Source organism: Hordeum vulgare, chromosome 7H (assembly GCF_904849725.1).
Source record: "Hordeum vulgare subsp. vulgare chromosome 7H, MorexV3_pseudomolecules_assembly, whole genome shotgun sequence".
Taxonomy (NCBI): domain Eukaryota; kingdom Viridiplantae; phylum Streptophyta; class Magnoliopsida; order Poales; family Poaceae; genus Hordeum; species Hordeum vulgare.
In genome coordinates this window covers 478863598-478935686 of record NC_058524.1, presented here as the reverse complement: position 1 = coordinate 478935686, position 72089 = coordinate 478863598, and the positions used below count along the sequence as shown (strand labels likewise).

The 72089-nt window shown below is 43.9% G+C and overlaps 2 protein-coding genes across 2 annotated transcripts; both read right to left on the bottom strand.

Moving 5' to 3' along the window:
• Positions 1–41813: 41813 nt before the first annotated feature.
• Positions 41814–44000, bottom strand: LOC123410004 (copper transport protein ATX1). Its single transcript, XM_045102873.1, has 3 exons — positions 43797–44000; positions 42954–43029; positions 41814–42117 (listed from the first exon to the last, which is right to left on the bottom strand). Exons 1-3 carry the CDS (start codon positions 43803–43805, stop codon positions 41963–41965), a joined length of 240 nt encoding a protein of 79 aa, XP_044958808.1. The 5' UTR covers positions 43806–44000; the 3' UTR covers positions 41814–41962.
• Positions 44001–49318: 5318 nt separating this feature from the next.
• On the bottom strand, positions 49319–62997 carry LOC123407141 (mitogen-activated protein kinase 11). Its single transcript, XM_045100209.1, has 9 exons — positions 62521–62997; positions 60603–61011; positions 59665–59792; positions 59008–59067; positions 57576–57725; positions 57338–57493; positions 57037–57248; positions 56853–56954; positions 49319–50145 (listed from the first exon to the last, which is right to left on the bottom strand). The coding sequence occupies exons 1-9, from the start codon at positions 62545–62547 to the stop codon at positions 50124–50126; spliced, it is 1266 nt and encodes a 421-aa protein (XP_044956144.1). The 5' UTR covers positions 62548–62997; the 3' UTR covers positions 49319–50123.
• Positions 62998–72089: the final 9092 nt, after the last annotated feature.

The window sequence follows — 72089 nt, the reverse complement described above, 5'->3', positions numbered from 1 at the left end:
GGAAGAAGGTTGATGATGACGATGGCGACGATCTCCTTGATCCGGAGCCCGAAACGGACTCCAGATCTGCCCTCCAGATGAAAAACAGGATGTGGCGGCGCCTCCGTATCGCAAACGCGATGAAATCTTCTCTCTTGATTTTTTTTCAAGCAAAAGGGAATATATAGAGGTGAGTTTGGGGGCGGTAGAGCCACGTGGGCCCCACAAGCCCTGACGGTGCGGCCCGGGGGGTGGTCGCGGCCACAGGGCTTGTGGCCCACTGGCTCACCCCCTCCGGTGGATCTTTGCGCACGTATTTTTCATATTTTCCAGAAATATTCTCCGTAAATTTTCAGTACGTTCCGAGAACTTTCATTTCTGCACAAAAACAACACCATGGAAATTCTGCTGAAAACAGCGTCAGTCCGGGTTAGTTCCATTCAAATCATGCAAATTAGAGTCCAAAACAAGAGCAAAACAGTTTGGAAAAGTAGATACGATGGAGACGTATCATCGCTCTCTAGTTGGTCGCTTCCCAGTCTTTTGCTAGCCTTCACTTGTACTAAGCGGGAATACTGCTTGTGCATTGATACATCTCCAACGTATCTATAATTTTTGATGGTTTCATGCTATTATCTTGTCAAACTTTGGATGTTTTGCATGCCTTTTATATATTTTTTGGGACTAACTTATTAACTCAGTGCCAAGTGCCAGTTCCTGTTTTTTCCATGTTTTTGACCCCTTTCAGAGGAGATTTTGAAACAGAGTCCAAACGGAACAAAATCCCCGAAAAGATTGTTTTCGGAACGGGAGAAGATCGGGAAGCTTGGGAGCCAAGGCAGGGGAGCCTTAGGGGCCCCACAAGCCCCCACCCCGCGGCCTGCTTGTGGGCCCCCGAGCCCCCCCTGACCTAGGGGTTGCGCCTATAAATTCCCTAAAAATCCCAAAAAAATCAGGAGATCATCGAAATCACATTTCCGACGCCACAAGCTTCTGTCTCCGCAAGATCCCATCTCGGGCACGTTCTGGTGCCCTGTCGGAGGGGGATTTGGACACGGAGGGCTTCTTCATCAACACCATGACCTCTTCGATGATGCGTGAGTAGTTCACCATAGACCTATGGGTCCATAGCTAGTAACTAGATGGCTTCTTCTCTCTCTTGGATCTTCAATACAAAGTTCTCCATGGTCTTCATGGAGATCTATCCGATGTAATCTTCTTTTGCGGTGTGTTTCTCGAGATCCGATGAATTGTGGATTTATGATCAGATTATCTATGAATCTTATTTGAGTTTCTTCTGATCTCTCTTATACATGATTTCATATCCTTGTAATTCTCTTCGAGTTGTGGGTTTTGTTTGGCCAACTAGATCTACGATTCTTGCAATGGGAGAAGTGCTTGGTTTTGGGTTCATACCGTGCGGTGACCTCACCCAGTGACAGAAGGGGTAGCGAGGCACGCATCGTGTTGTTGCCATCAAGGGTAAAAAGATGGGGTTTTCATCATTGGTTTGAGATTATCCCTCTACATCATGTCATCTTGCTTAAGGCGTTACTCTATTCGTCATGAACTCAATACACTAGATGCATGCTGGATAGAGGTCGATGTGTGGAGTAATAGTAGTAGATGCAGAAAGTATCGGTCTACTTGTCTCGGACGAGATGCTTATATGTATGATCATTGCCTCAGATATTGTCATGACTTTGCGCGGTTCTATCAATTGCTCGACGGTAATTTGTTCACCCACCGTGATATTTGCTATTATGAGAGAAGCCTCTAGTGAACACTATGGCCCCCAGGGTCTACTCCACACCATATTTTCAGCCTTACACTTTTTACTTCGTTGCACTTTCCGCCTTCAGATCTCACTTTGCAAACAATCTTGAAGGGATTGACAACCCCTTTGAAGCGTTGGGTGGGAGCTTGTTTGTGTTTGCGCAGGTACTGTGGACTTGACGAGGCCCTCCTTCTGGATCGATACCTTGGTTCTCAAACTGAGGGAAATACTTACTGCTCCTGTGTTGCATCACCCTTTCCTCTTCAAGGGAAAAAACGACGCAAACCAGAGAAGTAACAAGAAGAATTCCTAGCGCCAAGGAAGGACTTTTGTTGTCGCAGCAGAAGAATTTCTGGCGCCGTTGCCGGGGATGATCAAGTCAAGAACTCATCCAAGTAAGTGTCGCAAACTCATCTCTTGCATTTACTTTGTTTGCCAGTTGCCTCTCGTTTTCCTCTCCCCCACTACAGAATTTGCCTTTTTCGTTTGCCTTTCCTTTGCTTATGTGCTATGTGCCTTCAATATGCTTGCATCTTTGCTTGCTGAAAATCTAGTGATATGGATCATCACCCACTTGCTAATCTCTTTAAGAGATCCACTTATGTGGAACCAATTGCTAGTGAGTTAAGTGCACTTGACTTTCTCTATGAATTTTTGCTTGAGATGCGTGAATCTGAAAATCGTGATGAAGAAATTTATGAAATGATTCGCGAGGGCTCCTTGAATGAAAAGCATGATTGCAATGATTTCATTATAAATTCTATTAATGACAATCATGCTAAAAATATGCAAAACCCTAAGCTTGGGGATGCTAGTTTTGCTATGTCCACTACTTGTTGCAATGATATTTGCAGTAATATTGAAAGTGGGTTTGGAGAATTCATGACTTCAGTTGATGATAATCCCACTATTTTTGAAGAGCGTCAACTTTGCATGCATGTGGATCATGAAAAGAATATCCTTTGTGATAGCTATTTTGTTGAATTTGATTATGATCCCACATGTAATTGCTATGAGAGAGGAAAATATTGTGGTAGAAACTTTCATGTTACCAAATTACCTCTCGTTATGTGGAGATTGCTATTGTCTCTTTCTTCTTCCTTGTATATGGCAACTATTGGTTGTCTTGACAATCTGTTTTCCTATAAAATGCCTATGCATAGGAAGTATGTTAGACTTAGATGTGATTTTCACATGCTTTATGATGCTCTCGTTGTGCTTCAATTCTTGTCTTTTGTGTGAGCATCATTGAGTTATCAATGCCTAGCTAAGGGTGTTAAACAATAGCGCTTGTTGGGAGGCAACCCAATGAATTTATCTTTTTCTTTCTGTTTTGTTGCGTGCACACCATCATAAATCTGTTGTGATTGTGTTTTTTGTGTTTCTTTTTGTGTTTGAGCCAAGCAAAACCTTTATGACTAGTCTTGGTAATGGTTGTTTGATCCTGCTGGAAAAACACAAAAACTTTTCGCTCACGAGATGATTTTTTATTTTTATTAACAAAGAGCTTTTGAGTTGATTCTTTCTGCTGCTGGTTGATATGATTTTTTCCCAGACTGTCGTAATTTTTCAGATTTTTTGAGGTACCAGAAGTATACAAAGTATACATATTGCTACAGACTGGTCTGTTTTTGACATATTCTGTTTTTTGTTGACTTGGTTGCTAGTTTTGATGAAACTATGGTTAGTATCGGGGGGTACTAGCCATGGAAAAGTGAGAATACAGTACCCCAACACCAATATAGATGGAATTCAAGTTTGCTACAGTACCAAAAGAAGTGGTAGTTTGTTTCCTTGTACTAACGTTATCACGAGTTTCTGTTTAAGTTTTGTGTTGTGAAATTTTCAAGTTTTGGGTGATGTTCTCATGGACGATGAGATAAGGAGTGGAAAGAGCTCAAGCTTGGGGATCCCCAAGGCATCCCAAGCCAAGTTCAAGGACACCAAAAAGCCTAAGCTTGGGGATGCCCCGGGAAGGCATCCCCTCTTTCGTCTTCAATCCATCGGTAACATTACTTGGAGCTATATTTTTAGTCACCACATGATATGTGTTTTTCTTGGAGCGTCTTGTATCGTAGAAGTCTTTTCTTTTCGTTGTGTCACAATCATCCTTGCTGCACACCTTTTTGAGAGAGAGAGAGACATGCACTCATTGTGATTTTGCTAGAATGCTCATAGTGCTTCACTTATATCTTTTGAGCTAGATACTTTTGCTCGAGTGCTTCACTTATATCTTTTAGAGCACGGCGGTGCCTGATTTGGTAGTCGGATTATGCTATGAAAGTAGTCCCAAAAGTGATAGATACCCAAGAGGATGCAATAACCTCCATCTTCATGTGCATTGAGTAGAAAGAGAAGTTTTCATTCCTCTCAATTAGTTTTGAGACGTGGATTCGGTAATACTGAGAGCTAGGTTAGTAGGGTGTTGTGAATCTAGAGATACTTGTGTTGAAGTTAGTGATTCCCATAGCATGCACGTATGGTGAACCGCTATGTTAGGAAGTCGGGGCATAATGGATCTATTGATTGTCATCCTTTGTGTTGAGGTCGGGATCACGCGATGGTTAACACCTACCAACCCTTCCCCTCGGAGTATGCGTTTAGCACTTTGTTTCGATTACTAATAAAAACTTTCGCAACAAGTATGTGAGTTCTTCATGACTAATGTGAGCCCATGGTATAGATGCACTTTCACCTTCCACCATTGCTAGCCTCTCTAGTGCCGCGCAATTCTCGCCGGTGCACAAACCCACCAAATTCCTTCCTCAAAACAGCCACCATATCTACCTACTATGGCATTTTCATAGCCATTCCGAGATATATTGCCATGCAACTCCCACCGTTCTGTCTCATGACTTGTGTCGTCACTCTCATATTGCCATTGCATGATCGTAAGATAGCTAGCGAGATGTTTCAATATCATACGCCATGCTAGATCGTTGCACATCCCGGTACACTGCCGGAGGCATTTCCTATGGAGTCATCATCATTGTGATCTTTGAGCTGTGAGTAAATAAAAGTGTGATGATCATCATTATTAGAGCATTGTCCCATGTGAGGAAATAAAAAATTAAACAAAAGAGGCCAAAGAGCCCAAAAACAAAAAAAAGGAAAAAATCAGAAAAAAAGAGGCCTGAGAGCCCAAATGAAAAAAAAGAGAGAAGGGACAATGCTACTATTTTTTCCACACTTATGCTTCATGATAGCACCATGTTCTTCATGATTGAGATCTTCTTGCTTCGTCACCACCATATGCTAGTGGGAATCTTCATTATATAACTTGGCTTGTATATTCCAATGATGGGCTTCCTCAAAATTTCCCTAGGTCTTCGTGAGCAAGCAAGTTGGATGCACACCCACTAGTTCTCCTTTTGAGCTTTCACATACTTATAGCTCTAGTGCATCTTTTGTATGGCCATCCCTACTCATTCACATTGATATCTATGAATGGGCATCTCCATAACCCTTTGATACGCCGAGTCAATGTGACCATCTCCTCTTTTTTGTCTCACAACCACCACCACACTCTATTCCACCTATAGTGCTATATCCATGGCTCGCGCCCATGTATTGCGTGATAGTTATAAAAAAATTGAGAAAGTAAGAGTGTGAAAACAATTACTTGGCCAATACCGGGGTTGTGAATGATTTACATTAGTTGTGTGAGGATGGTGGAGCATAGCCAGACTATATGATTTTGTAGGGATAACTATCTTTGGCCTTGTTATTTTGAAAGTTCATGATTACCTTGCTAGTCTGCTTGAAGTATTATTGTTTTCATGTTAATAGCAAACTATTGTCTTGAATCTTACGGATCTGAACATTCATTTCACGTGAAATAAGTTGCAAAGGAAAACTAAGCTAGGTAGCATTCCACATCAAAAATTCATTCTTTATCACTTCCCTACTTGAGGATGGGCAGGAGTTAAGCTTGGGGATGCTTGATACGTCTCCAACGTATCTATAATTTTTGATGGTTTCATGCTATTATCTTGTCAAACTTTTGATGTCCTGCATGCCTTTTATATATTTTTGGGACTAACTTATTAACTCAGTGCCAAGTGCCAGTTCCTATTTTTTCCATGTTTTTGACCCCTTTCAAAGGAGATTTTGAAACGGAGTCCAAACGCAAGAAAATCCCCAAAAGGATTTTTTCCGGAACGGAAGAAGACCGGGAAGCTTGGGAGCCAAGGCAGGGGAGCCTCGGCGGCCCCACAATCCCCCATCCCGCGGCTAGGGGGGTAGGTCGTGGCCCACAGGCTTGTGGGCCCCCTGAGCGCCCCCTGACCTAGGTGTTGCACCTTTAAATTCCCTAAAAAACCCAAAAAAATCAGGAGATCATCGAAATCACTTTTTCGTCGCCGCAAGCTTCTGTCTCCGCAAGATCCCATCTGGGGCACGTTCTGGTGCCCTGCCGGAGGGGGATTCGGACATGGAGGGCTTATTCATCAACACCATGACCTCTCCAATGATGCGTGAGTAGTTCACCATAGACCTACGGGTCAATAGCTAGTAACTAGATGGCTTCTTCTCTCTCTTGGATCTTCAATACAAAGTTCTCCATGATCTTCATGGAGATCTATCCAATGTAATCTTCTTTTGCGGTATGTTTGTCGAGATCCGGTGCATTGTGGATTTATGATCAGATTATCTATGAATCTTATTTGAGTTTCTTCTGATCTCTCTTATGCATGATTTCATATCCTTGTAATTCTCTTCGAGTTGTGGGTTTTGTTTGGCCAACTAGATCTATGATTCTTGCAATGGGGAAGTGCTTGGTTTTGGGTTCATACCGTGCGGTGACCTCACCCAGTGACAGAAGGGGTAGCGAGGACCGCATCGTGTTGTTGCCATCAAGGGTAAAAAGATGGGGTTTTCATCATTGGTTTGAGATTATCCCTCTACATCATGTCATCTTTCTTAAGGCGTTACTCTATTCGTCATGAACTCAATACACTAGATGCATGCTGGATAGAGGTCGATGTGTGGAGTAATAGTAGTAGATGCAGAAAGTATCGGTCTACTTGTCTCGGACGTGATGCCTATATGTATGATCATTGCCTTAGATATCGTCATGACTTTGCGCGGTTCTATCAATTGCTCGACGGTAATTTGTTCACCCACCGTGATATTTGCTATTATGAGAGAAGCCTCTAGTGAACACTATGGCCCCAGTGTCTACTCCACACCATATTTTCAGCCTTACACTTTTTACTTCGTTGCACTTTCTGCCTTCAGATCTCACTTTGCAAACAATCTTGAAGGGATTGACAACCCCTTTGAAGCGTTGGGTGCAAGCTTGTTTGTGTTTGCGCAGGTACTCTGAACTTGACGAGGCCCTCCTTCTCGATCGATACCTTGGTTCTCAAACTGAGGGAAATACTTACTACTCCTATGCTGCATCACCCTTTCCTCTTCAAGGGAAAAGCCGACGCAAACCAGAGAAGTAACAAGAAGAATTCCTAGCACTAAGGAAGGACTTTTGTTGCCGCAGCATGCATCCACTTCCATAAACCCAAAGTTGTTCCATATGAGTCCACCATACCTACCTATATGTGGTATCTACCTGCCGTTCCAAGTAAATTTGCATGTTCCACTCTCTAAACCTTCAAGTAATATTCTGTTTTGCATGCCCGAAACACTCATGTGGTGACAAGGTGCGGTCAGTATCTTCCATGCTAGGCGTGTTATCCTCGATACGTGTTTATTCACTATCACTCACGAGAAAGGGGCCGGTAATTGGAATGCCAAGTTCCATGCTCAAATCAAAAAGATAATTGCAAACAAAACTCCCCCTGGATTGTTGTTGGTATGGACGGCACCCGAGGATTCGGCTAGTCGTGGAGTGTGATTGATCGGTGTTGGGGGAGTCAAAACTTTACTTTTCTGTTTGGGAACCGCCTATAGTATGTGTAGCATGGAAGATGGTGAAAACTCTTGGTCATCGCGTTGACAATGAAAGCATGCCACCCAAAATTAATTATCTCTGTTTTAAAAAGCTTGAGCTCTGGCACCTCTGCAAATCAATGCTTCCCTCTGCGAAGGGACTATCTATTTACATTTCTGTTGAGTCATCCTCTTCTTATCAAAAGGCACCAATTAGAGAGCACCTCTGTCATTTTTATGCTTTGCTATTAATTGATATTGAGTATGATTGTGACTGGATCTTCTTTGCCATGAATTACAATGTCCAGTCAGCCCTTGGTCTTTGAAGGTGCTCTGAATTTATGTTTTGCGGTCTCAGAAAGAGCTACCGAGATACTATCTGTTCATATTGCTTCATGATTGCTTTGATTGAAGTATTGACGTTTGAAACTTACTATTATTGCTCACTAGTTGATTTTGCCATTGATATGAGTTCACCATGAGACCTAAATGTCATTGCTTATGTGGTTAGCTTTTGATCTTGCTAAAAATCTGAATATGAGTTAGACATAATTACAACAACAAGATCAAATAGAGTTCATAAAAGTTTTTCTTTTGTCTCTTTCAGTTTGTCAACTGAATTGCTTGAGGACAAGCAAGGTTTAAGCTTGGGGGAGTTGATACGTCTCCATCAAATCTACTTTTCCAAACTCTTTTGCCCTTGTTTTCGACTCTAATTTGCATGATTTGAATGGAACTAACCCGGACTGACGTTGTTTTCACCAAAATTGCCATGGTGTTGTTTTTGCGCAGAAATAAAAGTTCTCAGAATGACCTAGAAATTTACGAGGATTTTTTGTGGAATATATAAAAAATACTGGCGCAAGAATCTTCTGGAGACGTGGAGCCAGGAGCCCACAAGCCTAGGAGGCACGCCCCCCTGGCCGCGCCTAGGGGGCTTGTGAGGCCCTCGAGGCTCCGCCGCCTCCAACTCCAGCTCTATTTAGTCTCTTTCGCCTAGAAAAAAATTAGGGAGAAGAGTTCATCGCGTTTTATGATACGGAGCCGCCGCCACCACCTGTTCTTTCTCTGGAGGGCAGATCTAGAGTCTGTTCTGGGCTCCGGAGAGGGGGAATCGACGCCTTCGTCATGACCAACCATCCTTCATAGCCAATTCCATGATGCTCTTCATCGTTCATGAGTAATCTCATCGTAGGCCTGCTCAACGGTGATGGGTTGGATGAGATCTATCATGTAATCGAGTTAGTTTTGATGGGGATTGATCCCTAGTATCCACTATGTTCGGAGATTGATGTTGCTACTACTTTGCTATGTTTAATGCTTGTCACTAGGGCCCGAGTGCCATGATTTCAGATCTGAGCCTATTATGTTTTCATCAATATATGTGTGTTCTTGATCCTATCTTGCAAGTTGTAGTCACCTACTATGTGTTATGACCCGGCAACCCCGGAGTGACAATAGCCGGTACCACTCCCGGAGATGACCATAGTATGAGGAGTTCATGTATTCACTATGTGCTAATGCTTTGTTTCGGTTCTCTATTAAAAGGAGAACCTTAATATCCCTTAGTTTACATTAGGACCACGCTGCCACGGGAGGGATGGACAATAGATGTCATGCAAGTTCTTTTCCATAAGCACGTATGACTATATACGGAATGCATGCCTACATTACAATGACGAACTGGAGCTAGTTACATATCTCTCCATGTTATAACTGTTACATGATGAATACCATCCGGCATAATTATCCATCACCGATCCAATGGCTATGAGTCTTTTCCTACTGGTCCTTGCTATGTTACTTTGCCGCTACTACTGTCACTGCTGCTACTGTTACCGCTACTGCTGTCACTATTGCTATTGTTACCGTTGCTACCATTGCTATCACCCTACTTTGCTACTGAAACTTTGCTGCAGATACTAAGTCTTTCAGGTGTGATTGAATTTACAACTCAACTGCTAATACTCGAGAATATTCTTTGGCTTCCGCTTGTGTCGAATCAACAAATTTGGGTTGAATACTCTACCCTCGAAAAGTGTTGCGATCCCCTATACTTGTGGGTTATCAATACTATTTTTTGGCGCTGTTGCCGGGGAGGCATAGCTCTACTCCCTGAGTCACTTGGGATTTACGCCTGTTGATCACAATGAAGAATCCGAGAGAACCAAAAACTAAAGTCTTGCCCTCAACTACGAGGACAGGTAAGGAACTGCCATCTAGCTCTGCACTTGATTCACCTTCAGTTATGAGTAAGTTTGTGACACCACCACCTACTAGAAACTCTGATATGTCACCTGTGCTTGATGATGCTACTTCTGATGTCCATGATGCTTGTGATGATGCTTTGCTTGATACTGCTTTGCCACTAGGTGCATTCCTTGATGCACAAATTGCTAGAGTTGCTGTTGAATGCGATGATACTTCTGAAACTGCTGAAATTATTGAAGTATAACCTACTGTTTCACCTGTTAGAACTAGCTCTCCTAGATATGAATTGCCTGATATACCTGAGGCTTATGTTATGGAGGGAGAGGTAGCTGAGGACTTTCTTGCTTGTAAGGATAGCTATGATCTTGAAAATTTACTGCGCAAGTGGGAGGAAAAATCTCTGAATGCTAGAATGAAATACGATCCTAAGTTTGCTACTTCACCGATCTTTGTAGACGATAAGGATTATGAATTCTCTGTCGATCCTAGGTTAATCACTTTGGTCGAATCTAATCCTTTTCATGGTTATGAGTCTGAAACGGTTGTAGCACATCTTACTAAGCTGAATGATATAGCCACCCTATTCACAAGTGAGGAAAAGATTCGCCATTACTATATCCTTAAACTGTTTCCTTTCTCGCTAAAGGATGATGCTAAGACTTGGTTCACTTCTCTTGCTCCTGGTTCTGTGCATAGTCCCCAGGATACGATCTACTACTTCTCTGAGAAATATTTTCCTGCCCATAAGAAACAAACTGCCTTGCAAGATATATATAACTTTGTGCAAGTTGAAGAAGAGAGTATCCCACAAGCTGTTGGAAATATGCCCTAGAGGCAATAATAATATGGTTATTATCATATTTCCTTGTTCATGATAATCGTCTATTGTTCATGCTATACTTGTATTAACAGGAAACAGTAATACATGTGTGAATAGATAGATCACAATGTGTCCCTAGCAAGCCTCTAGTTGGCTAGCTCGTTAGTCAATAGATGATCATGGTTTCCTGATCATGGGCATTGGATGTCATTGATAACGGGATCACATCATTGGGAGAATGATGTGATGGACAAGACCCAATCCTAAGCATAGCACTAGATCGTATTGTTCATATGCTAAAGCTTTTCTAATGTCAAGTATCTTTTCCTTCGACCGTGAGATTGTGCAACTCCCGGATACCGTAGGAGTGCTTTGGGTGTATCAAACGTCACAACGTAACTGGGTGACTATAAAGGTGCACTACGGGTACCTCCGAAAGTGTCTGTTGGGTTGGTACGAATCGAGATCGGGATTTGTCACTCCGTGTGACAAAGAGGTGTCTCTGGGCCCACTCGGTAGAACATCATCATGAGCTCAATGTGACTAAGGACTTAGTCACACGATTACGTGCTACGAAACGAGTAAAGAGACTTACCGGTAACGAGATTGAACAAGGTATAGGTATACCGACGATCGAATCTCGGGCAAGTTCTATACCGACAAACAAAGGGAATCGTATACGGGATTGATTGAATCCTTGACATCGTGGTTCATCCGACGAGATCATCGTGGAGCAAGTGGGAGCCACCATGGGTATCCAGACCCCGCTGATGGTTATTGGCCAGAGAGGTGTCTCGGTCATGTCTGCCTGTCTCCCGAACCCGTAGGGTCTACACACTTAAGGTTCGATGACGCTAGGGTTATAGGGAATTATTATACGAGGTTACCGAAAGTTGTTCGAAGTCCCGGATGAGATCCCGGACATCACGAGGAGCTCCGGAATGGTCCAGAGGTAAAGATTGATATATAGGACGGATGGTTTCGGATACCGGAAGTGTTTCGGGCATCACTGGTAACGTACCGGGACCACCGGGACCACCGAAGGTGGCCCCGGGGGACCACCGAAGGGGGGCAACGACCCCGGGAGGTAAGGTGGGCCAAGTGAGGGTGGGAACCAGCCCCTAGGTGGGCTGGTGCGCCTCCCCACTCAGCCCATTGCACAAGGGAGAGAAAAGGGGGGGCAAACCCTAAGCCAGGTGGGCCTAAGGCCCACGAGTTGGTGCGCCACCCCCTCCTCCCCCCTCTGGCCGCCGCACCTCCCATCTGGGGGGGCTGCCGCACCCCCTAGGGTGGGAACCCTAGGGGTGGCACCCCCTCTCCCCTCCCCCTATATATAGTGGGCACTTTTGGCCATTGGAGATCAGACTTTTCCCTCTCCCTCGGCGCAGCCCTGCTCTTCTTTCTCCTCCTCTCTGTCGGTGCTTGGCGAAGCCCTGCCAGGAGACCTCGTCTCTCCATCGACACCACGCCTTCGTGCTTCTGGAGTTCTTCCCCAACCTCTCCCTCCTCCTTGCTGGATCAAGGTGCGGGAGACGTCACCGGGCTGCACGTGTGTTGAACGCGGAGGTGCCGTAGTTCGGCACTAGATCGGAATCGCTGCGAGTACGACTCCATCAACCGCGTTCTAGCAACGCTTCCGCTTAGCGATCTTCAAAGGTATGAAGATGCTCTTACCCCTCTCTCGTTACTGGTCTCTCCATAGGAAGATCTGAATATGCATAGGAAAATTTTGAATTTATGCTACGTTACCCAACAGTGGCATCCGAGCCAGGTTTTCTATGCGCAGATTCTATGCACGAGTAGAACACAAAAGTTGTGGGCGATGATTTGTCAATTTGCTTGCCGCTGCTAGTCTTATTCTTTTCCGGCGGTATTGTGGGATGAAGCGGCCCGGACCGACTTTACACGTACGCTTACGTGAGACTGGTTCCACCGACAAACATGCACACCGTGCATAAAGGTGGCTAGCGGGTGTCTGTCTCTCCTACTCTAGTCGGATTGGATTTGATGAAAAGGGTCCTTATGAAGGGTAAATAGCTTTGGCATATCATCGTTGTGGCTGTCACGTAGGTAAGAAGGCGTTCTTGCTAGAAACCCAAATCAGCCACGTAAAACTTGCAACAACAATTAGAGGACGTCTAACTTGTTTTTGCAGGGTTTGACATGTGATGTGATATGGCCAAAGTTGTGATGTTGCATGTATGATGTATGAGATGATCATGTTATTGTAATAGGTTTCACGACTTGCATGTCGATGAGTATGACAACCGGCAGGAGCCATAGGAGTTGTCTTAATTTATTGTATGAGATGCAACGCCATGTGCTTACTACTTTTACTTCATTGCTAACGGTTAGCTATAGTAGTACTGATAGTAGTAGTTGGCGTGACGACTTCACGGAGACACGATGATGGAGATCATGATGATGGAGATCATGGTGTCACCCGGTGACGATGATGATCATGCGATGCCTGAAGATGGAGATCGAAAGAGCAAAGATGATAATGGCCATATCATGTCACTATATGATTGCATTGTGATGTTTATCATGTTTTACATCTTATTGCTTAGAATGACGGTAGCATAATAAGATGATCCCTCTTAAAATTTCGAGAACGTATTCCCCTAAGTGTGCACCGTTGCGAAGGTTCGTTGTCTCGAAGCACCACGTGATGATCGGGTGTGATAGATTCTAACGTTCGCATACAACGGGTGTAAGCCAGATTTACACACGCGAAACACCTAGGTTGACTCGACGAGCTTAGCATGTACAGACATGACCTCGAATATAAGAGACCGAAAGGTCGAACATGAGTCGTATGGTTGAATACGATCAGCATGAAGTTGCTCACCATGGTGACTAGTCCGTCTCACGTGATGATCGGACACGGGTTAGTCAACATGGAGCATATATCACTTAGATGACTAGAGGGATGTCGATTTAAGTGGGAGTTCATACTTAATTTGATTAAATGAACTTAATTGTCATGAACTTAGTCTAAAAGTTGTCTTTATAAATATTGTAGATGTCCGACGTCAACCTCAATTTCAACGCATTCCTAGAGAAAAACAAGCTGAAAGATTATTGTAGCAACTATGCGGACTAGGTTCGCAACTTGAAGCTCATCCTTGAAGCAGCTAAAAAGGCTTATGTCCTTGATGCGCCGCTAGGTGACCCTCCCGCTCCCGCAACAACCCAGGACATTCTGAACGTCTGGCAAACGCGGAGTGATGACTACTCTCTGGTTAGGTGTGGCATGTTATACAGTTTAGAAACGGGGCTCCAAAGGCGTTTTGAGCAACACGGGGCATATGAGATGTGCCAGGAGCTGAAGCTAGTTTATCAAGCTCATGCCCGTGTCGAGAGATATGAAGTCTCCGACAAGTTCTTTAGCTGTAAGATGGAGGAGAACAGTTCTGTCAGTGAGCACATACTCAAAATGTCTGGGTTACACGATCGTCTGACTTCACTTGGAGTCGAACTTCCGGATGATGCTATAATTGACAGAATCCTCCAGTCTCTCCCACCAAGCTACAAAGGCTTTGTGCTTAACTACAACATGCAAGGGATGGAGAAGACCATTCCCGAGTTTTACTCGATGCTCAAGTCTGCAGAAGTAGAAATCAAGAAAGAGCATCAAGTGTTGATGGTCAACAAGGCCACTAGTTTCAAGAAAGGCAAGGGTAAGAAGAACTTCAAGAAAGACGGCAAAACTGTTGCCGCGCCCGGTAAGCCAGATGTCGGGAAGAAGAAAAAGAACGGACCCAAGCCTGAGACTGAGTGCTTCTATTGCAAGGGAAAGGGTCACTGGAAGCGGAACTGCCCCAAATACTTAGCGGACAAGAAGGCCGGCAACGTTAAAGGTATATGAGATATACATGTTATTGATGTGTACCTTACCAGCGCTCGTAGTAGCTCCTGGGTATTTGATACCGGTGTTGTTGCTCACATTTGCAACTCAAAGCAGGAACTGCGGAATAAGCGGAGACTGGCCAAGGACGAGGTGACGATGCGCGTCGGGAATGGTTCAAAGGTCGATGTGATCGCCGTCGGCACGCTACCTCTACATCTACCATCGGGATTAGTTTTAAACCTTAATAATTGTTATTTAGTACCAGCTTTAAGCATGAACATTGTATCAGGGTCTTGCTTAATGTGAGACGGCTACTCATTTAAGTCAGAGAATAATGGTTGTTCTATTTATATGAGTGATATGTTTTATGGTCATGCTCCGCTGGTGAATGGTTTATTCTTGATGAATCTCGATCGTGATGTTACACATATTCACAGTGTGAGTACCAAAAGATGTAAAGTTGATAATGATAGTCCCACATACTTGTGGCACTGCCGCCTTGGTCACATCGACGTTAAGCGCACGAAGAAGCTCCATACTGATGGACTATTAGAGTCTCTTGATTTTGAATCATTTGACACATGCGAACCGTGCCTCATGGGCAAGATGACTAAGACTCCATTCTCACGAATAATGGAGAGAGCAACCGACTTATTGGAAATAATACATACTGATGTGTGTGGTCCAATGAACGTTGAAGCTCGCGGTGGTTATCGTTATGTTCTCACTCTCACCGATGATTTGAGTAGGTATGGGTATATCTACTTGATGAAGCACAAATTTGAGACGTTTGAAAGGTTCAAGGAATTTCAGAGTGAGGTTGAGAATCAACGTGACAGAAAAATTAAATGTCTACGATCTGATCGTGGAGGAGAATATTTGAGTCACGAGTTTGGCACACACCTAAGGAAGTGTGGAATCGTTTCACAACTGCCGCCTGGCACACCGCAACGTAACGGAGTGTCTGAACGTCGTAATCGCACTTTATTAGATATGGTACGATCTATGATGTCTCTTACCGACTTACTGCTATCATTTTGGGGATACGCATTAGAAACTGCAGCATTCACTTTAAATAGGGCACCGTCTAAATCCATTGAGACGACACCGTATGAATTATGGTTTGGCAAGAAACCGAAGTTGTCGTTTCTTAAAGTTTGGGGCTGCGATGCTTATGTGAAGAAGCTTCAACCAGAAAAGCTCAAACCCAAAGCGGAGAAATGCGTATTCATAGGATACCCTAAGGAAACTATTGGGTATACCTTCTATCTTAGATCCGAAGGTAAAACCTTTGTTGCCAAGAACGGATCCTTTCTAGAGAAAGAGTTTCTCTCGAAAGAAGTAAGTGGGAGGAAGGTAGAACTTGATGAGGTAATTACACCCCCTCTCGAACAGGATAGTAGCGTAGCGCGGGAAGTTGTTCCTGTGGCGCCTACACCGACTAAAGAGGAAGTTAATGATGATGATCATGAAGCTTCGGATCAAGTTACTACTGAACCGCGAAGGTCCGCAAGGGCACGCTCCGCACCAGAGTGGTACGGCAACCCTGTGATGGAAATCATGTTGTTAGACAACGGTGAACCTTCGAACTATGAAGAAGCGATGGCGGGCCCGGATTCCAACAAATGGCTTGAGGCTATGAAATCCGAGATAGGATCCATGTATGAGAACAAAGTATGGACTTTGGTGGACTTGCCCGATGACCGGCGAGCCATAGAAAATAAATGGATCTTCAAGAAGAAGACTGATGCAAACGGTAATGTAACCGTTTACAAAGCTCGACTTGTCGCAAAGGGTTTTTGACAAATTCAAGGAGTTGACTACGAAGAGACTTTCTCTCCCGTAGCGAAGCTGAAATCAGTCTGAATCATGTTAGCAATTGCCGCCTTTTATGATTATGAAATTTGGCAAATGGACGTCAAAACAGCGTTCCTTAACGGGAACCTTAAGGAAGAGTTATATATGATGCAACCAGAAGGTTTTGTCGACCCTAAGGGTGCTAACAAAGTGTGCAAGCTCCAGCGCTCCATCTATGGGCTGGTGCAAGCATCTCGGAGTTGGAACATTCGCTTTAATGAGGTGATTAAAGCGTTTGGGTTCATACAGGTTTACGGAGAAGCCTGTCTGTACAAGAAAGTGAGTGGGAGCTCTGTATCTTTCCTCATACTGTATGTGGATGACATATTATTGATGGGGAATAATATAGAGATGTTGGAGAGCATAAAGGCCTATTTGAACAAGAGTTTTTCAATGAAGGACCTTGGAGAAGCTGCATACATATTAGGCATCAAGATCTATAGAGATAGATCGAGACGCCTCATAGGTCTTTTGCAAAGTACATACCTTGACAAGATATTGAAGAAGTTCAATATGGAAAACTCAAAGAAAGGGTTCTTGCCAGTTTTGCAAGGTATGAGATTGAGTAAGACTCAGTCGCCGACCACGGCAACAGATAGAGAGAAGATGAGTTCTGTCCCCTACGCTCAACCGTGGGCTCTCTAATGTATGACATGCTGTGTACCAGACCTGATATAAACCTTGCCATAAGTTTGGTAGGGAGGTACCAAAGTGATCCCGGTATGGAACACTGGACAGCGGTCAAGAATATCCTTAAGTACCTGAAAAGGACTAAGGAAATGTTTCTCGTTTATGGAGGTGACGAAGAGCTCGTCGTAAAGGGTTACGTCGACGCTAGCTTCGACACAGATCCGTATGACTCTAAGTCACAGACCGGATACGTATATGTGTTGAATGGTGGGGCAGTGAGCTGGTGCAGCAGCAAGCAAGAAGTCGTGGCAGCATCTACATGTGAAGCGGAGTACATAGCTGCTTCAGAAGCGGCCCATGAAGGAATTTGGATGAAGGAGCTCATCACCGACCTTGGAGTGGTTCCAAGCGCGTCGGGTCCTATGACACTCTTCTGTGATAACACTAGAGCTATTGCCATAGCCAAGGAGCCCAGGTTTCACCGGAAGACGAAGCACATCAAACGCCGCTACAACTCCATCCAGGACCATGTCCAGAGTGGAGTGACAGATATTTGTAAAGTACACACGGATCTGAATATTGCAGACCCGTTGACTAAACCTCTTCCACGAGCAAAACATGATCAACACCATAATGCTATGGGTGTTCGATACGTCACAATGTAACTAGATTATTGACTCTAGTGCAAGTGGGAGACTGTTGGAAATATGCCCTAGAGGCAATAATAATATGGTTATTATCATATTTCCTTGTTCATGATAATCGTCTATTGTTCATGCTATACTTGTATTAACAGGAAACAGTAATACATGTGTGAATAGATAGATCACAATGTGTCCCTAGCAAGCCTCTAGTTGGCTAGCTCGTTAGTCAATAGATGATCATGGGCATTGGATGTCATTGATAACGGGATCACATCATTGGGAGAATGATGTGATGGACAAGACCCAATCCTAAGCATAGCACTAGATCGTATTGTTCGTATGCTAAAGCTTTTCTAATGTCAAGTATCTTTTCCTTCGATCGTGAGATTGTGCAACTACCGGATACCGTAGGAGTGCTTTGGGTGTATCAAACGTCACAACGTAACTGGGTGACTATAAAGGTGCACTACGGGTACCTCCGAAAGTGTCTGTTGGGTTGGTACGAATCGAGATCGGGATTTGTCACTCCGTGTGACGGAGAGGTATCTATGGGCCCACTCGGTAGAACATCATCATGATCTCAATGTGACTAAGGAGTTAGTCACACGATGACGTGCTACGGAACGAGTAAAGACACTTACCGGTAACGAGATTGAACAAGGTATGGGTATACCGACGATCGAATCTCGGGCAAGTTCTATACCGACAGACAAAGGGAATCGTATACGGGATTGATTGAATCCTTGACATCGTGGTTCATCCGATGAGATCATCGTGGAGCAAGTGGGAGCCACCATGGGTATCTAGACCCCGATGATGGTTATTGGCCAGAGAGGTGTCTCGGTCATGTCTGCCTGTCTCCCAAACCCGTAGGGTCTACACACTTAAGGTTCGATGACGCTAGGGTTACAGGGAATTATTATACGAGGTTACCGAAAGTTGTTCGGAGTCCCGGATGAGATCCCGGACGTGACGAGGAGCTCCGGAATGGTCCGGAGGTAAAGATTGATATATAGGACGGATGGTTTCGGATACCGGAAGTGTTTCGGGCATCATCGGTAACGTACCGGGACCACCGGGACCACCGGAGGTGGCCCCGGGGGACCACCGAAGGGGGGCAACGACCCCGGGAGGTAAGGTGGACCAAGTGGGGGTGGGAACCAGCCCCTAGGTGGGCTGGTGCGCCTCCCCACTCAGCCCATTGCGCAAGGGAGAGAAAAGGGGGGGCAAACCCTAAGCCAGGTGGGCCTAAGGCCCACGAGTTGGTGCGCCACCCCCTCCTCCCCCCTCTGGCCGCCGCACCTCCCATCTGGGGGGGCTGCCGCACCCCCTAGGGTGGGAACCCTAGGGTGGCACCCCCTCTCCCCTCCCCCTATATATAGTGGGCACTTTTGGCCATTGGAGATCAGACTTTTCCCTCTCCCTCGGCGCAGCCCTGCTCTTCTTTCTCCTCCTCTCTGCCGGTGCTTGGCGAAGCCCTGCCGGGAGACCTCGTCTCTCCATCGACACCACGCCGTCATGCTGCTGGAGTTCTTCCCCAACCTCTCCCTCCTCCTTGCTGGATCAAGGTGCGGGAGACGTCACCGGGCTGCACGTGTGTTGAACGCGGAGGTGCCGTAGTTCGGCACTAGATCGGAATCGCTGCGAGTACGACTCCATCAACCGCGTTCTAGCAACGCTTCCGCTTAGCGATCTTCAAAGGTATGAAGATGCTCTTACCCCTCTCCGGATACTGGTCTCTCCATAGGAAGATCTGAATATGCGTAGGAAAATTTTGAATTTATGCTACGTTACCCAACACAAGCTTGGGGGAGGCTTGTCCTGCTACTGTTACCGCTACTGCTGTCACTATTGCTACTGTTACCGTTGCTACCGTTGCTATCACCCTACTTTGCTACTGAAACTTTGCTGCAGATACTAAGTCTTTCAGGTGTGGTTGAATTGACAACTCAACTGCTAATACTTGAGAATATTCTTTGGCTTCCCCTTGTGTCGAATCAACAAATTTGGGTTGAATACTCTACCCTCAAAAACTATTGCGATCCCCTATACTTGTGGGTTATCAGTTACCCCAAGTGGAAGGTTGAGATGTAGTCAGCAGCAAGTTTTCCCTCACACGGGAACTGTAAGGTTTATCAAACCAGGAGGACTCCTAGGCTCAACAAGTAGGTGTCTTCCACCCTAGCGCTAGAGAAGACGTGGACCTGCACACACAACAAATAACTTTGCTCCCAACGAGTACAGAGAGGTTGTCAATCTCTCCGGCCTTGTAGTTTACAAAGGATCAAAACACAAGCGGGGAAGTAATAGTGATTGCAACGGAAAAGTAAATGAAAGCGGTAAATGATGGAGGTGTAAACAATGATGGTGATATGGACCGGAGTCACATGATGATCACTAGTGATGTCTCTCTCCCAAAAGACGATAAACAACTAGGCTTGGGTAAACAAATCACAGTTGGGCAATTGACAGAATTATGAACGCACCGCAATGCTAATTATGCTACTTGATAGTTAGAGGCTCAATAGTAATGGGCAGTACGCCAAGACAAGTAGACCATTTATTCATAAGCATCTACTTACTAATCATCCACCTTGATATATCTATCCAGAACATCTCGCCGGTATTAAGTTGCGAGCCCCACCCAAAGTGTAAACTCAATGCAATGGACAACTCCATTAACGAACTATGCATAAGGTAAACAATCCTTGCAACCATGGTCACAAGCACCGTTGTTTTCTCCCTGGTGGCAACATCACATCCCCTAGTCTCATGTTTTTGTCACTCAAGCTAGACATCGAGGGGCATGAACCCAGAATCATGCATAACGCTCCCTCTTGGAGTTACAATCTACTACTCGGCCAAAGCAATAAATAGCAATAGAGAACATGCATGAATCACTAAGGAACATAATATCAAAGCATAATCAAACATATAACTCATAACAATCTGAACATAATCTCATAATCCATCGGATCCCAACAAATTGAGCATAGCAATAGGAAGAGAATTACATAGATGCCTTGATCATGTAGGGAAGCTCACAAGGACTAACCATTGAAGAACAAGATTGGAGAGAAGACATCACATAGCTACTGGTCATGGACTCGTGGTCCAAGGAGGACTACTCACGGCACATCCGGTAAGCTTCCATGGCGGTGGAGAAGCTCCCGGAGGTCAATCCTCCCTCCGGCAGGGTGCCGGAAGAGGTCTCCTGACGCTCCCGATCACAGAAACGCTGCGGCGATGGAACGATGGAGAAATTTGCGATTCTGGAAGTTGTCGAAGGGTTTCCTCTCGGGACTCTAAATATAGGACAAAGGAGGGCACCGGAGGAAGTGGGGCCCACCCAAGCGGCCTCCTGGCGTGGCCTAGGGCCTGGCCGCGCCAGTAGGTCGCCTGGGCAGCCCGTGGCCCATCTTCGGTGATCTGGAAGTTTCCGTTTCGCTGATTTTTTATATATTTTTCCTGGAATTTTTCGGGCTTCGGAAAATTGGGTAAAAGCCCCTACAAAATAGACATCAGCACGCAGAAATTGGCACTGGGTGCACTGAGTTAGTAGGTTAGTCCAAATATGTGTAAAATATTATAAAAGTGTAGCAAAACATATAACAATGTCACCCAAAAGATCATGGAACAAGAAGAAATTATAGATACGTTTGGGACGTATCAAGTGGGCACAACTCTGAGATCTGTCATGAACTCCTTCATCGAGACACCTTCTTTAGCCGCCTCCGAGGCAGCTATGTACTCCGCTTCGCATGTAGAATCAGCTACCACGCTTTGCTTGGAACTGCACCATCTTAATGTTCCTCCATTGAGAATAAATACGTAACCAGTTTGAGACATAGAGTCATCTGGATCACTGTCAAACCTTGCATCAATGTAACCTTTTACGACAAGCTCTTGATCACCTCCATAAACAAGAAACATTTCCTTAGTCCTTTTGAAGTACTTCAGGATGTTATTGACCATTGTCCAGTGTTCCATTCTTGGATCACTTTGAAACCTTTCGGCGATACTTACGGCAAGGCTCACATCAGGTCTTGTGCACAGCATTGCATACATGATAGAGCCTATGACAGAAGCATAGGGGACGACACTCATCTTTTCTATATCTTCTGTAGTCATTGGGCATTGAGACTTACTCAACTGCACACCTTGCAATGCAGGCAAAAACCCTTTCTTGGACTGTTCCATTTTGAACTTCTTCAAAACTTTGTCAAGGTATGTGCTCTGTGAGAGTCCTATCAAACATCTCGATCTATATCTATAGATCTTGATGCCTAATATGAAAGCAGCTTCTCCTAGGTCCTTCATTGACAGACTCTTATTCAAATTTTCTTTTACGCTCCCCAAAAATTATATATTGTTTCCAATCAGCAATATGTCATCCACATATAAGATTAGAAATGCTATAGAGCTCCCACTCACTTTCTTGTAAATACAAGCTTCTCCATAAAGTTGTATAAACCCAAACGCCTTGATCACCTCATCAAAGCGTTGATTCCAACTTCGAGATGCTTGCACCAATCCATAAATGGATCGTTGGAGCTTGCATACTTTGTCAGCATTCTCTGGATCAACAAAACCTTCCGGTTGCGTCATATACAACTCTTACTTAAGGAAACCATTAAGGAACGATGTTTTGACATCCATCTGCCAAATTTCATAATCAAAAAATGTAGCTATTGCTAATATGATTCTGACGAACTTCAGCATCGCTACGGGTGAGAAAGTCTCATCGTAGTCAACTCCTTGAACTTGTAAAAAACCCTTTGCCACAACTCGAGCTTTATAGACGGTGACATTACCGTTCGTGTCCGTCTTCTTCTTAAAGATCCATTTATTATGAATGGCATTTCACCCTTCAGGTAATACTTCCAAAGTTCATACTTTGTTTCATGCATGGATCCTATCTCAGATTTCATGGCCTCTAACCATTTGTTGGAATTTGGGCTCACCATCACTTCTCCATAGCTCGTAGGTTCATCGTTGTCCAACAACATGAATGTTAAGACAGTGTTACAGTACCACTCAGGAGCAGTGTGTGCCCTTGTCGACCTACGAGGTTCAATAGCAACTTGATCTGAAGCTCCATGATCATCATCATTACCTTCCTCTTCAACTGATGTAGGCTCCACAAAAATAGCTTTATGTGTTGCGCTATTCACTGGTTGAAGTAAAGGTTCAACGACCTCATCAAGTTCTATCTTCCTCCCACTCAATTCTTTCAAGAGAAACTCTTTCTCAAGAAATGTTCCATTCTTAGTGACAAACACTTTGCCTTCAGATCTGAGATAGAAGGTATACCCAACTGTCTCTTTGGGGTATCCTATGAAGACGCATTTCTCCGCTTTGGGTTCCAGTTTTTCTAGCTTAAGCTTTTTGACATAAGCATCGCATCCCCAAACTTTAAGAAATGACAACTTTGGTTTCTTGCCAAATCATAGTTCATACAGCGGCATCTCAATGGATTTAGTGTTGGAAATATGCCCTAGAAGCAATAATAAATTAGTTATTATTATATTTCTTAGTTCATGATAATCGTTTATTATCCATGCTATAATTGTATTGATTGGAAACACAATACTTGTGTGGATACATAGACAAAACACTGTCCCTAGTAAGCCTCTAGTTGACTAGCTCGTTGATTAAAGATGGTCAAGGTTTCCTGGCCATAGGCAAGTGTTGTCACTTGATAACGGGATCACATCATTAGGAGAATCATGTGATGGACTAGACCCAAACTAATAGACGTAGCATGTTGATCGTGTCATTTTGTTGCTACTGTTTTCTGCGTGTCAAGTATTTGTTCCTATGACCATGAGATCATATAACTCACCGACACCGAAGGAATGCTTTGTGTGTATCAAACGTCGCAACGTAACTGGGTGACTATAAAGATGCTCTACAGGTATCTCCGAAGGTGTTCGTTGAGTTAGTATAGATCGAGACTGGGATTTGTCACTCCGTGTGACGGAGAGGTATCTCGGGGCCCACTCGGTAATACAACATCACACACAAGCCTTGCAAGCAATGTGACTTAGTGTAAGTTGCGGGATCTTGTATTACGGAACGAGTAAAGAGACTTGCCGGTAAACGAGATTGAAATAGGTATGCGGATACTAACGATCGAATCTCGGGCAAGTAACATACCGAAGGACAAAGGGAATGACATACGGGATTATATGAATCCTTGGCACTGAGGTTCAAACGATAAGATCTTCGTAGAATATGTAGGATCCAATATGGGCATCCAGGTCCCGCTATTGGATATTGACCGAGGAGTCTCTCGGGTCATGTCTACATAGTTCTCGAACCCGCAGGGTCTGCACACTTAAGGTTCGACGTTGTTTTATGCGTATTTGAGTTATATGGTTGGTTACCGAATGTTGTTCGGAGTCCCGGATGAGATCACGGACGTCACGAGGGTTTCCGGAATGGTCTGGAAACGAAGATTGATATATAGGATGACCTCATTTGGTTACCGGAAGGTTTTCGTGCATTACCGGAAATGTTTCGGGCTCATCGGTAGTGTACCGGGAGTGCCGGGAGGGGTGCCGGGGACCATCGGGAGGGGTGTCACGCCCCAAGGGGTCTCATGGGCTATGGAAAGAGATAAACCAGCCCCTAGTGGGCTGGAATAAGTTCCCACTAAGGCCCATAAGGTTTGAGAAGGAAAAAACACAAGGTGGAAAGAGTTTCCAAGTGGGAAGGTGGAATCCTACTCCAAGTAGGATTGGAGTAGGACTCCTCCACCTCCAATTTCGGCCAAGCCTTTAGGTTTTGAGGCTGCCTCCTCCCCTCCCTCCCACCTATATATACGGAGGTTTTAGGGCTGATTTGAGACGACTTTTCCACGGCAGCCCGACCACATACCTCCACGGTTTTTCCTCTAGATCGCGTCTCTGCAGAGCTCGGGCGGAGCCCTGCTGAGACAAGGTCATCACCAACCTCCGGAGCGCCGTCACGCTGCCGGAGAACTCTTCTACCTCTCCGTCTCTCTTGCTGGATCAAGAAGGCCGAGATCATCGTCGAGATGTACGTGTGCTGAACGCGGAGGTGCCGTCCGTTCGAAACTAGATCGTGGGACTGATCGCGGGATTGTTCGCGGGGCGGATCGAGGGACGTGAGGACGTTCCACTACATCAACCGCGTTCACTAACGCTTCTGCTGTACGATCTACAAGGGTATGTAGATCACTCATCCCCTCTCGTAGATGGACATCACCATGATAGGTCTTCGTGCGCGTAGGAAAATTTTTGTTTCCCATGCGACGTTCCCCAACAGTGGCATCATGAGCTAGGTTCATGCGTAGATGTCTTCTCGAGTAGAACACAAAAGTTTTTGTGGGCGGTGATGTGCGTTTTTCTGCCCTCCTTAGTCTTTTCTTGATTCCGCGGTATTGTTGGATTGAAGCGGCTTGGACCGACATTACTCGTACGCTTACGAGAGACTGGTTTCATCGCTACGACTAACCCCGTTGCTCAAAGATGACTGGCAAGTGTCGGTTTCTCCAACTTTAGGTTAATCGGATTTGACCGAGGAGGTCCCTGGATGAGGTTAAATAGCAACTCATATATCTCCGTTGTGGTGTTTGCGTAAGTAAGATGCGATCCTACTAGATACCCATGGTCACCACGTAAAACATGCAACAACAAAATTAGAGGATGTCTAACTTGTTTTTGCAGGGTATGCTTGTGATGTGATATGGCCAACGATGTGATGTGATATATTGGATGTATGAGATGATCATGTTGTAATAGATAATATCGACTTGCACGTCGATGGTACGGCAACCGGCAGGAGCCATAGGGTTGTCTTTATAACTAACGTTTGTGCTTGCAGATGCGTTTACTATTTTGCTAGGACGTAGCTTTAGTAGTAATAGCATGAGTAGCAGGACAACCCCGATGGCGACACGTTGATGGAGATCATGGTGATGGAGATCATGGTGTGACGCCGGTGAAAATAAGATCGTGCCGGTGCTTTGGTGATGAAGATCAAGAAGCACGTGATGATGGCCATATCATGTCACTTATAAATTGCATGTGATGTTAATCCTTTTATGCACCTTATTTTGCTTAGAACGACGGTAGCATTATGAGGTGATCTCTCACTAAAATTTCAAGACGAAATTGTGTTCTCTCCGACTGTGCACCGTTGCTACAGTTCGTCGTTTCGAGACACCACGTGATGATCGGGTGTGATAGACTCAACGTTCACATACAACGGGTGCAAAACAGTTGCGCACGCGGAACACTCGGGTTAAGCTTGACGAGCCTAGCATGTGCAGACATGGCCTCGGAACACATGAGACCGAAAGGTCGAGCATGAATCGTATAGTTGATATGATTACCATAGAGATGCTTACCACTGAAACTATTCTCGACTCACGTGATGATCGGACTTGAGATAGTGGATTTGGATCATGTACCACTCAAATGACTAGAGAGATGTACTTTTGAGTGGGAGTTGTTAAGTAATATGATTAATTGAACTAATTGTCATGAACATAGTCTAATGGTCTTTGCGAATTACGATGTAGCTTGCGCTATAGCTCTACTGTTTTATATGTTCCTAGAGAAAATTTAGTTGAAAGTTGATAGTAGCAAACTTTGCCGACTCAGTCTGTAAAACCGAGGATTGTCCTCGTTGCTGCACAGAAGGCTTATGTCCTTAATGCACCACTCGGTGTGCTGCACCTCGAGCGTCGTCTGTGGATGCTGTGAACATCTGACATACACGTTTCTGATGACTACACGATAGTTCAGTACAAAAATACTTAATGGCTTAGAAGCAAGGCGCCGAAAACGTTGTAAAACGTCACGGAACATAAGTGATGTTCTAAAGAGATGAAATTGTGATTTCATGCTTGTGCCCTTGTTAAGAGGTACGAGACCTCTGACAAGATTCTTTGTCCACAAAGCACAGGAGAAAAGGCTCAATCGTTGAGCATGTGCTCAGATTGTCTGAGTACGAGAATCGCTTGAATCAAGTGGGAGTTAATCTTCCAGATGAGATAGTGATAGTTCTCCAAAGTCACTGCCACCAAGCTGTGAGAGCTTCGTGATGAACTATAACATATCAAGGATACATACAATGATCCTTGAGCGATTCGCGATGTTTGACACTGCGAAAGTAGAAATCAAGAAGGAGCATCAATAGTTGATGGTTTGTAAAACCACTAAGTTTCAAGAAAGGCAAGGGCTAGAAGGGATACTTCGTGAAACGGCAAAACAGTTACTGCACTAATGAAGAGACCCAAGATTAAACCCAAACCCGAGACTAAGTGCTTCTATAATGAGGGGAACAATCACTGAGGCGGAGCAACTCAAGATACTTGGTAGATAAGAAGGCTGGCAAAATTCGAAAGAAGTGTATTTGATATACATGATGTTGATGTGTACTTTACTAGTACTCCTAGTAGCACGAGGGTATTGGATACCGGTTCGGTTGCTAAGTGATTAGTGACGCGAAATGAAAGCTACGGCATAAACGGAGACTAGCTAAAGTCAAGGTGACGATACGTGTTGGAAGTGTTTCCAAGATTGATATGATCAAACGTCGCACGCTCCCTCTACCATCGGGATTGGTGTTAAACCTAAATAATTGTTATTTGGTGCTTGCGTTAAGCATGAACATGATTGGATCGTGTTTATTGCAATACGATTATTCATTTAAAGAGCATAATGGTTACTCTATTTTCTTGAATAATCACCTTCAATGGTTTATTGAATCTCGATCGTAGTGTTACACATGTTCATGATATTGGTGCCAAAAGATACGAATTGATGATGATAGTACCACTTACTTGTGGCACTGCCGCTTGAGTCATGTTAGTATAAATTGCATGAAGAGGCTCCATGCTGATGGATCTTTGTACTCACCTGATTTCGAATCACTAGTGACATGCGAATCATACCACATGAGCAAGGCCTTGTTTTCATTGAGATGAAATAAGATAGTAACTAGTTGGAAGTGATACATTTTGATGTATGCAGTCCAATGGGTGTTGAGGCACGCAGTGGATATCATTATGTTCTTACTTCACTGACGATTTGAGTAGATACAGGAGTATTTACTTAATGAATCACAAGTCTAAAATGTTGAAAAGTTCAATTCCGTTTCAGAATGAAGTTCGTCGTAACAAGAGGATAAACTATCTACGATATGATCATGGAAATGAATATCTGAGTTACGAGTTTTGGTACACAGTTAAGACAATGTGGAAATTGTTTCGCAGTTCATGCCACCTGGAACATCATAGTGTGATGATGTGTCTGAACGTCATAGCCACGCACTATTTGGTATGGTGCATACTATGATGTCTCTTATCAAATTACCACTATCGTTTATGGGTTATGCATTAGAGACAACCGCACTCACTTTAAATAGGGCACCGCGTATTTCCGTTGAGATGACACAGTATAGACTGAGGTTTAGAGAAAAGTAAACTGTCGTTTCTTGAAAGTTTGGGGTTTCGACACTTATGTGAAAAAGTTTCAGTATGATAAGATCGAACCCAAAGCGGATAAATGCATCTTCATAGGATATCCAAAACAGTTGGGTACATCTCCTATCTTAGATCCGAAAGCAAAGTGTTTGTTTCTAGAAACGGATCCTTTCTCGAGGAAAGGTTTCTCTCGAAAGAATTGAGTGGGAGGGTAGTAGAACTTGATGAGGTTATTGAACCATCACTTCAACCAGTGTGTAGCAGGGCGCAGGAAGTTGTTCATGTGGCGCCTACACCAATTGAAGTGGAAGCTGATGATGATGATCATTAAGCTTCGAATCAAGTTACTACAAACCTCGTAGGTCGACAAGGTCGCGTACTGCTGCAGAGTAGTACGGTAACCCTGTCTTGGAGGTCATGTTGTTGAGCAACAGTGAACCTACGAGTTATGGAGAAAGCAATGGTGGGCCCAGATTCCGACAAATGGCTGGAAGCCATGAAATCCGAGAGAGGATCCATGTATGAAAACAAAGTGTAGACTTTGGAAGAACTACTTGATGGTCATAGGACTATTGAGTAAAGATGGATCTTCAAAAGGAAGACAGACGATGATAGTGATAAGTCACTATTAAGAAAATCTCGACTTGTCGCAAAGATGTTTCCGACAAGATCAAATAGTTGACTATGATGAGACTTTCTCACTCGTAGCGATGCTAAAAGTCTGTTAGAATTATGTTAGTTGTTGATGCATTATTTATGAAATATTGCACGTAGGATGTCAAAACATTGTTTTCTCGACGGTTTCCTTGAGCAAACATTGTATGTGATACAACCAGAAGGTTTTGTCGATCCTAAAGATACTAGCAAGTATGCAAGCTCCAGTGATCCTTCAATGGACTGGTGCAAGCATCTCGGAGTTGGAATATACACTTTGATGAGATGATCAAAGATTTTGGGTTTGTACAAGGTTTATGAGAAACTTGTATTTCCAAAGAAGTGAGTGGGAGCACTACAGAATTTCTGATAGGTATATGTGGTTGACATATTGTGGATCAGAAGTAATGTAGAATTTCTGTAAAGCATACAAGGTTGTTTGAAATAAGTTTTCAAAGGAGTACCTGGATTACGCTACTTGAACGTTGAGCATCAAAGATCTATGGAGATAGATCAAAAGCGCTTAATAGAAGTTTCAACAAGATGCATGCCTTGACAAGTTTTTGAAAGAGTTCAAAATAGACCAGCAAAGAAGGAGTTCTTGGTTGCGTTGTGAGGTGTGAATTTGAGTAAGACTCAAAACCCGACCACGGCAGAATAAAGAGAATAGACGAAGGTCGTCTTCTATGCCTTAGCCGTAGAATCTAAAGTATGCCATGCTGTGTACCGCACCTGAAGTGTGCCTTGACTCAAAGTATGTTGAGAGGTACAGAGAGTGATCCATGATTGAATCACTAGCAGCGGTCGAAATTTATCCTTAGTGACTAATGGACTAAGGAATTTTTCTCGATTATGGAGGTGGTTAAAGAGTTTGTCGTAAAGGGTTACGTCAATGCAAGCTTTGACACTAATCCGGATAACTATGAGTAGTGAAACGGATTCGTATAGTAGAGTAGATATTTGGAGCATTTCCGAATAGCACGTAGTAGCAGCATCTATAAGATGACATAAAGATTTGTAAAGAACGCACGAATCTGAAAGTTTCAGAACCGTTGACTAAAACCTCTCTCACGAGCAAGACGTGATCAGACCCCATAACTATATGGGTGTTGGATTCGTTGGAATCACATGGTGATGTGAACTAGATTATTGACTCTAGTGCAAGTGGGAGACTGTTGGAAATATGCCCTAGAGGCAATAATAAATTAGTTATTATTATATTTCTTAGTTCATGATAATCGTTTATTATCCATGCTATAATTGTATTGATTGGAAACACAATACTTGTGTGGATACATAGACAAAACACTGTCCCTAGTAAGCCTCTAGTTGACTAGCTCGTTGATCAAAGATGGTCAAGGTTTCCTGGCCATAGGCAAGTGTTGTCACTTGATAACGGGATCACATCATTAGGAGAATCATGTGATGGACTAGACCCAAACTAATAGACGTAGCATGTTGATCGTGTCATTTTGTTGCTACTGTTTTCTGCGTATCAAGTATTTGTTCCTATGACCATGAGATCATATAACTCACGGACACCGGAGGAATGCTTTGTGTGTATCAAACGTCGCAACGTAACTGGGTGACTATAAAGATTCTCTACAGGTATCTCCGAAGGTGTTCGTTGAGTTAGTATAGATCGAGACTGGGATTTGTCACTTCGTGTGACGGAGAGGTATCTCGGGGCCCACTCGGTAATACAACATCACACACAAGCCTTGCAAGCAATGTGACTTAGTGTAAGTTGCGGGATCTTGTATTACGGAACGAGTAAAGAGACTTGCCGGTAAACGAGATTGAAATAGGTATGCGGATACTAACGATCGAATCTCGGGTAAGTAACATACCGAAGGACAAAGGGAATGACATACGGGATTATATGAATCCTTGGCACTGAGGTTCAAACGATAAGATCTTCGTAGAATATGTAGGATCCAATATGGGCATCCAGGTCCCGCTATTGGATATTGACCGAGGAGTCTCTCGGGTCATGTCTACATAGTTCTCGAACCCGCAGGGTCTGCACACTTAAGGTTCGACGTTGTTTTATGCGTATTTGAGTTATATGGTTGGTTACCGAATGTTGTTCGGAGTCCCGGATGAGATCACGGACGTCACGAGGGTTTCCGGAATGGTCCGGAAACGAAGATTGATATATAGGATGACCTCATTTGGTTACCGGAAGGTTTTCGTGCATTACCGGAAAAGTTTCGGGCTCATCGGTAGTGTACCAGGAGTGCCGGGAGGGGTGCCGGGGACCATCGGGAGGGGTGTCACGCCCCAAGGGGTCTCATGGGCTATGGGAAGAGATAAACCAGCCCCTAGTGGGCTGGAATAAGTTCCCACTAAGGCCCATAAGGTTTGAGAAGGAAAAAACACAAGGTGGAAAGAGTTTCCAAGTGGGAAGGTGGAATCCTACTCCAAGTAGGATTGGAGTAGGACTCCTCCACCTCCAATTTCGGCCAAACCTTTAGGTTTTGAGGCTGCCTCCTCCCCTCCCTCCCACCTATATATACGGAGGTTTTAGGGCTGATTTGAGACGACTTTTCCACGGCAGCCCGACCACATACCTCCACGGTTTTTCCTCTAGATCGCGTTTCTGCAGAGCTCGGGCGGAGCCCTGCTGAGACAAGGTCATCACCAACCTCCGGAGCGCTGTCACGCTGCCGGAGAACTCTTCTACCTCTCCGTCTCTCTTGCTGGATCAAGAAGGCCGAGATCATCGTCGAGATGTACGTGTGCTGAACGCGGAGGTGTCGTCCGTTCGGTACTAGATCGTGGGACTGATCGCGGGATTGTTCGCGGGGCGGATCGAGGGATGTGAGGACGTTCCACTACATCAACCGCGTTCACTAACGCTTCTGCTGTACGATCTACAAGGGTACGTAGATCACTCATCCCCTCTCGTAGATGGACATCACCATGATAGGTCTTCGTGCGCGTAGGAAAATTTTTGTTTCCCATGCGACGTTCCCCAACATTTAGATGGTGCCTATTTAAAGTGAATGCAGCCATCTCTAACGCATAACCCCAAAATGATAACGACAAATAGGCAAGAGACATCATAGAATGCACCATATCCAATAAGGTACGATTACGACGTTCGGACACACCATTACGCTATGGTGTTCCAGTCGGTGTCAACTGTGAAACAATTCCACATTGTCTTAAGTGACTGCCAAACTCATAACTAAGATATTGCCCTCCTCGATTAGATCATAGGAATTTAATCTTCTTGTTACGATGATTCTCAACTTCACTCTAAAATTGCTTGAACTTTTCAAACGTTTCACACTTGTGTTTCATTAAGTAAATATACTCATATCTACTTAAGTTATCAGTGAAGGTGAGAAAATAATGATATCCACCGCCTGCCTCAATGCTCATTGGACTGCACACATCAGTATGCAGGATTTCCAACAAGTCACTTGCCCACTCCATTATTCCGGAAAATGGGGTCTTAGTCATCTTTCCCATGAGGCATGGTTCACATGTGTCAAGTGATTCAAAATCAAGTGACTCCAAAAGTCCATCAGCATGGAGCTTCTTCATGCGTTTTACACCAATATGACCTAAGCAGTAGTGCCACAAGAAAGTGGTACTATCATTATTAAGTTTACATCTTTTGGCATCAATGTTATGAACATGTGTGTTATCGCTATCGAGATTCAATAAGAATAAACCCCTCACATTGGGTGCATGACCATAAAAGATAATACTCATATAAATAGAACAACCATTATTCTTAGATTTAAATGAGTAACCGTCTCGCACTAAACAAGCTCCAGATATAATGTTCATGCTCAACGCAAGCACTAAATAACAATTATTCAGGTTCATCACTAATCCCGATGGTAATCGAAGAGCGAGCGTGCTGACGGCAATCACATCAACCTTGGAACCATTTCCCACGTGCATCGCCACTTCGTCCTTTGCCAACCTCCATCTATTCCGTAGTTCCTGCTTTGGGTTGCAAATGTGAGAAACCAAACCGGTATCAAATACCCAAGCACTACAACGAGAGTTGGTAAGGTACACATCAATAACTTGTATATCATATATACCTTATTTGGTGTTGGCCGCCTTCTTGTCGGCCAGATATTTGGGGCAGTTCCGCTTCCAGTGACCAGTCCCCTTACAATGAAAGCACTCAGTTTCTGGCTTGGGTCCAGCCTAGGGTTTCTTCACAGGAGGGGAAACAGCTTTGTGACTCTTCTTGGAGTTACCCTTCTTGCCCTTGCCATTTTTCTTGAAACTAGTGGTTTTATTGACCATCAACACTTGATGCTCCTTCTGAATTTCTAACTCAACGACTTTTAGCGTCGCAAACAGCTTGGTGACTGATTTATTCATCCCTTGCATGTTATAGTTCAACACAAAGCATTTGTAGCTAGGTGGCAGTGATTAAAGAACTCTGTCAGTGATCGCCTCTAGCGAGAGAACAATTCCCAACTCAGCCAGACGATTGGAATACAAAGACATTCTAAGTGTGTGTTCACTCACAGACACATTCTCCTCCATATTGCAAGCATATAACTTATCGAAGGTCTCATAACTCGTCATTCTTTTCAAATATAACGTTCAACTCCTGGAACATCTCATATGCTCCATGACGTTCAAAACGTCTTTGAAGTCCCGGTTCTAAGCCATACAAGATTGCACATTGAACTATTCAGTAGTCATCAGAACGCGCCTGCCAGACATTTATAACGTCTTCAATCGTTAGGAGTGGGGGTGCGACACCTAGCGGTGTATCAAAGACATAAGCCTTTTGGAAAACTGTGAGGACAATCCTCATATTATGGGCCCAGTCTACAAAGTTACTTCCATCATATTTCAGTTTGGCTTTCTCTAGGAACGTATTAAAAATCACGGGTGCTACTGCACAAGCCATTGATCTGCAGCATAAATTTGCAAAGTTTACTTAGACTATTGTTCAAGATAATGAGTTTAGTTAATCATATTACTAAAAACTCCCACTCAAATTGACATCCCTCTAGTCATTCGAGTGTCACATGATCCAAATTCACCAACTCAAGTCCGATCATCACGTGATATGAGGTGGTTTCAATGGTGAACATATTCATGTTGATCATACCTACTATATGACTCATGTTCGACCTTTCGGTCTCTTGTGTCCCGAGGCCATGTCTGTACATGCTAGGTTTGTCAAGTTTAACCCGAGTGTTTCGCATGTGCAAACTGTCTTGCACCCGTTGTATGCGAACGTAGAGTCTATCACACCAAATCAGCATGTGGTGCTTCGAAACGATGAACTTTCGCAATGGTGCACACTCTGGGATAACACAATTTTATCTTGAAATTTTAGTGAGGGATCACCTTATAATGCTACCTTCGTCCTAAAAAAGGTGCATAAAAAGATTAACATCACATGCAAATCATAAGTGACATGATTTGGCCATCTCCAAAGCACCGGCATGATCTCCATCGTCACCGGCACAACACCATGATCTCCATCATTGTGTTGCCATCGAGGTTGTCGCGCCAACCATGCTGGTATTACTATTGCTACCGTTTAGCGATAAAGTAAAGCATTACATAGCGCTTAATGAGTGACACGAAGGTCATACAATAATTAAAGACAACCCTATGGCTCCTACCGGTTGCCGTAGCATCAACATGCAAATCGATATTAACTATTACAACATGACCATCTGATACATCAAATATATATAGCATGTCTTTGGCCATATCATATCACAACATACCCTGCAAAAACAAGTTAGACATCCTCTAATTTGTTGTTCATGTTTTACGTGGTTGCTATGGGTATCTAGCAAGAACGCTTCTTACCTACATAAAATCACAACGATGATATGCAAGTTGGAATTTAACCTTCTACAAGGACCGCCTTTGTCAAATCCGATTCAACTAAAGTAGGAGAGACAGACACCCGCCAGCCATCTTTATGCAACAAGTTGCATGTCAGACGATGGAACCGGTCTCTCGTACGTGGACGAGTAAAGTTGGTCCGGGTCGCTTCATCCCACAATACTGTTGAATCAAGAAAAGAATAAGGAGGGAAGCAATCTAAATATCAACGCCCACAAACTCCTTTGTGTTCTACTCGTGATGTCATCTACACATAGGCCTAGCTCATGATGCCATTGTTGAGGAACGTGGCATGGGAAACAAAAAAAATCCTATGCTCACCAAGATCAATCTAGGAGATGCACATCTACGAGAGGAGAGATTGAATCTACATACACTTGTAGATCTCTAAGTGGAAGCGTTACAGAACGCGGTTCATGTAGTGGTACGTCTTCGCTATCCTATCACGATCCGTCCCATGAACTCCCGATCAAGCACCGAACGGACGGCACCTCCGCGTTCGGCACACGTGCAGCTTGATGACGTCTCCGCATCCTCGATCCAGCAAGCGATGGCGGAGTGTTAGATGAGTTCCCTCGCAGCACGACGGCGTGGCGGTGGTGGTGGAGTAGCTGTCCCGGCAGGGCTTCGCCAAGCTATACCGAGAAAACTACAGGAGGAGACGAGCTAGAGGGAGAGGGAGGGGTTGTGTCGTGTCATTGTGTGTTGCAGCCCTCCCTCCCCTCTCATATATATAGTGTTGGAAATATGCCCTAGAGGCAATAATAAATTAGTTATTATTATATTTCATAGTTCATGATAATCTTTTATTATCCATGCTATAATTGTATTGATTGGAAACACAATACTTGTGTGGATACATAGACAAAACACTGTCCCTAGTAAGCCTCTAGTTGACTAGCTCGTTGATCAAAGATGGTCAAGGTTTCCTGGCCATAGGCAAGTGTTGTCACTTGATAACGGGATCACATCATTAGGAGAATCATGTGATGGACTAGACCCAAACTAATAGACGTAGCATGTTGATCGTGTCATTTTGTTGCTACTGTTTTCTGCGTGTCAAGTATTTGTTCCTATGACCATGAGATCATATAACTCACGGACACCGGAGGAATGCTTTGTGTGTATCAAACGTCGCAACATAACTGAGTGACTATAAAGATGCTCTACAGGTATCTCCGAAGGTGTTCGTTGAGTTAGTATAGATCGAGACTGGGATTTGTCACTCCGTGTGACGGAGAGGTATCTCGGGGCCCACTCGGTAATACAACATCACACACAAGCCTTGCAAGCAATGTGACTTAGTGTAAGTTGCGGGATCTTGTATTACGGAACGAGTAAAGAGACTTGCCGGTAAACAAGATTGAAATAGGTATGCGGATACTAACGATCGAATCTCGGGCAAGTAACATACCGAAGGACAAAGGGAATGACATACGGGATTATATGAATCCTTGGCACTGAGGTTCAAACGATAAGATCTTCGTAGAATATGTAGGATCCAATATGGGCATCCAGGTCCCGCTATTGGATATTGACCGAGGAGTCTCTCGGGTCATGTCTACATAGTTCTCGAACCCGCAGGGTCTGCACACTTAAGGTTCGACGTTGTTTTATGCGTATTTGAGTTATATGGTTGGTTACCGAATGTTGTTCGGAGTCCCGGATGAGATCACGGACGTCACGAGGGTTTCCGGAATGGTCCGGAAACGAAGATTGATATATAGGATGACCTCATTTGGTTACCGGAAGGTTTTCGTGCATTACCGGAAAGGTTTCGGGCTCATCGGTAGTGTACCGGGAGTGCCGGGAGGGGTGCCGGGGACCATCGGGAGGGGTGTCACGCCCCAAGGGGTCTCATGGGCTATGGGAAGAGATAAACCAGCCCCTAGTGGGCTGGAATAAGTTCCCACTAAGGCCCATAAGGTTTGAGAAGGAAAAAAACACAAGGTGGAAAGAGTTTCCAAGTGGGAAGGTGGAATCCTACTCCAAGTAGGATTGGAGTAGGACTCCTCCACCTCCAATTTCGGCCAAACCTTTAGGTTTTGAGGCTGTCTCCTCCCCTCCCTCCCACCTATATATACGGAGGTTTTAGGGCTGATTTGAGACGACTTTTCCACGGCAGCCCGACCACATACCTCCACGGTTTTTCCTCTAGATCGCGTTTCTGCGGAGCTCGGGCGGAGCCCTGCTGAGACAAGGTCATCACCAAACTCCGGAGCGCCGTCACGCTGCCGGAGAACTCTTCTACCTCTCCGTCTCTCTTGCTGGATCAAGAAGGCCGAGATCATCGTCGAGCTGTACGTGTGCTGAACGCGGAGGTGCCGTCCGTTCGGTACTAGATCGTGGGACTGATCGCGGGATTGTTCGCGTGGCGGATCGAGGGACGTGAGGACGTTCCACTACATCAACCGCGTTCATTAACGCTTCTGCTGTACGATCTACAAGGGTACGTAGATCACTCATCCCCTCTCGTAGATGGACATCACCATGATAGGTCTTCGTGCGCGTAGGAAATTTTTTGTTTCCCATGCGACGTTCCCCAACATATAGGAGGAGAGTAGGGGGCGGCTCAGCCAAGGTTTCCCCCCTTGGGAGGGCGGAGGACAAGGGGTGGGGCGCGATGGCCCCATAGGGAGCCTTGCCACCCAAGGCAAAGGTGGTCGGGCCCTATGTAGGCTTAGCCCCCACCTTACTCCGCATGGGCCTTGGTGTGAGGGGTCGCCATCCCACCAGGGGTTGGTGTGCCCCCTCTTACGGCCCATGGGGCCCTCCGGGGCAGGTGGACCCTCGAAACACTTCCGGCACTCCCGTCACAAAACCGGCATATCCCGGAACTTTTCCGGACCTCAAATACCAACTTCCTATATGTCAATCTTTACCTCCGGACCATTCCATGGCTCCTTGTGACGTCCAGGGTCTCATTCGGGAATATGAAGAACTTTCGGTTATCACCATACATAACTTGTTTATACTAAATCATCACTGGACCTTAAGTGTGCAGAACCTATGGGTTCGAGAACTATGCAGACATGACCGAGACACTTTTCGGTCAATAATCAGTAGCAGGGACTGGATGTCCATATTAGCTCCTACATATTCTACGAAGATCTTTATCGGTCGAACCATGATGTCAAGGATTCAATCAATCTCGTGTAATGTTCCCTTTGTCCATCGGTATGTTACTTGCCCGAGATTCGATCGTGGGTATCTCTATACCTAGTTCAATCTAGTTACCGGAAAGTCTCTTTACTCGTTCCGTAATACAAGATCTCGTGGCTAACTCTTTAGTCACATTGCTTGCAAGCTTGTTGAGATATTGTCCGTCACACGGAGTGACAAATCCTAGTCTTGATACATGCCAACTCAACAGACACCCTCGGAGATACCTGTAGATCACCTTTACAGTCACCCAGTTACGTTGGGACGTTTGATACACACAAGGTACTCCTACGGTGTGAGTGAGTTACATGATCTCATGGTCATAGGAACAGATACTTAACATGCACAAAATGATAGCAATTAACTGACACGATCATATGCTACGTTCATAGTTTGGGTCTTGTCCATCACATCATTCTCCTAATGATGTGATCCAGTTATAAAATGACAACTCTTGTCTATGGCCAGGAAACCTTGACCATCTTTGATCAACGAGATAGTCCATGAGAGGCTCACTAGGGATAGAGTGTTGTCTACGTATCCACACATGTATTTGAGTTTCCAATCAATACAATTCTACTATCGATAATAAATGATTATCATGAACAAGGAAATATAATAATAACTACTTTATTATTGCCTCCAGGGCATATTTCTAACAGAATGTTGAGACACGGATGATTGATTCATATGAGTAGACGACCACTCATTATGAGACTCGGTCTAGACCTACTTAGGACCTTACAATAGTATGGCCTCTTTGATTCAAAGATTTCATAAAAATGGTGAAACATTACAATCCTTAGAAATGTTCCTATGTTGGTTGTTTGATTCATTGGATTTGAATTACATATGTGTGTTTTTCAAGTAATCAATTGCACTACATGTGGAAGAAAAATTGTCATCCACTCCAACTTCTTCAAATAATCATTTGTTTTCTCTGTGGTGCAAATGAAATCGTGTGGGGATCTAAGTGCACATACAACAGCACATCGACATCCTGAAGGATCATTGGATCCCGGATACCATACCTTTCACTTTATTAGCTTACTCTTCCACATGACATAACAAAAAAGTTAACATCCTTATGTTCGAAAACGAGTATAAATGGAATGAAGATTTGATAAGAATCATTTTTTCAGAGGAAATTCCGGAAAATCTTAAGCATTTCTATTAGATCTCAGGGATGGAACGACTTTCCATCTTGGACTTACTCCAAAAATGGTGTTTACACTATTAAATCGGCATATAATTTAGTAAGAACTTATCAATTTTGGAGTAACCGAAGTATTTCAGCTAAAGGATCATCATCAAAACAAGATTATTTGGAGAAGGCATGGAAGAGACTTTGGGCCATTCAGTGCCCTAACAAGATGAAGATCGTGCTCTGGAGAATAGCACACAACTTCTTACCTAAAGGCTCCCAACCCTACACGTGTTGGGTACCCACAAGGTATGACTGCTATTTATGCAACAGAGATGGAAATGTTGAACATTGTTTTCTACAATGCCAATATGTAAAAGAAATCTGGAAGGAAATTAAAAAGAGCTATGGAATTTGCCTAAAACTAAAGAAGTTTACTCATATTAGGCAATGGCTGCTAGATTGGATAGTGGAAGCAACGCCGTGCGAAGCTATGATTATGGCGGCCGCTATGTGACACACATTTGGGAGAACAGGAACAACTATCGCAACGAAGAGGTACTAGTCAATCCTCTTCACGTGGTGGGAAAAATCAAGGCTTATATTGAATTTATTAATATGCATAATGTCAGCCCAACAGATTCCAACAGACGTGAGACCCTTACGGCAACCCAAAATGGTCTCCGCCGCAGGAAGGTTGGTTGTTGATCAATGTAGTTGTTGCGGTTTTCTCCCACTCACGACGGGTTGGCTATGTAGTTGTTGTGGGACACTTATGGCTGCATACCGAGGCTCCTATATTGATCAAACTGAAAACACAAAAGTGGTTGAAGCTATCATTGTTCGTCAAGCGCTCATCAGTGCTGAAGATACTGATTTTCATAAGATTCAAGTGGTCTGCGATTGCTTGTCGCTAATGAACAAGGTTCAGGATAGGAGTTTCGGCAGGTCCCCTTCATGCGAGAGCTCCTAGTTGACGCTTCACGCGCCAACTAAGGCAGCTCGCACTCACATCCGCCAAATCATGGGCAGGCCCATGTGGCAAGCGCTCAACTCGCCCTGTGTAACGTTTGCTCGCTCGCCGCTGTTTTGTACGGTCGTGGTTGACCAATTTGACTAGTCAATTGTTGACTTCAATAAGAAAGAAGAAAAAAAATCATGGATTTTAAAAAAAGATCAACCAATTTTTATAAAGTCAATCGAATTTTAAAAAAGTTCATTTAAATTTTAGAAAAGCTCATCAATTTTTAAAAAAAGATCACCGAATTTGAAAAAAGTTCATCGATTTTGGAAAAAAATGTTCATCGATTTTAGAAAAAAACCATCGACTTTTGGAAAAAGCTCACTAATTTTGGAAAAAAAAGTTCATCGAATGTGAAAGAAGTTCACCGCTTTTGGAAAAAAGTTCATTGAATTTGAAAAGAGTTCATCAAATTTGAAAAACAGTTCACCGATTTTGGAAAAAGTTCATTGAATTTGGAAAAAAATCATAAAATTTGAAAAAAGTTCAAGTAATTTGAAAACAGTTCATCATTTAAAAAAACAAAAGAACAAATTTGATGAACTCTTTTCAAATCGTTGAACCAGCTCAAAGAAAAAAAAAGAAAAAGGAAAAAGAAAGAAAGGAGGAAAGCAGTCGGGGAAAGCGACCCCTCACCCCACGTTGTACGTCACCTCTCGTTTCTTCCTTTGACTCATCCTACACGGGCCGGCCCAGCGCGGGGACTCTGCATTCGCCCGTTTGCAAAACTGCATTGCAACGGGCGCCTGTGGCACCAAATAGGTTTTGCCCTTTCAGGCGCCATAGTTCAGGATATTAAAAATAGGGTCACAAAGTTCTTATCTTATGATTTTATCCATCTCAAACGTGGTTGTAATGAGGCAGCTCATGTACTCGCAAAATCTACAGAATGTGACGTTGGGTCATGTTGGTCTAGTGAGCCACCTGATGAAATCAGTGCCATTATTCGTAATGAACATGTTTCTAAGTGAATGAACGTAAGGATGCTGCCCAACATACAAAAATAATCTTGTATTTTTGTTTCTTTATTTTTGTTATACGATAAACAGATTTGTTTTGCAAGTTCACTATTATGAATAATTCTCAACACACAATATGACTAAACGGTATTCAAAGATGGTAGTGCTGCACATACCCTCAGACTTTTCCCAACTTAAGCTGAAAATTAAACTCAATCCACTACTAACAATTCTTTTAGGTCCATGATAAGTGTTGAACGTCAGGTATGAGCACATGACAACTCCGAACATTTTTTATGACAAATTTAGTTACACGGGGATGACAAATTTTATTTTTTTAGGGAAATGCCCCTTTATTACATAGATAATATAGTTACATCATTTGCAGGACATTCAACCAGGAAATCTGAGGGCTCATCCTCCCATTTACAAGCTACATTATTATCAAAAGCATTCTTTGCTAAACTATGCGTTACTTCGTTGGCTTCCCTCAAACAATGCAAAAACTGAACTGAACCTATCATCCCAGTGAGGAAAACGGGGATGGCAAATTTAGTTGATAAGAATGACAATTTTCATGCTTCAGTATTTTCTTTTAGAAAAATTTATGAACACACACTTTCACAAGTGATACAATTATCAAACTCAAAATGGACCCACCCTCAAAAATGCTCCCTTGTAACTGATTCAGAATTTTGTTAACCAAAGAGATACAGACTTGGGTTTGTACACATTTTCGCAGAACAATTGCAATTCAATTTCTTCTCAAGGAAGATCCTGAATTGGTATGAGCTTATCCATGCCGTGCATCAACAGCAACCACAAAAGACACATTATCAACGCATGTGGCAAACTGGTTGAACCATTGCAGATTTACAGTGCAGGAATGCCAACCATAAGATGCACACAAACGAAATTACCAGTTTGCTATTATTTGCAGTAAATCCATGGTGCATATACCATCCGACCAGAAAATCATGTCCTCGCAAAGCATTTCAACTGGGCCATTGCTACAATAAACTTCACAGTTTACATATTAGAGGTGCCTTTTTAGGACGAAACAGCAGATGCCGCTGAGGGTTCAGCCTCCCAGAAGGAGGTCTTCTTGCCTGTCTTCGAAACAGTCTGCAGAACAGCATCCGGCGTCACATTACCCTTCACAGTGACCTTCTGCTCCTTGATGTCTACATCGAAGGACTCGACACCTGAAAAAACCACAAAAGTCCAACGAATATGTTTAGATTCAAAGCCTAAGACCTGTTTGTAATGAACAATTCCCCTTTCCTAGGAAAGAATCGGACGTCCTGAAGAGCATTCAAACTCCCACAGGAAATCTCGGTTTTGAATACACATTCACATGAGATAGTTCAATTCATACACAGCGATAAATAAATCACGCAAAAAGTGGTGGGAAATTTCCATGTTCCAAATGGGCCCTAACATACAATAATATATCAAAACGATGAGCCATTTCAACCAGGACACTAACATAGTGACATAGATGCATGTATTGGTGTATATATTAATCAATCGAGCTATGCACATTCAGATGCAGAAAGTATGGATTAATTGTCATCTAGGTTCATGATGATACCAATCTTAATATATCCAAGCTATTGCCACTGGACCAACAAAATATACCAGAGCTGTATAACTGTAAGCAGGTTGTCTTTCAGCTTTTATTGTATTGTATTCCTATCAAATGCTTTTGGAATCAAGTTTTATCCAAAACATGTGTTCAAAAATAAAAAGGTTTTTTCCAAAGCATGTGTTCAAAAATAAAAAGATTTTTTCCAAAGCATTCTGTTGGACCTGGTCAAAGATAAATGGGAGCTTAATGACAAGATCAATTCAATCAAGCCATCTACAAATGGGATTATTTGGCAACTGCAAAGTTGGGAAAGAATCTCAAGTGCCCTCTAAAAATTGTCTGCTGAAGGCATTAGAAAATGTGAATACAATGATGTATCAATTCCATTTGCATGGGTTTAGCTAAAACAAAACAGAAAGGAAAACCATATAAAAGGAGAGTTAAAACAACCTTCCATTTTGCCAAGAACCCGCTTAACAGCTCCAACGCATCCCTCGCATGACATGCCAACCCTGAGTTCAACAGTCTGCATAACAGAGCAAATCTTAATTCCAATTATTTCCACATGGTTGAGAGCAAGTGAACGATTACGAATCATTGCTTCCAGCTGAGAACGCATCAAATAGTATGTCTCAGCCTATGGCATTTAATCACTACATAACACTTCCCTCGAATTATGGAATCATGACATTGTTCCAAGGAAACAGTCGAAAGCATGCAGTTGCAAGTTAAATCATTCAGTACTGGCGCACTGAACCTTTAGTGAGTATCTAACGGCTTGCCCCAAATGATGGAGATCAAAATTTCTTTACTTATCCTTAAAATTCAACAAAGATCAGTGACCCTTTAATAGCCAAGTAGTTCAATTTTTCACAGTGGTACAATCAACAACCAGTTTGACTAACCAAACTACAAATATTTAATTTTGACTAATTAATTGACCCCCAAAACACCGTGACCAGTCAAAATGTTTTACTTTGCACAAGAGGCTAGGAGCTCTACCAATCCCGCCACGGCTACGCCCTACCAATCGAGCCGGACCAGGTTTCCCCGGAATCAACACCCTCGGTAGCAAAATCACGCAAAACCGCAAATAGTACAGTCACCGGTCACCCGCACGAACAGATCTGCTGGGCCAGCAGACAGATCCCTTATATGAGATGCTACTAGGAAGGAACAGATCAAACTGCTCGGGATTCCAAACATCACACCGCTCCGCGCGATTAGAAGGGGCACCTAGCCAGCCTAGCGAGCAGATCTCAAGACGGAAATCGACGAGGCGCCGGGAGGTACCTGAGACATTGCGCGCGAGATCGGTTGATTCTTGAACGGCGAGGGCGCAGAGAGAGGGAGGGGGGAATGGAAACGCTGGATGAGGTCGGAGGGGTTGGACGACGACGGCTCCAGAAGGAACGGCCGGGAGGGGAGGGGGGGGTCAATAAATACGCGCAGAGGTCAGAGGCGATGGCGTGCAGCGTGCAGGTGATTGCTTTGATTTTTGTGGCGAGGGTGGACGCGGCTTTCGTCTGGTTGACGGATGGGGACACGGCGTAGCGCGCACGCTGTTGGGCCACGGCTGCTGAGCCGAGAATGGTTCCCGAGTCGCCACTCGCCAGCCGTGACGAACGAGAGAGAGAGATCCGTGGCAACTGGCAAAGCTCGCTGGCAATGGCAGCAGACTTTTTTTTCACACACTACAATAAAAATCGTTTATATACATGAGCGTATATTCATCACTGTAAACATACATCTTACAGCTATAAGTAACTTCGAAAGACTGAGCTGACCACACTTTTGAAGTGCATGTTATCACCATTATCAACAATGTAATTTTTCAAGGGAATATGAGCTCCGTATAGAAGCAATCTTTCAAGTTCTATAGGAGTATATAAGAATGTTACCGCTTTGTTGAGGGCTTTAAGATTGACCACATGTTCCATTTTAAATTGTTCGTTACTTTCTTGACAGCTGGCAAAATTGCCACTAGTTTAAGGAATATAGACACATGAATGGGCCAGGCCCAGGCGACCCAAGGCCAGGCAACCTTCGTTAACTGTAGCATTTACTTAGTGTAGCTACGATGATATCTGTTAGAAACACGGTGGGGAATCTCTCAAATAGCAACTAGATGGTTTAATGGAGTAATAATCTCAATACAGGCTGATTACAAGGAGGAGGAAGGGAGGATTGAAACACAGAGAAGTAGGTGATGCCGCCGTCGCCTGCCTTGATCCGTCCCGGATGGTTCGATCTCTCTCGGCTGTGACATAAGTGGCGGTCGTGACTTGGGCTCATTTGGTCCATTCGGCCCACTGGACCTTGGGTTAGGCTTGACGATGCGTCGTGGGCGTTCGTCGCGCCATGCTGTGTCGCTTGGTGGGGCCGACATGTCACGGGCGCTGACAATATTGTATACAGAGATGATGGGCCTCACGTCCGAGGTTGCTGCCCCTTTTGTTGGGGCTTGAATCCACCTCCAGCATCAATGGTATTTCAAGGTTTAAACCCTCCTAATCCTGCAAACATAATTTTTGTTACCTTGGCGAGGGTCATGCAAACACAAGTTGGCTCTTGGATGACAACATTTTTGTTATTTGCAAGGAAACATGTTGAAAGGCAGTTCATATTGTTAAGCTTCATGCATTAGCCAACGCAACCAAAAGGCCAAACTGATGAAAAGGGCTAGGCAATCCACATATGCACTTCAACACCTCCTTTCACGTGTGACGCGAGAAGTCAACACGTGAATAGACTTAGAGGCGTGGCTCAAGAGGCCTATACATAGACACAGAGGGCAGCAATTTTTGAATAAATTGCGAAAACCAAGACGTGAACTCAAGATCCTGGTACCATGTTAAGCTTCATGCACTAGCCAACGCAACCAAAAGTCTGAATTTATGAAAAGGGCTAATGCAATCCACATATACTGTAACACATATATTCCAAAATTTTAAATTTAAAACTGGCAAAATCTACAAGTACCTTATCTAGGCCAATGAATATAGCATAAAAAGGTGGCGTGGCTTGGTGAAAGCATGGCCTGGTACAAGTTTAAGCACATCACAATTTCCCCTTCTCACGTCGTGGCTTGGAATACGATGTGGGAGGACAATTTCTTAAAAAGTTCACGATTTCCAACAGGATGAACCTATGCGGGTAAAATGAAACAAACTGACCTGAAAACGCAACAAAATTACAGACTAAATCGTGCGCGAAAGTAATTCACTCGTGTAACCATTTCTTCTCGCGTCCGACAGTAAAACATCACACTACACTGTTGATGTTGGACACTTAGACGTCGCACTTCCGGTCATGCTAGCAGCCCGTGTCAGGGCCGACCCCACCCTCCGTAGTGTGACACTTAAGACAAAAACGCCACACTTGCAATGTGTGGCGCTTAGCTCTTAGGCACCACACTTCCAGTTATTCAGCCGCGGGCTGGCCCTCCCCTATCCCACCCCATTCCCCCATCCAGCAAGAACACACAGAGGGTGGTGGCTAGGGTTCGTCCACCCTCACCAAATCCGTCTCTCACCCCCTCCCAATCCGGAGCGCAAATCTATGGGGATTTCATCCCTAAGGTATTTCTCTCTCTGATCTCTTACTTTTGATCCGTAAAATTCATCTAATTTCTTCTTTTTGTACGCTCTTCGGTTTAAGTTAGATCTTATTTGATTTTGAATGTGTTATGAAAGAATGACATGATTCTTTGATTTGTAGCATTAGCATACACATACTAGTCACTTATGGAAATGTAGATGGTTAATTTTGATAGAAACAAATGTAATAGGAAGATATGTGTAGAAATAGGACAAATAGAACATATTTCCAATATTTGTTCATATTAGCGTTTGTATGTTATTTGTTTTGATATTTGTTTCTATTAACATTGATATATTATTTGTTTCAATATTTGTTCATAGTAGGGACATATTGGTTCATTTTTGGCCATCATGTGTATGAGATACTCACGTGGTCATATATGTCTATTCTCTTGAAATATGTAGGATGGTGTGGCTTTTGAATTGATTTCTATGACGTTGAACACCGGGCCTATTTGATGTCGAAGAAGGAGATGGTAATGAGAGCATACTAGTTGGTAGTTTATATCATGTGTTTATTTGAAAAGATCAAACCGTAATCATCTCACTTCTATGTTTGCAGAACCTTATGCCCCTGAAGATTTGGTCTCATGAGGCATCGACTTTCATGCCGTGCGATGAACGGTACACACCGTACATCGAGAAGACATGGCCTCTTCCTTTCATTCGGCTTGTGAGTCGGTCGACGCCCAACCTGAACGTTGCGGTAATCACCGCACTTACGGATCGGTGGAGGTCGGAGACCCATAGTTTCCACCTCTGGACCGAAGAGATGACCGTCACTCTTCAGGATGTTTCCATGATCACCGCATTTCCAATCGAGGGGAAGACTCTTTTGTATGAGCACTGATTCTGAGGGATGGCATCAAAAAATGAAGGGCCTTATTGGTATGTCTCCTGCAGAGCCGGCACCAGCAGACAGAGAGAAGAAAGACAGAGTCGCATCCGTCGCTCCTTTCACTTGTACCGTAGCCAACTTTGTGCATTGTCCTGAGGACGCCAATGGAGATGTACAGTACTAAACATCTTTGCTTGCCTAACATGTCGATTTCATTTCATCCATGGCACAACGAGATCAAGAAACAAGCTGATGAAGCCTAGGCTATTATAGACATAACCCATAGAGAAAAAAGGAAGAATCTGCACTTCGACTTTTCATCAAGGTGCTTTGTCATGTTTCAACATCGCCTAGTTGTGTACTCTTTGCTTAGTTCTATATCTCATTCATCTGTCAATGTCACAGCGTGAGGGACAATGGTTAAGGCGATTATCCAACATTTTAGGTTGTCATGACCCGGAATATTTAAAACCGTCCTTCCATGCCTTATCGTATTTCACCTCCTAGTAAAAAAGGGCTTTCACAAGGTCTTGTACGTTCTTCATGCTTGTTGTTAAAAGTGAGGAGATGGAGTTGAAAAGCGTGTAAGTGATGAACTCGGAGTGAGTTGTCTATGGTTTTTAGCCACAAGCTCGCCATCGAACCCTCTTGCCTCGACACATGTGAAGTGGTAGACAACTCACTATGAGCCATGACTTGGGGACGGGTTTAAGGAGGGGAGGGGAACTAGGGAGGCTGAAGTAGTTGTTCTTGAGATGTGTGTGAGTGGGGATGAGGAAAGGACTAGCCCTCAGCTAAATAAGCCCATGCTAACGCCTAAGATTTAGGCACCATAAATTGTAAGAGTGGCGCTTTAACCTTAGACGTTACACTGTTGGGATGGGGTCAAGCCTGCCATGTGATACCAGCATGGCCGGAGGTGCAGCGCCTAGCCTTCCGGCATCAATACAATATAGTGTGGCATTTTTTATCGAACCTCACACGAAAAGATTAGGAGCGTAAATTACTTCCAGGTATAGTTCACTTTGTGAATTAGTTCATCAATAGGTTAGATTTGTTCATTTTGTCACCTATGTAGGTCACAAGCCTACCAACAGCGGCTGCTAAGTATCTGAAACTTCCAGACCGCTTGGTTTTCTTCCGATTTCCACAAATTAATTAATTGACCTATCTGCTTAATCATTGGAGCAGGCAAAGCTTTTTTGCTTTGGTTTCCGAAAGAACTTCCGGGCAACTGCTAGGACCTACAAGACTTAGAACATCTGATCAAACTCGGAAAATAATATACTCCCTCCGTCCGGAAATACTTGTCTTAAAAATATACAAAATAAATGTATCTATAACTAAAGTAAGTCTAGATACATCTATTTTTACGACAAGTATTTCCGGACGGAGGGAGTAGTATTTATAGTTTCGATCGTAAAAACTTATTCAATCCTTATTTTTTTTTAAATACGGTAAATTCATCCGCGAAAATCTTATATGAACAGTTTTAAGGGCAATATACAGTTCAATCCGTAAACCGGTCAAACCTTCTTGAAGCATACGTGACACCACGGAACTGTCTAGAACGTACGTGAAACACACCGGACGTGAAACTCACCGGAATCCGTCGCCGTACGTCAAAAGAAGCCGCTGCACGTCAGAATTTGCTGCCGCTTGTCCGAACTGCGACCGGTTCAACCTCCACTACCGAGGCGAGCCCGTCCAAGTGCAGGCCACCGGAACTCGAATCAAGGCAGATCGAGACCGAAGAAGAGCGAGGCAAAGGCGAGCCGCTGCACGTCAGAATTTGCTGCCGCTTGTCCGAACTGTGACCGGTTCAACCTCCACTACCGAGGCGAGCCCGTCCAAGTGCAGGCCACCGGAACTCGAATCAAGGCAGATCGAGACCGAAGAAGAGCGAGGCAAAGGCGAGGGAGCTCGCCCAGCCATGTCAAGGAATGCGCGCGGCAACGACAATACGGGGAGTCCACAGACCCGGAATAGGCGGCGCCGGGACAGCTCGCCAAGACAAAAGAAAAAAAAAGCTATAGTAAGTTACAGTTTCATTTACGAGGTCTGCCCTATCCAAAACAATTTCACACTATAAAAACGGTTTACGGTATCCTTTATACGCGTTTTAAGGGTCTGACTAAAGATGCCTTTAGAGCCTGTTCAGACTTCCTCCGGTCCGCAACTCCGTTCCAGAGCGGAGCGGCATCCAGTTGTAATTTGTATTTGTGGAGCAGCTAAGCTGATGTTCCGCTCAGTGATAGAGGAGTGGAGGGTTGCCGAACACAGCCTTAACCAATGTCGTCACGCTGTTATTGGGCATGCTATCATACACAACATGCCAACATAAAAAGCAAACGGCATGCACCTCAGAAAAGATGTATGAAAAACAATTTATTTACACAGCTCACCAGAACAGTTAATTTGGTCTCTGGCATTCGACCTTTCACACATTTCTTTACATCAACTATTGGAAATGATTCAGACTATATGCTCAAGTTTCTTCGATTAACACTGCTAAACACAGCAATGTCCCTCACGTTAAAATGTAGGAGTATTTCTTAGCTGGTTGAAGTACATCGTGAGGATCATGTTCAACTGTCTGACGATTATGTTACCTAGATACCTAACAGCTTCCCATGAAAAAAGTTCCATCGTTCAAGCTTCGCAACTCAATCCCTAGGAGGCACATTATGATCCAACCGTCTGGCGCATTTGGGAGGCTCGGTTGCAAAGAAGCTGTGAAACATCCCATGTACAAGCTGAAGCTGGAATCCCTAAGGTTCGACCTCCATGATTTGGGGGGCTGCCAAATAAGAAAGCCAGACCTCCATGATTCAACGCCGATAACCCTAGATTCAAAACATACCTGGCCATGCCATGCTGCAATGTACAGCCGGAACTGAGCCATGAGGAACAGAGACTGCCTGTGATATTGTCACCTGGTATATCAACCCTTATACCATGATTCAGATAGAAGTACGAGTTTCCTGATCTGGAGTCTACACATACTCCTCCATGCACATATTGTGTTGGGAGTTGGACCTGTTGCATCAAGCACTGACCCACTAGATACTGGGTTCTGAGAGTGCGGTGCTTGATATTTGGTTGCCAAGGGAGTACAGATGATAAGCTTCTTGGATCTTCATATCCTGTGAGCTTTGATTGTCACAGGACATTACACGTCTAACGAGGGTTAAAGGATTGCCTGCAAAAGAAGAAAGGCATTAGTAACCCCACGGCATCATCCAGAAGATTTTTAACTCTCTTTGATGGTAGTGAAACGAAAAATGATAACTTGACAAAAGTAGAACAACGTGATGTTTAACTCTCTTTCAGCAATGTATACTCTCTGAATTTGTGCTTTCCAAGATACATCAACGGCATGATTTGTACTAGATGATGCCGTGCGCTTATGATCCTTTAAGATATTTTAGCAGAGTACACTACCATTGGGCTATGATTGTGTCAAAGGGGGCAAGAAGGACTATAAGAGGAAGAGCATGTCAGAGAGGCAGGATGTATATGCCAGGGTATTGCATCAAAAGATGGCACTGAATAACTCCAACAGTTGGTTGGACAAACTAGACTACTTGTTAAGTTTAATTGTCAGGTTGTCAGAATTTCAAGCAACTCCGCCTATGTTGTCTCAACATAACCGGTCCCAAGCCCGGGTAAAGGAGGGTTGTGATAGGCTTGGCGAGCCAACGTCAAACTCAGCCACTCTTATGGAGATGAAACCCAAAAGTTTTTCGTTGGGGCGTAACCCTCTCAGGGACGCGTCACATCGGAACCCGGGTGTGGTGGAAAATGGGCAAGGGCTGGGCCGTCACCCCCCCAGGTGGCGCGCCGTATCGTGATCTGGATACGGTCGCAAGTGAGCAAGGATCGGGTCGTCGCATCCTTAGTGGCGCGCTACATCGACGCCCGGATGTAGTGGAAAATGAGCAAGGGTCTTCGCATTTGACTCGACGGGTGCCAAGGGTAAGGAAGCTAGCCGAGCCTAGGAGGATTCGCTTAGGTAACTGGAACGTAGGGTCTCTGATGCGTAAGCTTCGGGAGGTAGTTGATACAGCGGTGAGGAGAGGCGTTGATATCCTTTGCGACCAAGAGACCAAATGGAGGGGATAGAAGGCGAGGTGGAGGGCACCGACTTCAAGCTGTGGTACACGGGGACGGTTGCAAACAGAAATGGAGTAGGCATCTTGATCAGCAAGAGCCTCAAGTGTGGAGTGGTAGACGTCAAGAGACGCGGGGACCGGATTATCCTGGTCAAGCTGGTAGTTGGGGACTTGGTTCTCAATGTTATCAGTGCGTATGCCCTGCAAGTAGGCCACAATGAGAACACCAAGAGGGAGTTCTGGGAAGGCTTGAAGGACATGGTTATGAGTTTACCGATTGGCGAGAGGCTCTTCATAGGAGGAGACCTCAATGGCCACGTGGGCACATCTAACACAAGTTTTGAAGGGGTGCATGGGGGATTTGGCTATGGCATCAGGAATCAAGAAGGAGAAGACGTCTTAAGCTTTGCGCTAGCCTACAACATGATCATAGCTAACACCCTCTTTAAGAAGAGAGAATCACATCTAGTGACTTACAGTAGTGGGCAACACTCTAGCCAGATTGATTTCATCCTCTCAAGAAGAGAAGACAGGCGTGCATGCCTAGACTGTAAGGTGATACCTGGAGAGAGTGTTGTCCCTCAGCATAAGCTTGTGGTTGCTGACTTCCGCTTTTGGATTCGTGTCCAGCGGGACAAGCGTGCCAAAGTCGCTAGAACGAAGTGGTGGAGGCTCAAGGGGGAGGTAGCTAAGGCGTTTAAGAAGAGGGTCGTTAAGGAGGGCCCTTGGGAGGAAGGAGGTGATGCAGATAACATGTGGATGAAGATGGCGACTTGCATTCGTAAGGTGGCCTCAGAGGAGTTTGGAGTGTTCAAGGGAAGTAGAGGAGAAGCTAAAGATACCTGGTGGTGGAACGATGATGTCCAGAAGGCAATTAAGGAGAAGAAAGATTGTTTCAGACGCCTATATCTGGATAGGAGTGTAGACAACATAGAGAAGTACAAGATGGCAAAAAAGGCCACAAAGCGAGCTGTGAGTGAAGCAAGGGGTCGGGCGTATGAGGACCTCTACCACCGGTTAGACACGAAGGAAGGCGAAAGGAACATCTATAAGATGGCCAAGATCCGAGAGAGGAAGACAAGGGATGTTGACCAGATCAAGTGCATCAAGGACGGAGCGGAGCAACTCCTGGTGAAGAATGAGGAGATTAAGCATAGATGGCGGGAGTACTTTGACAAGTTGTTCAATGGGGAGAGTGAGAGCTCTACCATTGATCTGGACGACTCCTTTGATGATACTAGCAGACGTTTTGTGCGGCGAATCCAGGAGTCGGAGGTCAAGGAGGCTTTAAAGAGGATGAAAGGAGGCAAGGCGATGGGCCCTGATTGTATCCCCATTGAGGTGTGGAGAGGCCTCGGGGACATGGCGATAGTATGGCTAACCAAACTTTTCAACCTCATTTTTCGAGCAAACAAGATGCCAGAAGAATGGAGACGGAGTATATTAGTACTAATCTTCAAGAACAAGGGGGATGTTCAGAGTTGTACTAATTACCGTGGAATTAAATTGATGAGCCATACAATGAAGCTATGGGAGAGTCATTGAGCACCGCTTAAGAAGAATGACAAGCGTGACCAAAAATCTGTTTGGTTTCATGCCTGGGAGGTCCACCATGGAAGCCATTTTCTTGGTACGACAAGTTATGGAGAGATATAGGGAGCAAAAGAAGGACTTGCATATGGTGTTCATTGACTTGGAGAAGGCCTATGATAAGATACCGCGGAATGTTATGTGGTGGGCCTTGGAGAAACACAAAGTCCCAGCAAAGTACATTACCCTCATCAAGGACATGTACGATAATGTTGTGACAAGTGTCCGAACAAGTGATGGCGACACTGATGACTTCCCAATTAAGATAGGACTGCATCAGGGGTCAACTTTGAGCCCTTATCTTTTTGCCTTGGTGATGGATGAGGTCACCAGGGATATACAAGGAGATATCCCATGGTGTATGCTCTTTGCGGATGATGTGGTGCTAGTCGATGATAGTCGGACGGGGGTCAATAGGAATTTGGAGTTATGGAGGCAAACCTTGGAATCGAAAGGTTTTAGACTTAGTAGGACTAAGACCGAGTACATGAGGTGCGCTTTCGGTATTACTAAGCACGAGGAGGAGGGGGATGTTAGCCTTGATGGGCAGGTGGTACCTCAGAAGGACACCTTCCGTTATTTGGGGTCAATGTTGCAGAAGGATGGGGATATCGATGAAGATGTGAACCATTGAATTAAAGCTGGATGGATGAAGTAACGCCAAGCTTCTGGCATTCTCTGTGACAAGAGGGTGCCACAAAAGCTAAAAGGCAAGTTCTATAGGACAGCAGTTCAACCTGCAATGTTGTATGGCGCTCAGTGTTGGCCGACTAAGGGCCAGTTCTTTTGGTAGCTTCTAAAATAAGCTGAAATAAGCTGCCACCTAACCAGCTTATTCTAAAAGCCCAATCAAATTTTTTTTTAGAAGCCTACTAATTAAGTCTTGATTACTAGGCTTCTAGAAAAATATTTTTAGTTGGGCTTCTAGAATAAGCTGGGTAGGGGGCAACTTATTCTAGAAGCCCAAAAAAGCTATCAAAAGAACTGGCCCTAAAAGGCGACATGTGCAACAACTAGGTGTGGTGGAGATGCGCATGCTGAGATGGATGTGTGGCCACACAAGGAATGACCGAATTCGGAATGATGATATACGAGATAGAGTTGGGGTAGCGCCAATTGAAGAGAAGCTTGTCCAACATCGTCTAAGATGGTTTGGGCATATTCAATTCAGGACATGCCTCCAGAAGCCCAGTGCATAGCGAACATCTAAAGCATGCTGATAATGTCAAGAGAGGTCGGGGTAGACCGAACTTGACATGGGAAGAGTCCGTAAAGACAGATCTAAAGGATTGGAGCATCACCAAAGAACTAGCCATGGACAGGGGTGCATGGAAGCTTGCTATCCATGTGCCAGAACCATGAGTTGGTCGCGAGATCTTATGGGTTTCACCCCTATCCTACCCCAACTTCTTTGGGACTAAAGGCTTTGTTGTTGTTGTTGTTGTATTGTGAGAATTTCAAGCAAGACACTCACAGAATGGCATCACAAGAAACCAAATCTTCCTGGGTCTCACTAGGATCATCTTAACTAAACAGTCACTCTGCATGTTAATTTTATTTATTAGAAGCTTCAAAGGAGAAGAAAAAAAACACATACTTAAGGCATGCCAATCATTGCTAGGCAAAAGGAAAATGTTTACAGTTGGGCGGCCGGTCGCACGCCAGCCTTGCAATCCGTCTGTATCATGCGTCGCACAGGCCCCGAGCGCGACTCTTGCTAATCGTTTTTCCCTTCTTTCATACTTCTTCCTCACGACGCGCACGGGGGCGGGGGGAGTTGCAACCGTTCCTGCTGCTGGGTGGTGCGCCGTGGTGCTCATCACGCTCGTGCTTCTGGGCGCGCTCAACACGGAGACCGCGGACGGCGACAGGGAGATGTAGCTCCGTGGCCACGGCTGCCTGCACTGTGGCGGCCATGGTCGTCCATGTCCTCGTCTTCCTCCCGCGCGGCCGGGTACTGTGACTGGCAAGGCTGGGAGCTTCAATCAGCAAGACGACGGAGGCGAGCTGCAACCAAGCCTCCAGAAAGCTGGCACCGTCATGGCCAAATGTTGGAACTGCGGCTCGCAGTTGCTCCAGCGGTCGAACACCCGCGAGCTTTTCCATGGTGACCACACCGGCGCAGGGAGGGATGTTGCAACTGTTTGATGCGGGAGCTGCAACCATGCCCCAGTTTTGCTGGAACCTCCGACCGCGGCGAGGTGCGGGTTCACCATGCAAGTTAGACTGGAGGGGTGGGTGGTGTGCAACCATGAACCTGTTTTATTGCAACTTTACGATGCCGGAGCTGAAACCGGCTGCTGATTTTGCTTCAACGATTGAACCGGCGAGAAGGGCTCCACTGGCTGTTGAATTTTGCTTCGACGATTGAACCGGCGAGATGAAGAAGGGCTCCACCGGCTGCGTTTTGCTGGAACCGGCAACCAAATTTGCTGGAACCAGCTACCACGATTGCTGGAACCGGCGCCGCAAGTGCGACCGGAATGTTGTAACCCACCGCGATAAGTTGGGGCTGGCGTCAAAATTTGATGGAACCAGCGTGTTCCTCGGCGGCGACCACGACGACCGCAGGCACGACGCTGGCACTTTTTTCTGCCACGGCCGCAGAGTGCAAAAGGTACAACCGGCAGTGAGTTCAGCTGCGACCGGCAGTCGAGAATGCTACATTCAACATTCCAAAAAGCTTCAACCGCAGGTTGGCGAACCAATGATGGCGAGCGGCGACGACGGGAATTGCGAGCAGGCGAGAATTGCAAGCAGGCCGGAGATGGGAATGACGACAACGAGAGAAGCTGGAACCGTGGCCCGTCGGAGCTGCAACCATGGGCAGCGGAGCTGCGTACTACGACGTCTAGGAGCACAGATTTTGCTTCGACCTGGTCCGGGGGACGCTGTATCCAACCTGCGTCCCAGCATGGCGAGCGGCGGCAAACAGCGACGAGTGGGAGGCGCGGTGTTGCTTCGAGGCTGCCGGGCCGTGGAGCTGCCCGCACCCACGGTGGCGTATCTGTTTTTCCCCCATAGCTCATGGCCACGAACTGTGGGAGGAACAGGGGCGAAAGAGACGACCGACTCCTTTTCGTTCAATCTTATGCGTCGGGGGGACAGCTGATCAAACAAATGTGGGGCGACCAGCGACCTGACGAACCTAGCGCCGGTCCGCCGGTGCCTAGCATCGGCCTAGGCAAAATGTGCATTACGACTACTAGTAACAGAAAATTTGGAGAAAGTTTCGTTAATCAAGGTTCACAAGAAAGATGGTTTGATTTGGATGAAACCTTCAACAGTCTTTGTCAAGATCAACCTAAGACTGTATAATTCGGGAAAACAGTGCCACATATTTCTACTTTTTATTGACCATTAGAACCAGCAATCAAGGCCTTTTGCTATGAACAGGAGACCATTTAGCATTTTTATTGCGTGTTGGCATGCATTGCGTGCCAAGCTGTTTATTTAGCATTTAACGTTACTGCATCCTGATAGTATTTCACATATATTTGGCTTTGTAGAAACAATATCGTTTTTTACAACAAGGTCCAATCTTGCATGCAGGTGCTATGATTGTGTACCAGTTGGCTTTGATCATGGGCGTCAAAAGGAGCTTGGCACCAAGAAGCTAGAGTGGCTTACCAGGGAGTTTATGTCCTGATTTGGATGGCGTGCTAGTGAAGTAGTGATAGGCTTCCCGGTTTCTAGTCTCTAGTGATGATATCTGTGGCCTGTCACTCTTTCATTAAGCCTATAATGCTTAGTGTGGTTATGTTGCATTTTGATGGCTTGTAATAAATAATGTACTCCCTCCGTATCAAAATAATTGTTGTTGGGGAGAACTAGGCTAGTTTTCTCTAACAACAATTATTTTGATATGGAGGGAGTAATAATAAGGGTTGCATGTAGCAACGATGCAGAGGTCGGGGGTAATAAGGCTTTCATTTTCCAAAAAAAAAAAGTAGAACCAGCAATATAAGAAAGTAATGAAGAAAGAACTAAGTCTGTTAGTTAGGACTCGATGCTTGAATGGGACTGAGACTTTTGCCAAAAGAAAGGGTGCAATCAGTTTGAAAATGGATGTTTTATTCTTCATGTTGCATTATTGGCGATATCAATACATATTATGACTGGATCATTCATCCCTCGTAAAAACGATTAGCTGTCTAGATCCCATCCCAGTAAAAAAGATATGAGTTGCAAATAAGGCATTTACCTTGGCAAAGAAGAATGTTTCCTCTGTGACGAAACAGCTGATCCATTTTCACTGCCATTTTCCTCGAGTTCAGCAAAGCGTTTCTTAAATTGGTCAACAGCACTGAAATACCAGAAGATGTAAGTGTATCAGACATGGATGATGACCAAGAGAAGATAAACAAGTGTGCACTAATATATCCAACCTTAAATGAACAAAGTTTGGCCTGTCTGTTCCACTGATATGCTCCTTCAGTAATTGAGGATGATACTCCAAAATTTCTTCAAAGATCAGTTCCTTGATGTCCTCCTTTGTTACTCTACGGCCCTCAAATTCGAATTCAATTTTTGGTATCGGTTGACAAGATGGTTCTCGCTCTACCTTTGCTAGTCCATTAAAATATGGATCTGCCAATGCCTACAATTTGCAGATATATCAAGATCACAATATCTTGTACTGCCATATGCAGAACATAGGACCAGTTAAAATTCAAATATAAGGCATACCTCTTCAGCAGAGGGACGATCCTTCGGATCAAAAGCTAGAAGCCTCCTAAGCAATCGTAACGCTAATGGATCAGCCTTTGGGAATTTCTGCGAAAACGAAGCAGGCTGTTTCTTCCGCATGTATGTCAGATATTTTCTTGCCTTGTCATTCCGCACCTTAGCAGAGGTAGGACAGTAGAATATTTCATAAGCAGACACGAACTATAACTTTGACAGCAAAACCTCCAAAGATCCATACCTGAGAAATAGCATCTAACGAAGGTGTCCCCAGAACATCCGTTATCAAATCCAGCTGGTGAACAACATTTTTACCAGGAAATAGAGGCTTTCCAATCAACACCTCGGCAAAAATGCACCCTATACTCCATATATCAATAGCTGGTGTATACTGCAATCCAGAAGATGGTAAATTTCAGTGACACGAACAATTGGTTATACCAACTCAAACCAGGACCAGTGTAAGATCTTGTTTACAGAAGAAATATAACAGAAAATCAATGCCACAACTGTGGTCAATACCAAATAAGATGATTTCTGATTGGGACAGTGAACTTCCAATTGGGGTCGTTTGAATATTTCCTTAACCCAACTTAAGGCTATGTACTGTTCAATTGTTCAAGTAACAGAATTGTTTCCAACTTTGCAATAAGCAGCACGAACAAAAGAAATTGTGCTGAAGAGATCCAATTACTTGCAAAAGATTGCTAGTAATAGTTGCTGTCTACCTTCTCTACTGTAAATTAAGGGGGTGTATAAACAGGTAAATTGTGCAGAAAATGACTCAAACTCGATGATGGTACCCACATCTGAATGGTACTCCCTCCGTTCCAAAAAAAGCAACATTTTTTTGGAACAGAGGGAGTAGTTAGTAAGCAAGTATACAACTACGACTATTAGAGTATTGTTAATGATGTGGTCTAAAACTGCAGTGGTCCATGGTATACAGTATGCATACAAACATTTAGTGATACACGCAAAGACATGGAGTTCTAACCTTGCAGTGCTATCCATCATTCTATTGTTTGCAGCCATATGACAGCACAGTTAGAAGTTTGAACAACATATAATATGGGCTTATGAATCATGAGTGTTACTTCTTTATTGCCAATATGCCATGGGGCTTTTGCTGATTTACAATTATATGATGAGTTGATGGCATCAATATTTTTGCTCAAATTTGCGCATACAGGTGTAAACGATGCATTACACATTTGTTTGGTACTATAGGCATATAGACAGACAAATCCAAATATTAGAAAGAAGTCAAAAGCGCCTCATGGCCAATTCCCTCATACTCGCTACAATGTGAAGTGACTCAACTGTCAGGACCCTGACTGAACCCGCTAGTGTCGTACTCCTATAAACACTTCGTCAGTTAACCAACGATCCATTTACCGCTTAAACTCAATTACAGTGTAGCTATTTATCTTCCTGCTGTCGTCACTGCTGTAATGTCCCTCATACTCACCTCATGGCCAATTCCCTCATACTCCCTACAAGGTGAGGTGACTCAACAGGCACGGGACATAGAGTTCCAGAACCGCATCCAAACAATGTCATTTACCGTTACCAGTACCATCACAAAAAATGCGTATTAGGTTGGCATCATCTATGTGTATACATGTCAACCTCTAACTTCTGATTAATCATAAGTTCGTAACAATTCTTACCTTAGAATAGAATGACCCACAAAGTTCAGGTGCTCTATACCATCTCGTTGCGACATAATCCTGAAAAGAGAAGTTTATTTGACAGAAGCAAATGAGTACGGAATAGAAAACATTGGATGGATAATGGAGGACCCCAGAGCAGCCCCAAAACCCTAAATTAATGGTTAGCTTCACAACCATTGACCCCAATCCCACCCTAAAACCAAAGAACGAAGGAATGGCTTCGTGAAGACCCACTTAAAAGTAAAAGTAGATGCCATCTTATTTCAATTTTGTATGTGACAGTGCACTGATCATCAGATATTCACTTCCCCTTTGTTAGAATCACTGTATCTCAACTGAGGCAACCTGAAGTTCAACATGACAGCAGGGAAACAAAGCATGATTTGGTGCTAGTAAATCTCCAATTGTAAGTTAATAATATGACTAACAGTGGGTGTCACAAGAATAATGTTGGGAGTAAATACGCCAGCGTCTATTTGTTAGCTGCATCAAGTAATGTGTTGTCACATGACAATACAATCCATTACGAACTGTGGTAAATAGCTGATCAAAGGGGAGTTAGAACTTAAAACAATCAAGATAGAAACTTCGACTACTGCAAAATCAACCACTAACATATGCTATTGAGATACAATAACAAAAGATATTGCTTACTGTCCAGAAGACTGTTGTAGGTGCATCATTGAATGCAACTCTCGCCAAGCCAAAGTCACATATTTTGAGTTTGCAATTTGCATTAGCAAGCACATTCTTGGGCTTCAAATCTCGGTGATAGACATTTGCTGCATCAAAGCACAAAAAAATAGTTAGCCAATTCTGATCATATGTAGCAACTGAAATGATATCATATAATTTCCAACATAAAAAATCAAAATTGTACACAAATAGGGTATGGAACCAAATACGGTGCGGTTTTTGGTAAATACCAAACTAGCCAAAGTTGACATGAATTCAAAAATAAAGGAGCAACCTTTTATGTTTATTTGTGCACCTAAATATCTGAAAAGTTGTCATGTGCAATTTTGCTACATCAAGATACTCAGATCATCATGCATTAGTAGCCAAGTGCAGAACATGACGCCAAAAACATAAGTGATCAGTCCATTGCATACACAACGATACAGCAAAGAGGTTGGGGCCATAAACATCAGTGGTAGGGGTCCATCGCGTATACATAGACACAGCAGCGTATTGCAATAATAAGCCTACATGCTACAACAGCATTGGTGCATTTCAAACCAGGCCTTAGATGCAGGCCATGGTGCGCATTCAGATCGACTTTATCTCGACCAAATTGTACCGAACTTTAAATCACTCTAGATTGGTAATTAGAACTCCTGTAATTGTTCCAGTGCCATCTCAGTAAAAGAAAGACCAGGAAGGGGGAAAGGGATGAATCAAACCATCAAATGGTTAAAAGTGATAAATCCTCCCTCCGATCCATCTTAGTACTTGTCTTAGATTTGTATAGATATACGGATCGGAGGGAGTAGCATACAACAATGCAAGTGCAAGAAAGGAAACAATACATGGTCGTTCCATAAAGATGGAAGTGCATGTAACATTGATCTTCACTGTGAGGAAGTGCATACCTGTGTGCATATATTTCAAAGCTCGGAGCATCTGATACAAGAAAAATTGATAATGCTCCCTCGTCAAATCATCATTAGCCTTTATTACTTGATGAAGATCTGACTCCATAAGTTCGAAGACAACATATATGTCTTTGAAATCCTTTTTGGATGGAGGGAGCAAGATATGCTTTATTTCCACTACATCAGGGTGCCTAAGAAGTCTAAGAAGCTTGATTTCACGGAGTATGCGTGCAGCATCCGATATATGCTCAAAAATGTTGTGTATCTTCTTTATTGCAACCTTCTCTCCTGTTTGTGTATCATTTGCAGAACATACAAGTCCATAACTACCTTTGCCTATGACCTCCAGAACTTTGTATCGATTAGTATCGCCATATTCAGTAAAGAAATCAATTTCTGCTGCACTCTGAATTAGAGAAAATTGTCAGATAACTAATACTATTGCAAATTAAACCTACGGAACACAGAAGAAGATGGTCATCCATGATGGTACCACCACTTGGTTACTCTATGATCAAAAGGAAAAGGTGTACTTTTGACCCCTAAACTATTGTTTTGGGTGTAGATCCGGTCGCTCAACTCCTAAACGGATACTTTCGCCTTTCAACTCTCAGTACCATATAGTTTTGCTCAATCAAGGTGGTTTTGACTGTTCCAAAATGGTTTTGATCGAGATGTCATCTACATGTATGCCAAATCACATATCTGCAGTGTTACCAATTCCCTCCCAGAAATTCCTAAAACTTATTTAAGAAGCAGGAAAAGGCAAAAAAAAAAAAAACTTCAAACAAGATACTCAATAAATCTATTAAGAAGACGTGAGTTTTGAAGAAATAGAGAAAACTATCAGAAAGGGGGGGAAAGAGTAAAATCATAAACAGCAAAATGGGGAGAAAACTCAGAAAGTCTTCTTATTTACAAGAATCTCAGATTTCAAAAATCAAGAAAACAAAGAAATTAGTCAAAAGTAAAATCAAGAAATTGCAAATAAGAAGATATTATGATTATCTCTTTAAAATGGTTTTCTTCCAATAGACCAAAATATGTCAGATTTAGTTCTTTTTCAATCAAAAAATTCCTTGTAGATACAGAATATGAAATATCATATTTTTGTTTTTTGTTTTCTTTGTCTGCTTTTTAAATAGGTTTATGGATTTTCGGAATGAGATTAGTGATGATCTGAAGCCCCATCAGTAAAAACCGCGTTGAAACGGTCAAACCGTCTCGAGGGACCAAAAGTACATGAAATGACAGTTCAGCGTAAAAATATCTGCCCATGGGACCAGATCTACACTCAGCCAACAGTTTAAGGGGCCAAAGATACATTTCGAATCAAAACACTGCTGCAAATTAATCACAGACGTTCAGTGGTACTCCCTCCGTCCTAAAATTCTTGTCTTAGATTTTTTTACATATGGATGCATCTAGATACTAAAACGTGACTAGATACAGCCATATCTAGACAAATCCAAGACAATAATTTTAGGACGAGGGAGTATTAATGACAAAACCAGAGCAAGTCCCTCTCCGCCTACAAATTAATCAACTAGCGTCAGTATGATATACTCCAGCATGCAAGCAAACAGTGGACTGTAGCAAAGGTTTTCTGCTGTTACTACCAGGTACATAAAAAGATACTGTATTTGGGATGTAATCACATACTCCAGAGGAAAGAACTACCCACACCTCTGACATTACAAATTTATAGTTCACTCTCTTTGTAGCATGTGGAAAAATAAATTATTACCAGAGAGGCGAGGAGGTGTCCCAGAGTTACAGCATGTCACCTAGTTTTATTCGCTTAAATTAATATTAAACCCGTTTGGACCTCTTACTCGAATTACCATCATTTCCAACATTTTCACTACACCCGTCTATCTAAACAGGAAAAGCCAAAGAATGCAAGAGCTCGAACCTTCTTGCGCAAATCGATGTTCTGCATCTCGGAGCCCGTGGTGGAAGCTTCACAGGATCGACCTTTCTTTCTTTCTTTTCCCTCCTGCCACGATCCCACCAGATAGAGAGACCGGCCCTGGATGTCCTCACTGAGGTGTGGGTCAGCCGCACTTGCCCCACCGACTCCTGCTCCGAATCGCGGTCCCGCAGTCGCTCCTGCTCCTCATACACCCCTCGCCGCCACAGCACGTCGCTGCCGCGGCCGCCGCCACGGCCGGGTTCTTGCACGGTTCGTGAAGATCGCGAGCCGGCGACAGTCGCTTCGGATCTGAGGGGAGGAGGAGGAGGCGTCGTGCACGGGGAGAGCTCGTCGGCGTGCTGTGGTGAGGCAGCGGAGGAAGCTGGGGTGACGGAGGTTGGAGGGATATTTTCTCTTCTCTTTCTCCTCTGTTTTCTCCGCGTGGTGTGGTGAGCTCCGCGTGCGTGGCAGCTATATCTCGTGGATTCTCGGTGGCGTTTCGCCGTTTCCAAAGGTACATCACAAGACTCGGGCTCTCTTTTAGACCAAAAATGCAATGTTCATGTCAAGAAAAAGGGTAATGTCACCTATACTTTATCGTAGAAAATTAGTCATAAAGTGCTAAACCAATTCTCATCGTTGGAGCGCAATCGACCTGACTACGATGGGTATATTCCTACCAGCAACTGAGAACAACAAGAATTACTCCTATAAGAGCATCTACACTTGAATTTGCAAATCCAACACATAAACGTCCGCAGACATGTCATTCATGGGTAGTGACCGATCAAGCTTTAAATAATCCATCCTATAACCGATACCTCAAATATATACTATTATATGCAATGTAAACTGATCTTTAAACAGAGCTTGTCTAGCTCCGTCGTATTCATGTCCGACGACCGACTGCACTCCCTACAGTGTTGGTCCGATCACCGGGGAGGTAGAGTAGGATATGTGACACGAGCCGGCTCACGAAAATTAAGGTGTTGTCATCTTCCATGCCCTACTCTTTCTCGTTGTAGGATCGAAAGTATGTCTAAAGGGGAAGTGATTAGACTACTTGACAAGATAATTTGTTTGTCTTTTTCCAAATTTAGTTGAGAGGCAGATTGACAGTTATAGCGAGTCAAGTACACCCTACACATGCAGTTCTAAGAGTATAGCAGCGGAATGTAAAAAATGCAAGTGTAAAAGTAAAGGAGTAAGGTAGGGAGATCAAACGCATGAGGTTGACACGGCGATTTTTGGCATGGTTCCGATATGTGGCGCTATCGTACGTCCATATTAGTAGAGACTTCAACCCACGGAGGGTAACGGCTGCGAGAGTCCACGGAGGGCTCCACCCACAAGGGGTCTACGAAGAAGCGGCATTGTCTATTCCACCACGGCTTCCGCCCACGAAGGACTAGCCTTACTCACGGTAGATCTTAACAAAGTAGGCAATCTCTATGCCCTTACAAACATCTTGGTTCAACTCCACAACACGAAGTAGGAGGCTCCCAAGCGACACCTAACCAGTCTAGGAGGCACCACCCATCAAAAGGTAATAGATGTGGTAGATCAATGAACTTCTTGCTCTTGTGCTTCTAAATATAGTCTCCTCAACACAAAATCACTCTCTCACAGAATATGCATGGGTGGGAGAGATTGATTTGGTGGGAAGCGGTTTGGGGAGGCTAGAGATCAAGTTTCAAATGGTCGGATTGGAATATCTTGGTCTCAACACATGAGTAGGTGGCTCTTTCTCAAAAAATGGATCTGGCAATGAAGTGTGTGTTCTGAGTACTTCTCCCACGAGTGAGAGGTGGGTGAATGGGTATATATATCCAGCACACAAAATCCAACCGTTACACCTAAAGTGGCAAACTCGGTGACACCAAAGTTACAAACTCGATGGTACCGATTAGCACAAAAGGCAGAACTTTTGAATCTCGGTGGGACCGATATACACAACTCGGTGGCACCGAAAAGGTAGCAACTGTTAGATGGACAAACCCGGTGGCACCGATACTCAAACTCGGAAATTCCGATTTTGTGTACAGAGGCAACAAAATGTTGGTCACAGTGAACTCGGTAGCACCGACATGGATTCGGATGCACCGATTTGGTGGGAATGGCTAGGAATTGTGTCTGAGGGCAAACTCAGTGGGTCCAAAATGTGGAAGTTGGTGACACCAAATTTGAGTATATGGAATTTGACAGAATGGTTATGTGGGAAAATGACTGAGTATTTTGGTGGCTAACTTTGAGCACTTTGAGCACTTTGAGCAATCAGTTCACTTTACTACCTCACCCCCTTTTAATAGTATTGGCTTTCCTATGGACTCAAAAGTGATTTCTCACAAATATAAAATGAAAGAGTCTTCTAGCTTGAAGCTTGAGCCAATCTTGTTCCTTTCTTGCATCAAGGGGCATCTACACATAAGCCTTTAGCTATAGTATCTTTTGAACTTTTCTAAAATATTCTTGGAAAACATATTAGTACAATGATGCATATGTTGTGATCAACTATCAAAACCACCCTAGGGAGCAATTGTGCTTTCAATCTCCCCCTTTTTGGTAATTGATGACAACATTATAGATCAAAGCTTCGACAAAAGATATAATCAATGATTAGCACCGACGCTTTGAGAAGTATGTGAAAAGCAAGAGCTCCCCTAAATTTGTGCATTATTTAAAATTTGCTTTTGAATGCAAATGCACAATCGATTAGGATCATGGGTCACTTTTCCATGTCACATACATCTTGGTGGTGCGCATACAAGATAAAAATGAATAGTAATGCACATGGCACCAACAAGATAAGTGAATGGTCATCACATATATAGCTAAAAGGATAATAACGTAGCATCAACCAAGCAAAGCGTATGATCAAACACAAATAATGGGATAAAGTCATCCAAAAGACCAAAGTTTTTGAAACCAAATGAGAGAAAGTAAAGTCAAAAGCTCTCTCTCTCCCTCTCAAAGTCTATGATCTATGCATTTATCCCCCTTTGGCAACAAGTTACCAAAAAGTTCAAAAAGTATAGAACTACTCGTCTCTGTGGGAAGACGATGATGGAGTTGATATAAGAGCGTCCACGAAGGCATCTGCTGAGTGTCCTAGAGCTGGAGGAGTGGATACTGGAGGTGCTTGAGGTGGAGCTGGTGCTGAAGGTGTTGATGCTTGAGCTGAAGATGTATGTCTAGTCTCCTGAGCAGGAACAACAACTGATCTAGACTGAGTGTTGAACCGTGTGGTACTGAGAGGAGGTGAATATTCTTCATCGTCATCTTTATCATCTGAGCGTGTGATCTCCACTGAGTCAACTTCATGTTGAAGCTATTTGACTATATTGGTCAACTCGGTTACCTTCACATCCATGTCATGAAACTTGGTTTCCACGACTCTCTCAAGGCTTTTTCTGACTTTGTAGTATCTCCTGGATGTTCTTCTCCATACTTTGGACACAGCTAACTAGAAATGCCATTTTCTCAGCTTGAGTTCTGAGCTGTGGAACTGATGGTGGCCTATTTCTAGTAGCCTCAGCTTCTGTTGCCTCTGCTGCCATTCTTGCTGCGGCTGAGCTGGGATCATATTCATCCATCACCACAACATTGTCTTCAAATTTTGGCCGAAGGGGTAGATGGGGATGATCAAGGAGATATGCATGCTTGCCTAGCTTGGCATTTATAAGCATCTGAATGTAAGGGGCATATCCATGTGATCTTTTTTGACCAGCAACAGTTCTCCAGATAGTCTCTACTATCAAATCCATCACTCTGAATCTAGTGTGAGAGTCCAAATGGTGCAACGGATTGATGGAGTGTCCTCAATCATCCTATCATCACCTGATTTAGGCATCAAGGTGTGTCTCAGGATAGTGTTAGTGGTGGGTATCCCTGCTTGCAAAAAGTATACTAAACCCATCTTGTGACTAGCCAAATACTCGTGAGGAATTGGCTTGTACATATTGGTCATGGTGTTGTGGCTCATCTTTGCTTCAGAATACACATCCACATCACTCTCTTTCTGCTTGGGGGCACCAATGATAGTGGCCCACTCATCAATCGTAGACTCATATTTGTGACCATCAATCATCCAGACGAAAGAACCATCTCCATAGAAATGAACAATTGAGTAAAATTGCATGAACTCATCATTCCATGTGGTCATATGTTTTCCAACAAAGTCTTCAATGTCCACTAGCCTGAAATTTTATTGGACGTGGGGAAATAAATTTTCATTCTCCTTGATATATTCCCAGTCAACATATCTCATATCGCTGACAGCTGGACTCTTGTCAAACAGGACAGTCTCATAGAAATCTTGTTGTTCCTTGGTGTGAAACCTTGGGTCAACAACAACTCTTCTTTTGACAGCATATGGGTCAACAACTCTCCATTTCCTCAAACCTGCATCTTTCCTCTTCCTCATATCTTCTGCTACTGGGTGAGCAACATTGTGTACTCGTAGGGTTGGTCTGAGCTTTCTGAGAATAGGTGCATTCTCATCTTCTTCCTCCTCTACAGCAGGGGCATTGGAAGCAGGGCCTTTCTCCTTAGCAGGTGCAGGAATATCCTTTGTAGTCTTTCTATGAGCTACAATCTTTTCCTTGGATGGAGGCTTAGGAGCAGATTGCATGGCATCAGCCATGAGCTTCTTCTTCTTAGGAGGAGATGGGATCTCATCTTCACCAGCATCTTCTTCATGGTTCTCATACATGGAAGTCTGTCTCCCAACAACATGGACTATCCGCTTCCTGGGTCTCTTCACTCGAGCCTTCTTAGCAAGCTTATCTGTGGAAAGTGTTGTGTTCTGCCTTGCTGATTCAGGTGCTCTAAGATCAGCAGGTCTTGCGTACTCTTTCCTAATTGTCTTCCTTGGAGCCTTTGGAGGAGCTGAAGTTTCCTCCGGCACCAAGTCTGAGTCTTCTTCGTTTGAGTTCAGTTTCTTCCTCTGCCTGGTGGCTGCCTTGGGAAAACCACGAGAGTTGTAGGATCCATGATCAGAGTCGGTCTTATCTGGACTAGTGCCCGAGTCCATCTCAACACTTGGCTCTCTAAAATCATTATGGCTATCTTCTAATCCACACATCTTGGCAGACAAGCACAAACTCGGCAGCAAACTAGCAAAACCTGTGAAGTAGATACAAGAAAGGCAGAAGGGTTGAGCATCACAAAATCCATATGTTTTCGAAAATTTGAACAAAGAAATCCTTAGTTTTAGCTTTCTACATATCACATTTTGGTAGCACCGATTTTAAATTTTCGGAGTCACCGAGACAAATGAACTCCTTTACAAAAACCTGGTCATCACTTCGGTGGGACTGAAAGTGACAACTCGGTCTCGCTGAGTTCATTCTGAGTAACCCTAGATTCAAATCGATGGAACCGAGTTTTGCAACTCGGTGGAACGGAGATGAGTTCTGCGGATGTCTGAACCTAAAAAAATTCTCGTTTGCTAATCTACAAGAACTTCTGGTGGAAGGATAGGTTTTCACATTATGGCTTATAGATAAAATTTCTAGTGCACATGATATAAATGAGGGGAGCGCAAGAGAAAGGCGGATATGTACCCTAACTTGGCGACGGTTCGGCTATGGCGGCGACGACGATGAATAATCCATCAACGGCGACGATTCCCAACGGCGGAGGCGCTCGGGGAGGCAAAGGCGACGACCAGGGGTCTTGGGGGCAGCTTAGGGCTTGAGGCGAGATGGTTTTGACAATCTGAATTCAAAGATCCGGTCTGCTGGAATATATACCCTTTCACTGTCAGTGTCACCGAGATTACGAAATCGGTGTCACTGAGTTCCTCTATTGTGAGTTGACAGGGAAACTGTGTGTAACCGAGTTTGTGATTTCGGTGGTACCGAGATTGAAAAACGAGATCAGCTTTGGAAATTTGGTGGAACCGATTTTGTGAAGTTGGTCTCACTAAGATTTTCAAAGAGGTTTTGGAAGACAACCTTTGACGATATGGAACTCCGAGTGCACCTTCACACGGAGGGATCAACAAGTGCTTGTTCAAGTTTTGTGATTAAGCATGAATAGAACTTGAGATGAGATAACATAGATAGCTAGAGAAGGGTCCTGGGCATTCTTGCCCATCCAATTGGTAAGAGATAATCAAGAGCCAAATAACAACAATTGGATGTCCTCGAATGAGCAAACACATGCAGACCAACATGCTCACACAATAAGAATGATAGATAAAACATGGTGAACATGCACAAACATCCTAGCAGCCATCAAGCACTTGGGCGATGACAGAGTCATCTATATATGAGTATATTAACTTTGGAGCCAAGTAAGAATACTTGATCATAGGTCATACTCATCGTTAAGCACAAGTGGGGTTACCACTTTTACATAAGCATTAAAGTGTTCATATCCTTAGGAGATGCTTATACTCAAGATTTAGAGTAAATCTCCCCCTTGATATGACATCCCCCTAAGAGGGATAAACTAACCTTGGGTTTTGTCGTAGAAGACTTCAAGTAGGTGAAGTAGTGGATGATGCTCAATGTTGATGAAGATCATCTTGAATTGGGAGTGATGACCCACAAGTACAGGGGATCAATCGTAGTCCTTTCGATAAGTAAGAGTGTCGAACCCAACGAGGAGCAGAAGGATCTGACAAGTGGTTTTCAGCAAGGAAATATCTACAAGCACTGAAATTATCGGTAACAAGTGATTGTGTGGTGAGATGATTCGTAGCAAGCAACAAGTAACAAAAGTAGCAACGGTGCAGCAAAGTGGCCCAATCCCTTTGTAGCAAGGGACAAGCCTGGACAAAGTCTTATAGGAGGAAACACGCTCCCGAGGACACACCGGAATTTCTGTCATGCTAGTTTCATCATGTTCATATGATTCACGTTCGTTACTTTGATAGTTTGATATGTGGGTGGACCGGCGCTTGGGTACTGCCCTTACTTGGACAAGCATCCCACTTATGATTAACCCCTCTCGCAAGCATCCGCAACTACGAAATAAGAATTAAGACAAAGTCTAACCATAGCATTAAACTAGTGGATCCAAATCAGCCCCTTACGAAGCAACACATAAACTAGGGTTTAAGCTTCTATCACTCTAGCAACCCATCATCTACTTACTACTTCCCAATGCCTTCCTCTAGGCCCAAATAATGGTGAAGTGTTATGTAGTCGATGTTCACATAACACCACTAGAGGAAAAACAACATACAACATATCAAATTACCGAACGAATACCAAATTCACATGACTACTATTAGCACGACTTATCCCTTGTCCTCAGGAAGAAAAGTAACTACTCACAAAGCATAATCATATTCATGACCAGAGAGGTAATGAGTAGCATCAAGGATCTGAACATAAACTCTTTCACCAAATAATCCAACTAGCATCAACTAAAAAGAGTAATCAACACTACTAGCAACCTTACAAGTACCAATCGGAGTCGCGAGACGGAGATTGGTTACAAGTGATGAACTAGGGTTTGGAGATGAGATGATGCTGATGAACATGTTGATGGTGACGAGTCCCCTCCGATGAGAGGAGTGTTGGTGATGACGATGGCAACGATTTCCCCCTTCGGGAGGGAAGTTTCCCCGGCAGGATCGTCCTGCCGGAGCTCTAGATTGGTTCTGCTCAAGTTCCACCTCGTGGCGGCGGAGAAACCACGAAAAAGCTCCTCTCTGATTTTTTCCTGGACAAAACCCTCCATATAGCAAAAGAGGGGAGCAAGTGGGCCAGTGGGCTGCCCACAAGCCCTCATGGCGCGGCCTGGGGGGGTGGTCACGCCATGCAGGCTTGTGGGCACCCCGTGGTGCCCCTCTGGCACTTCTTCGGCCTAGTATTTTTGATAAATCGGGAAAAAAATCCTCGTTGATTTTTACAGCGTTTGGAGTTGCGCAGAATAGGTATCTCAACTTTGCTCCACTTTCAGGCCAGAATTCTAGTTGCCGGTATTCTCCCTCTTCATGTAAACCTTGCAAAATAAGAGAGAAAAGGCATAAGAATGGTACCGTGGAGTGAAATAATAGCCAAAGAAGCGATAAATATCAACATGAAAACATGATGCAAAATGGACGTATCAACTCCCCCAAGCTTAGACCTCGCTTGTCCTCAAGCGAAAGCCTAGCTCAATAAATATGTCCACATGTTTAGGGAGAGAGGTGTCGACAAAACAAGATACGAACATGCATGCATCGTGATCAAGATCAGAACAACAATACCAACATATAATCTCTCATGCTAAAGTGATAATTCCTTCACAAAGTAAAGCATGGATCAAGAACCTTACCGAGAAGTAACAACCGATAGCCTTTAGTCATTGAAGCAATTGCAATTTATCACAACATTAGAAAGAGTCAAATAAGAGCTTGTAAAGCAAATCCACATACTCAATCATTCTTTCGTTCTCTACAATTGCTATAACTCACGTGGTACTCATGAGATCAAAGTTTCAGCTGGACACAGAGAAAGGTAGGGGCTTACAGTTTTGCCTCCCAACTACTTACCTCAAGGGTAATGTCAACAATAATAATTCATGAATGCCTACCTCCAAGTTGACATATGAATATAGATCTTTCCCTAGCATATGACGGTAGCCAAGACAAAGGCGAAATAAGGAATTGGTGAAGATCACCATGACTCTTTCAAGGGCAAAAAGTAAAGGTACAATATAGGCCCTTCACAGAGGGAAGAAGAGGTTGTCATGCGCTTTTGAGGTTTGGATGCGTGTCCTCTTAGTGCGGAGGAACGTCACTTTATATTGCCTCCTGTGATAAAGAACTTTATTATGCAGTCTGTCGCTTTTATGTCTTCCTCATCACAGGTTCGTATAAAGCCTATTTTCCACACACTAATAGATCATACATATTAGAGAGCAATTTTTATTGCTTGCACCGATGACAACTTACTTGAGGGATCTTATTCAATCCATAGGTAGGTATGGTGGACACTCATGGCAAAACTGGTTTGAAGGTTTATGGATGCACAAGTAGTATCTCTACTTGGTGCGGGAGTTTTGGCTAATATGAGGTGGAAGCAATCGTCACATGTTAAGGGATCTCTAATCATATAACATTGTTGAGAGACAAGCAAACACAATTCATTATGTTGTCTTCCTTGTCCAACATCTACTTCTAGGTGTGCAATAGTTCGGTGAGTGTTCACAATCATAGATGGTGTCAGAGATGATATATTTATATGTGAACCTCTCCTTGTTTATCACTTCCTATTAATTGCAACAATGACCAAGGTCTACGTTTGCCTACCCTCAAGAAGTTTCAATCCTCATTCTTTTTATATGTGAAGCCATCACTTCCCATAAGATCATTACATGATCTTTCATGCTTTTGTTCTATTCTCACTCTTTTGATCATGGCAAGAGGCATAGCCCTTCAACTAAGGCACTCTTTATTATAAGGCTCACGAGCAAGAATACAACGGGGGTGACACAAAGCAAAACTCAAAACTAAAACACTAAGACTTTTAAACTACTAGAGAAAAAGAAAACTGAAAAGGAAAACTAAAACAAAGGTAAAGGCAAAAGATGTGATGGTGATACGATACTGGGGCAACTCCCCCAAGCTT

What these genes read in the sequence shown, in the direction of transcription:
- LOC123410004 (XM_045102873.1), bottom strand. An exon ending in GGTTCTTGGCAAAATGGAAG is followed by an intron (nt 42,118 to 42,953) that starts GTTGTTTTAACT and finishes TGGTTTTTTCAG; the next exon opens with GTGTCGAGTCCTTCGATGTA.
- LOC123407141 (XM_045100209.1), bottom strand. Translation starts at nt 62,547, where the DNA reads ATGCAGAACATCGATTTGCGCAAGAAG. An exon ending in GTGGGTCATTCTATTCTAAG is followed by an intron (nt 57,726 to 59,007) that starts GTAAGAATTGTT and finishes TCTGGATTGCAG; the next exon opens with TATACACCAGCTATTGATAT. An exon ending in CGTTAGATGCTATTTCTCAG is followed by an intron (nt 57,494 to 57,575) that starts GTATGGATCTTT and finishes ACCTCTGCTAAG; the next exon opens with GTGCGGAATGACAAGGCAAG.